Source organism: Bufo bufo, chromosome 4 (genome assembly GCF_905171765.1).
Source record: "Bufo bufo chromosome 4, aBufBuf1.1, whole genome shotgun sequence".
NCBI lineage: Eukaryota > Metazoa > Chordata > Amphibia > Anura > Bufonidae > Bufo > Bufo bufo.
Window position 1 is genome coordinate 254,515,836 of NC_053392.1, and position 72,089 is coordinate 254,587,924.

Here is a 72,089-nt window from a genome sequence, read left to right on the forward strand (position 1 = left end):
TCAAACCGGCTAGTCCCAGAGCTGCAACGAGATTTCGCCCATTATCGCACACCACCAGGACGGGCTTGAGGCTCACCGGCAGCAACCACTCGTCGGTCTGTTGTTCTATACCCCGCCACAACTCCTGTGCAGTGTGGGGCCTGTCCCCCAAACATATGAGTTTCAGAATGGCCTGCTGACGTTTACCCCGGGCTGTGCTGAAGTTGGTGGTGAAGGTGTGTGGCTGACTGGATGAGCAGGCTGAAGAAGAGGAGGAGGAAGCCGAGATGGAGGAGGAGGCAACAGGAGGCAAAGAATGTTGCCCTGCGATCCTTGGCGGCGGAAGGACGTGCTCCAAACAGCTTTCCGCCTGGGGCCCAGCCGCCACTACATTTACCCAGTGTGCAGTTAGGGAGATATAGCGTCCCTGGCCGTGCTTACTGGTCCACGTATCTGTGGTTAGGTGGACCTTGCCACAGATGGCGTTGCGCAGTGCACACTTGATTTTATCGGATACTTGATTGTGCAGGGAAGGCACGGCTCTCTTGGAGAAGTAGTGGCGGCTGGGAACAACATACTGTGGGACAGCAAGCGACATGAGCTGTTTGACGCTGTCTGTGTCCACCAGCCTGAATGACAGCATTTCATAGGCCAGTAGTTTAGAAATGCTGGCATTCAGGGCCTGGGATCGAGGGTGGCTAGGTGGGAATTTACGCTTTCTCTCAAATGTTTGTGAGATGGAGAGCTGAACGCTGCCGTGTCATGGTTGAGATGCTTGGTGACGGAGGTGGTGGTGTTGGTGGTACATACTCTGTTTGCTGGGCGGCAGGTGCCAACGTTCCTCCAGAGTCGGAGGAAGAGGCCGAGGCGGCGGCAGCAGCAGAAGAGGTAGCAGGGGGAGCCTGAGTGAGTTCCTTGTTTTTAAGGTGTTTACTCCACTGCAGTTCATGCTTTGCATGCAGGTGCCTGGTCATGCAGGTTGTGCTAACGTTAATGCCTCGCTTCAGGCTCTGATGGCACAGCGTGCAAACCACTCGGGTCTTGTTGTCAGCACATTGTTAGAAGAACTGCCATGCCAGGGAACTCCTTGAAGCTGCCTTTGGGGTGCTCGGTCCCAGATGGCGGTGGCCAGTAGCAGACAGACTCTCTTGGCGGCGGGTGTTCTGCTTTTGCCCACTGCTCCCTCTTTTGCTACGCTGTTGGCTCGGTCTCACCACTGCCTCTTCCTCCGAATTCTGAAAGTCAGTGGCACGACCTTCATTCCATGTGGGGTCTAGGACCTGCATCGTCTTCCACCCAGTCTTCCTCCCTGACCTCCTGTTCAGTCTGCACACTGCAGAAAGACGCAGCAGTTGGCACCTGTGTTTCGTCATCATCAGAGACGTGCTGAGGTGTTATTCCCATGTTCTCATCAGGAAACATAAGTGGTTGTGCGTTAGTGCATTCTATCTCTTCCACCCCTGGGGAAGGGCTAGGTGGATGCCCTTGGGAAACCCTGCCAGCAGAGTCTTCAAACAGCATAAGAGACTGCTGCATAATTTGAGGCTCAGACAGTTTCCCTGATATGCATGGGGGTGATGTGACAGACTGATGGCCTTGGTTTTCATGCACCATCTGTGCTTTTTCTTCAGAAGACTGGGTGGGAGATAATGTGAACGTGCTGGATCCACTGTCGGCCACCCAATTGACTAATGCCTGTACCTGCTCAGGCCTTACCATCCTTAGAACGGCATTGGGCCCCACCAAATATCGCTGTAAATTCTGGCTGCTACTGGGACCTGAGGTAGTTGGTTCACTAGGACGTGTGGCTGTGGCAGAACGGCCACATCCTCTCCCAGCACCAGAGGGTCCACTAACACCACCACGACCATGTCAGCGTCCCCGTCCACGTCCCTTACTAGATGTTTTCCTCATTGTTACCGTTCACCACAATAAGAAAAAAATTATTTGGCCCAATGTATTGAATTCAAATTCAGGCCTTTTTTTTACAGGCACCTAACACTATCTGGCTATCTATTTAGGTACCGTATTACACTAATACAGGCACAGCAGTAAAGACAGATTTAGCTGAATATAAATTGTAGGCCTAGTATTTAGGCCCTGGATGACAGGTATCCCTTTTACGGACAGAATTAGACTTGGAAATGCACGGTAGCGTGTGAAGTTATTGAGAATGACCCTATCCGCACCTTCAATCTACTATACCCTTTTATGGATAGATTTAAAGATGGCATGATACAGCAGAAACCACTGATTTAGGGAATTGCTAAGTTGGGAATTGTATTTCAACCCAGAACAAAAACTGTGCTTTGGCGGACACTAAATGAATTGACCAGCCTCAGCAATAAACACAGATTTAGCTGAATATAAATTTTAGGCCTATTATTTAGGCGCTGGGTGACAGGTATACGTTTATGGGCAGAATTAAACTTGGAAATGCACGGTAGCATGTGAAGTTATTGAGGATGACACTATCCGCACCTTAAATCTAATATACCCTTTTATGGATCGATTTAAACTTGGCCTGATACAGCAGAAAAAAAATATTTAGGGAATTGCTAAGTTGGGAATTGTATTCAACCCAGAACAAAAACTGTGCTTTGGCGGACACTAAATGAATTGACCAGCCTCAGCAATAAACACAGATTTAGCTGAATATAAATTTTAGGCCTATTATTTAGGCGCTGGGTGACAGGTATACGTTTACGGACAGAATTAAACTTGGAAATGCACGGTAGCGTGTGAAGTTATTGAGGATGACACTAGCCGCACCTTAAATCTAATATACCCTTTTATGGATCGATTTAAACTTGGCCTGATACAGCAGAAACCACTGATTTAGGGAATTGCTAAGTTGGGAATTGTATTTCAACCCAGAACAAAAACTGTGCTTTGGCGGACACTAAATGAATTGACCAGCCTCAGCAATAAACACAGATTTAGCTGAATATAAATTTTAGGCCTATTATTTAGGCGCTGGGTGACAGGTATACGTTTACGGACAGAATTAGACTTGGAAATGCACGGTAGCGTGTGAAGTTATTGAGGATGACACTATCCGCACCTTAAATCTAATATACCCTTTTATGGATCGATTTAAACTTGGCCTGATACAGCAGAAAAAAATTATTTAGGGAATTGCTAAGTTGGGAATTGTATTCAACCCAGAACAAAAACTGTGCTTCGGCAGACAGCAGACAGTATTACAATTGGCTAGCCACAGCTGAAACACCAGATTTAGGGTACTGATATTTTGGCAATTGTATTTTACCCCTCAATAAAATAGCAAGCACAGCCAAGCCCCTGATGTAGGATATAGAAAAAAAAATAACCACACTATTGATGGTTAAATGGACTTGGTGGCAGCTTGTGCTGGCGCACCACAAGACTCAAAATGGCTGCCGATCACCTAAGAAAAAAGTGACATAAAAACGCTCTGGGCAGCCTAAAAACAGTGAGCAATTAAATAGCAGCAGTTCAATAATCCACAGCTGTAGATCGATCACTGAATTAAGTGTTTTTGCTGAGTTAATCCCTGCCTAATCTCGCCCTAACAGCAGCTGCAACCTCTCCCTACACTGATCAGAGCAGAGTGACATGCGGCGCTACGTGACTCCAGCTTAAATAGAGGCTGGGTCACATGCTGCACTGGCCAATCACAGCCATGCCAATAGTAGGCATGGCTGTGATGGCCTCTTGGGGCAAGTAGTATGACGCTTGTTGATTGGCTGCTTTGCAGCCTTTCAAAAAGCGCCAAGAAAGCTCCGAACACCGAACCCAAACCCAGACTTTTACGAAAATGTTCGGGTTCGGGTCCGTGTCACGGACACCCTACAGTTCGGGTTCGCTCATCCCTAATTTTAACCAATAAACATAAGTTCAAGCTATGTAGGTGATCACTGGGGGTCTGATCATTGGGAACTCATTGATCTCAAGAATGGGGGTCCCTTAGTCTCTTGTGTGAATAGAGCAGTAGTGTGCATTCTCCATTCACTGTGCCAAGAACAGTGCTTGACTATCTTAGGCAGTCCCGTAGAAGTGAATTTAGTGGTGGACACCCATGCACGTTACTACCTCTCCATTCAAACAGGTTATTCAAGGACCCCCTTTCTTATTACTGATGGAGGTCCCAGCAGTGGGAACCCTAGTGAGCATGCATTTACTGACTACCCTGTATGCCTTCCATAACACAAGGCTTTAGCAGAGCGGAATGAGCAGACACAATCAGGAGCTTACATACCACATTGCTGATCCTGCCTAAGCCTGCTCTGCTAAAGCTTGGCCTAGATATGTTATGCAATATTTTAGCAAAGCAGCATCCTTACAGGCAGGAGCAGCGATGCTCTGGCCCCTACAGTGCTCAGTGCAGCTGAAGAGGAATCCATACTCCCACAGCATGGTATGGAAGTACAGATTCTAAAGCATCCGTACACCCTTACACAAGACTGTAGGGGAGTACGAATTCTAAAGCTCGGTAGGCAACTGAACTTCAGCTGCCTATTTCGCAAGTTAATAGTGAAAAAAAAAAAAAAAAAGTATTGTATATTACAAAAATTCATTTTAGGGTGGTTAGATTACTTTTTAATAAAGTATATTCTAAGGGTTAACTACACTTTAACTATGTTGCTAAATGGGGTGCAAATCACTGCATATTCTTAAAATATATTTACGGCACCAACTTCTATAGTGGACTATAGTGGTTACCGCTGAAGAATATTATGGAAAACTTGCCTAGCCCTTTTACTTATTACTCATTACTGTGACTTTCCTCTGTAGAGCTCTGCTTTGTATAATATTTTTTTGGATTATCCAGCTATGTGCTGCGTCTGTAACTTGTCATTTTATGATCAGTTTATTGTAAGAAAGTATCCTGCACTTAACAGTACTGCACTGTTAAAATGATGTGGGAGGTTGTCCAGGACATTATATTTTACATGCCTCCCGAACACAGTTCCGCTGAAAATAGTTAGATCTTCCAGGAATATGAGTGGAACCAGTCATGGGTTCAGTGTTCTGAGATGGCAGCTGTTTTTTTACCTCCCTCTTCCTTCAGTGACTATATTGTGGATGCTCACAGACTCCCTTTCCATATTAGAGGTTTGCAATGCTAAGAAGGATGACAATATAATTAAAACTTTTTACTACAGCATGATTATTTTTATGGTGGCTACATCATATGCTTTGAAATTCTTTCAGCCAATAGTGGTTTTTATTACCACCAAAGTTGGTGCACACATTTTCCATTAGGTAAGAGCTTTATGTACCTATGAGCAGCCCTGTGAGTAAGGGTGCCTAATGTTTAGGTTCAAGACTGAACTACATCTAATGCACAAGGTGTTACAGTAGTAGACTACATCCAATACTTGTATACACATGATGTGATGCTTGCTATATAAATGGAGGTGTTATAATATGTTTTTGATGTGTGTTTATTAATTGGAGGGGATTAAAGAAGTCCTGTCATCGCCCTTCACCCTTAACAGGGCTGTTTGTATTCCCCTTGAAATAACAATTCTGGAGCATCTGTTCTTAGACCTCTACATTGTGCCTTCCTGTTTTTTCCTGAATATTTATGAATAAATTGACATCTGATTGTTGCCAGTTCTTTGTCAAAGGAGTGTGTCCCAACACAATTTGCCACTACCAGCACTGATTGGACAGTGTTAGACGATGTAGGGACAAACTCCCAGGTGGTAACAGACAGTTATCCATTTTGTTGATAAATTTCCTCGAGGAATAACACAATGCAGAGTTCTAAGAAACATCCTCTACATAACTTCGGTGGATCCACCACCAGTTATAGCGGTTATTAAAGAGGACCTTTCATAGGTCCAAACATTGTAAGATAACTATCAGGCTGTGTAGAGCGGCACCCCGGGATCTCACTGCACTTACTATTATTCCGGGGCGCCGCTCCGTTCTCCCGCTATGTCCCCCGGTATTTTCGCTGACTTGGTTATACTAGGAGTAGTCTGCCCAGCCTGATAGTTATCTTACAGTGTTTGGACCGATGAAAGGTCCTCTTTAAGACTGGCGTCGAAAAAAACGGTCTTCATAAATGACCCCCTTAATCTGTATAGCCTTGAGGATAAAAGGGAAAGAGGGACATGATAGAAACCTTTAAATAAGTTAAAGGTTTAAATAAGGTTCAGGAGAGAAGTGTTCTCAATAAGAAGCTAAACACAAAAACAAGGGGGCACATTTTAAAATTTGTTATGGGAATACTCAGAACCAATGTTAGGAAATATTTTTACACCAAAAGTCTAGTTCAGGGCTGGAACAAACTATCAGCAGATGAGGTTAGGAAATCGATAGTAAGTGAATTTACACAAGCCATGAGATAACCACGTTTATGCGAAGATAACTAATAATAGATGGAGACTAGATGGACCGCGTGGCCTTTTTCTGCTGTCAATCTTCTATGTTTCTATGTAATGCATTATACATTATACTGCATATCACAACTACAACTATTTATAATGAAAACTGTTTGTTAAGCATTCACTTGACACTTGCCCGTCTTCATTCCAGCGCCTTTCTGTACATGACTGCCCCTGCAGGCATCTCTTCTAACCCCAGGAATGTTTTCTACAATAAGCTTAAAAGGATTTAAAGGGCCGATTTACCTTTCAACCTTTCCCAGGTACCTTGTTGTTTTTCTGTTCTTCTTTTCTGGGAATACTGTAACTTTTTGGTTTATAGTTTACAATTTTTTTTCCATGTCCCTGACTTAACACATGACTGCCCAGTGTCTGCACCCTTGCATTTTCTAACCATACATGCTCTGCATTTGTAGTTAAGATTTCTTAATGTCTTTAAAAGAGTTGACCGTTGACATATAAAGTTCTGGAGTGATTTTCAAATGTAAATGAATGAAATCTGGCATTATTTAACTTATCTTCTGGACTATAAGATGCACCTTTTACCAAGAAAAAATCTTGCTACAAGGTGCCTGGTGATTCAGCAGTGCCAGACCTCCTTGACTGTTTCCTTAATGCAGAGAGCTCATCCATCGCTTTCCTGGATCAATGAGAGAGCAGTGCATCTGCACACTTCTCTCTCCTTCTCAATGCTCATCTCTGTGATTAGGTGAGGCAGGAGAAGAGGCTGAACGATCCTTTAGCACAAGGAGGGGACTGTTAGAAACACCGCCCTCTCCATCTTGAACATCCCCCCCACTGCAGTAGAGGAGAAAAAAGGTAGTTTCTAAACTCCATGTGCTGTAAGGACCTTCTAATGTCACAGGGGAACATCACATTCAAAGCCTCAATTTCCCTGTCTCATAGTCCCAAGGAGTGGAACTTCTTTTGTAAGCTTTGTATCACCATTTTGGCTGGTAATTCGGACCACCCTGTGTTGACAAGGACCACCATTTGATGACTATTTTTGACTTGGTGATCCAACTAGGGGGAGCCATAACTCTGTGAGTGGGTTATGTAGAAAGAATTTAGACATGCCTTAGACTTTGTCCCTCGGTTAAGCCTGTGGTAACCAATTTTGTTTAACAGGGTTCACATAATCCCCATGCATTACATCAACATCTGTGGAAATGCCTAAATAAAATGTAACAGAAAAGAAAACAATACGCCTCCCTCTCCAATGCAGGTCATGTTACTGTTTAAGGACCTGCCAGATAAGATCACAAGACCAAATCTGTACAGGTCCTCAAGCCAGAGAATGAAGCTTCAAAGCTCCCCAGAGGAGAGGGTGATTTAGTATGCAAGTATATGGGGGCTAGCCTGAGTTCTGTATTTGTTTTAGGGGGTCTGATCTTATTTGGTTTATTTAAAGAGTCTGTCTTTGTTTAGATGTTCTTTGTCTTTATTTGTTTAGAAGAACTGTTTTTGGATCTGTACTTATTCGAGGGCCTGTATTCAGGAGTCGGAGGTGACAGCCTTTTGGGTTCATTCTAAGGCTACTTTCACACTTGCGGCAGAGTCGCCGGAACTGCCTGCCGGATCAGGCAATCTGCATGCAAACTGACAGCATTTGTAGACGGATCCAGATGTGGATCCGTCTCACAAATGCATTGCAAGAACGGATCCTTCTCTCCGTTTGTCATATGGACAAACTGATCCATTTCTATTTTTTTTTACATTTTTACCGGTCTGCGCATGCGCAGACCAGAAGGACGGACTCGACATTCCGGTATTTTTTATGCTGGATCTGGCACTAATTCATTTCAATGTAAATTAATGCCGGATCCGGAATTTTGGACGGAGAGAATACTGCAGTATTTTCTCCGTCCAAAACGCCGTTCAGTGACTGAACTGAAGACATCCTGATTAGGGTTGAGCGAACCCGAACTGTAAAGTTCGGGTTCGTACTGAACTTTAGGATTTTTGGACCCCAGACCTGAACCCGAACATTTCAGTAAAAGTTTGGGTTCGGTGTTCGGCGCTTTTTGAAAGGCTGCAGAGCAGCCAATCAACAAGCGGTTAACTGTCTGACCTTAGAAGCCATCACAGCCATGCCTACTAATGGCATGGCTGTGATTGGCCAGTGTTGCATGTGACCCAGCCTCTATATAAGCTGGAGTCACGTAGCACTGCACGCCACTCTGCTGTGCTTAGTGTAGGGAGAAAATAGGAGAGACTCTTTGCTCAAAATCAGAATCTAACTCAGCGATCTACATACATTGTGTTTTGTGGGTGCAGGGCACAATTTTTTTATCCTGCCCTGAGCCCAGTGACCGAAAATAAATTACTTTAATAAGTCAGTTAGGTGGGCGGAGGCGGCGGCCATTTTATGCAAGCTCAGTGCACCAGCACTGCATCTGAGCTTTTGGGACATTGAAAATCTAAATTTTTTGGGCAATATACAACATCTGGATTAGTCAGTGTGCAATTTAAGCTAGAAATACAGCCATCATTTTCTGGGGTTTAAAAAACACACTTTTTTTTGCCAAAAAACTGTATTTTCCTGATCTGCAAGTGTTAAATTCAAGTTTAATATATACAGCTTTCATATTCTGTTACAAAAAAAAAACACTTTTTTGGCAATATACAACATCTGGATTAGTCAGTGTGCAATTTAAGCTAGAAATACACCCATCATTTTCTGGGGTTTTAAAAACACACTTTTTTTTGCCAAAAAACTGTATTTTCCTGATCTGCAAGTGTTAAATTCAAGTATAATATATACAGCTTTCATATTCTGTTACAAAAAAAAACACTTTTTTGGCAATATACAACATCTGGATTAGTCAGTGTGCAATTTAAGCTAGAAATAAAGCCATCAATTTCTGGGGTTTTAAAAATACACTTTTTTTTTGGCCAAAAAACACTATTTTCGAGCCTTGCAGCATCAGCACGTGTGAAATTACAGGCTTATATACTGCTGTCAAATTCAGTTGTTAAACAAACACTCGTTTGGGCAAAAAAAATTAGTTGGCAGCCTTTGATGCAGATGTCATTGTGAGATACACCCTTAATACATTTGGGTTAGACTCAGAGATTTGAAGTACCGCCATTTGGTGCACCAATATTTAATTCAGGCCTACAGTGGTTCAGGCCGTGTGAGATACACCCTTTACATACAGGGGTTTGATTCAGGCATTTGAAATACAGCCATTTTGGGCAAAGAAATCTTTAATTCAGGCCTACAGTGGGTCAGGCTGTGTGAGATACACCCTGTACATACAGGGCTTATATTCTTTCATTAATAAAACACCCTGTTTGGGGCAAAATACACAATATTTCAGGCCTTGCAGCATAAGTACATTTGAGAAATATGAGGAAAGCGTCAAATAAGGGACGTGGCCCAGGTCGTGGTGCTGCTGGTGGAGCTCCTGTTGCAGGGAGAGGACGTGGTCGATCTGTGCCAGCTACACGCATAAGTGAAACCCCTTCCTCAGGTGCGAGTAGGCGACAGAACCTGCAGCGGTATTTGGTTGGGCCTAATCTGGCTCTACGAATGGTGAGGCCTGAACAAGTACAGGCGATAGTAGATTGGGTTGCTGACAGTGGATCCAGTTCCTTCACATTGTCTCCCACCCAGTCTCCTGCTGAAAGACCACAGTTGGCACCTGCAGCCGATGTCCATCAGTCTTTCACCTCACCCCCTTGCCAATCAGCCTAGCAGTCTGAGCCCCAAGTCATGCAGCAGTCTCTTCTGCTTTTTGATGACTCTGTTAGCAGGGTTTCCCAGGGCCATCCACCTAGCCCTGCCCCAGAAGTGGAAGAGATTGAGTGCACCGATTCCCAACCACTTATCTTTCAAGATGAGTACATGGGAGGACCATCGCAGCACGTCTCGGATGATGAAGAAACACAGGTGCCAACTGCTGGGGCTTTCGAAAGTGTGCACCGACAAGGAAGGCAGGGGTGAAGACTGGGTGGAAGATGATGTGGAGGACAATGAGGTCCTCGACCCCACATGGAATCTAGGTCATGCGAGTGACCTATGTAGTTCGGAGGAAGAGGCGGTGGTCGCACAGAGCCACCAGCACAGCAGGGAGCAGGGTGCAAAAGCGGAGCGGCCGTCCTCTAGACAGTACGCCTGCTACTGCCCACCGCAGCAAGGGACCGAGCACACCAAAGCAAGCTCCAAGGAGTTCCCTGGCGTGGCATTTCTTCAGACAATGTGCTGACGACAAGACATGAGTGGTTTGCACGCTGTGCAATCAGAGCCTGAAGCGAGGCATAAACGTTCTCAACCTGAGCACAACCTGCATGACCAGGCATTTAAGTGCAAAGCACGAGCTGCAGTGTAGTAGACACCTCAAAAACCAAGAAAGGTCTCTGGCTCCTCCTGCTTCCTCTTCTGTTGCAGTCTCGGCCTCTTCATCCACCTCTGGAGTGACAGTGCCACCTGCCACCCCGCAAACAGAGGATCTGCCAGCAACACCAACACCTGGGTCACCAAGCATCTCCACAATGTCCCACGGAAGCGTTCAGCTCTCCATCTCCCAAACGCTGGAGAGGAAGAGGAAGTATCCCCCTACCCACCCGCGATCCCTAGCCCTGAATGCCAGCATTCATAAATTACTGGTCTTTGAAATGCTGTCAGTCTGTCGGATAGTTTTAAAGGCCTTATGGCGGTGGCTGCCCACAGTACATCGTGCCCAGCAGGCAGTTTTAAAACTTATCTGTTTGGGGGACAAACCCCACACCGCGCAGGAGCTGTGGACGGGCCTTGAACAACAGACCGATGAGTGGTTCGTGCCAGTCAGCCTCAAGCCTGGCCTAGTGGTGTGCGATAATGGGCGAAATCTCTTAGCAGCTCTGGGACTAGCCGGTTTGACGCACATCCCTTGCCTGGCGCATGTGCTGAATTTGGTGGTGCAGAGATTCCTTAAAAATTACCCCGATATGTCAGAGCTGCTGCATAAAGTGCGGGCCTTCTGTGCGCACTTTCGGCTCACCCTGCTGCTGCTCGCCTGTCAGCGCTGCAGCGTAACTTCGGCCTTCCCGCTCATCGCCTCATATGCAACGTGCCCACAAGGTGGAACTCCACCTTGCACATGCTGGCCAGACTGCACCGAGCAGCAGCAGGCGATAGTGGAGTTTCAGCTGCAGCACGCACGGGTGAGTCGCTCGGAGGAACAGCACCACTTCACCACCAATGACTGGGCCTCCATGCGAGACCTGTGTTCCTTGTTGCGCTGTTTCGAGTACTCCACCAACATGGCCAGTGCCGATAACGCCCTTCTCAGCATTACTATCCCTCTTCTATGCCTCCTTGAAAAAACGCTCCTGGCGATGATGGAAGAGGATGTGGCACAGGAGGAGGAAGAGGGATCATTTCGTAGGGTTTCTGGCCAGTCATTCCCAAGTGGCTCCGAGGGTGGGTTCCTGCACCCACAAACCCAAGGTACACAATTGTCCAGCCAGGACACAGTTCTGCAGGATGACGAGGTGGAGGATGAGGAGATGGAGGAGGAGGAACCATGTTCACTGCAGGGTGGCACCCAGACCAGCTCATGGCCATCACTGGTGCGTAGCTGGGGGGATACAGAGGACACAGATGATACACCTCCCACAGAGGACAGCTTTTCGTTGCCTCTGGGCAGCCTGGCACACATGAGCATTTACATGCTGCAGTGTCTCCGCAACGACCGGCGAGTTGACCACATTCTAACTTGTGCTGATTACTGGGTGGCCACGCTGCTGGATCCCCGTTAAAAGGACAACGTACCGTCCTTAATTCCGTCACTGGAGCGTGATCATAAGATGCGCGAGTACAAGTGCATGCTGGTAGACTCGCTGCTGGTGGCATTCCCACCTGACAGCGGGGGCACAGTGGAAGCACAAGGCGAAGGCAGAGGACGAGGAAGAGGTCGCCAACGCAGCTGGGGCACCGTCAGCACCTCAGAAGGCAGGGTTAGCATGGCCGAAATGTGGAAAATCTTTGTCAGCACGCCACAACAACCAGCACTACCAGCTGATATGGAACGTCTTAGCAGGAGGCAGCATTTCACCAACATGGTGGAGCAGTATGTGTGCACACGCCTACACGTACTGAATGACGGGTCTGCCCCCTTCAACTTCTGGGTCTCCAAATTGGGCACATGGCCTGAGCTTACTCTTTACGCCTTGGAGGTGCTGGCCTGCCCTGCAGCCAGTGTATTATCTGAACGTGTGTTTAGCACGGCAGGGGGGTCATCACAGACGAGCGCAGTCGCCTGTCCACAGCCAATGTGGACAAGCTCACGTTCATTAAAATGAACCAGGCATGGATCCCTCAGGACTTGTCCGTACCTTGTGCAGAATAGACATGTATACCGGCACTAACCAGCCATTGTTATACTGCAGCACAATTGCTCATTCTTGTATTTTGTTTTTTTCACACTCTTTTAGAGTGTACCCTAATAAAAAAATAAATATTTAAACCAAAAACCTTTGTTGGCTACCTAGTCCTCCTCCACCGCCGCTTCCACCTACACCGCTACGTCCACCGCCTCCTCAAACTCCTACTCCATATGGAACTCCACCTCATAAATCAAATTTTTTTATTTTATTTTTACGTTATTCATTTTATATCATTTCACTACTTTGTTAGTTACATTTTCTGGTGAAATTCAGCAATTTTTGGGTGTATAGTACCACTGCTATACCAAGTAGACAGGTTTAAAAAAAAAAAAAAAGTCATTTACATTTTTGGGTGAAATTCACCAATTTTTGGATGTATAGTACCACTGCTATACCTAGTAGGCCGGTTAAAAAAAAATTAAAAATTGTCAGTTATATATTCTGGTGAAATTCACCAATTTTTGGGTGTGATGTACCACTGCTATACCTAGTAGACAGGTTAAAAAAAAAAATAGTCAGTTACATTTTCCGGTGAAATTCACAAATTTTTGGGTGTGATGTACCACTGCTATACCTAGTAGACAGGAAAAAAAAATAAAAAAATAGTCAGTTACATTTTTTGGTGAAATTCACCAATTTTTGGGTGAAATATACAGCTTAATAAATTTCAATAATTTTTCTGTTACATTATTGGGTTGACATTATACAATTTTAGACGTGAATAAACACCTGCTATGCATAGGTGACAGGGAATAAAATTTTATAAATTATTCAGTAATTAATGCGCGCCACAACCTTTTATTCAATGCTTAAACTTTGAAAAGTTGTCACACTTTTATGCTTTAATAATTTCTCCCATATTTCAACTCTATAATTTTAAATTTGAAAAAATTCATCCTCCCTTGGATGTGGTCTCTCTTTCTCACGCTCCCTCTCTGGCCTGGAACCCTGATTCCCCACCACCCGTGATCACCATGGTAGGCGCATAAAAGAATATCGAAAGTTGATAGAGCAGATATCAAATTGGATCATGAACATCACGGGGACATGCGCCATGGTGGGGCAGTAAGTGTGCACACGCCTACACGAACTGACTGACAGGGGTCAGCCCCTGCAACTTCTGGGTCTCCAAAATGGGCACATGGCCTGAGCTTGCCCTTTGCTCCTTGGAGGTGCTGGCCTGCCCTGCAGCCAGTGTATTGTCTGAACGTGTGTTTAGCATGACTGGAGGGGGTTATCACAGGGTATATTTCCCAATGTTTTGGGGTGTACCCTAATTTTAAAAATAAAATTTAAAACCAAAAAGCAGTGTAGGCTACCTCCTCCTCCACCGCCACTTCCACCTACACCGCCACATCCACCGCCTCCTCAACCTCCTACTCCATATGGCCCTGGTCCTCCTAGATCAATATTATTATTTTTTATTTTTACCTATTTTATGTTATTTAAAGTCCTTTCCCTATCCACTTCCACTGCACTTGCCATGCTCTTAACCCCATTGTGATGCCATTTGCAGCCCTCTAGCCCTTTCCATGACATTTTTACAGCCATTTTAGTGCTCAAAAGTTTGGGTCCCCATTGACTTCAATGGGGTTCGGGGTCAAGTTCGGGTCAAGAACTCAAACTTTTTTCTCAAGTTCGGCCGAACCCGAACATCCAGGTGTCTGCTCAACTCTAATCCTGATGCATCCTGAACGGATGTCTCCCCATTCAGAATGCATTGGGTTGAAACTGATCAGTTCTTTTCCGGTATTGAGCCCCTATGACGGAACTCAGTGCCGGAAAAGAAAAACGCTAGTGTGAAAGTACCCTAATGGCATTCTCTTTCCAGTATGTGCTATAGAGACAAGATAGATTTTTCTGAGTAGAAGTGTGATTATTGTGATGCTAAATGTATATTGTTTTTATGCTTTACTACATTTACAAAATAAAAACCTTTATTTAAAAAATTGCTTTATGTCCCCATATTCTGACAATTTTTCCCCCCATAGATTGAACTGTGTAAGGCTTGTTTTTGGCAGGGTGAGCTTGCTGATAGACAGCTTTCTGAATTTATTTGGCTGCTGTTTAGCAAGCTTGCTGCTTACACAGATTATTTATGAGAGAGTCTGGAGGACTCCTAGTTGATAAGTACAATGTGAAGCTCTGATTTTCACCTTTAAGCTTTGTTATTGTGCTGATTCATCTCATATAGTCAATATTCAGGGACAACACATTATATATGAACCTATCAAGATAAGAAGAATGTCAAAGTCCATTACACTAAACATGATATGTTAGGTATGCCTTGTATTGTCAGTATTCTATTACATAGTTTAATATTGTTTGCTTTTTCAAAATGCCAATAAATGATAAAATCTGGTAGGCCTGGACTGACTCAGCATAAACCTACATCTTTGTCCTTGAGACTGTCTGAATGATTTCTTCTGTTTCTCTTTTGTTTCTCTTTCGCCCTTTTTATTTGATGTGTTTATTTTTTATGATCTGAAAATGTGAATTCAACAAAGAGGGACATGTAAGAGTTTTTTTTCTGTTGATAGCAAACGTGATCACAAATCAGCCACTTCTGAACCCTCAGTTCCTGTCATTTTTTTTTTTTTTTTATGTTTAAATAGTCTAGGACCTCAGGCAAAATTTCAGGGAACTTCCTCCTGTCTAGAAATGTTGTAACAGAATACTCATCACAACGCTTGTCTGTATGTAATGAATCATAAAACCCTTGAAGATATGAACTCTTTCTGAAGGCTCATGTCACAATACAGGCGTCTCTTGTATGAATTTAGCCAAAAGGGATGTGTCATTCTCACTGGACACTACAGTCAAAGGTTGTCAATGAAATGCCCTCTTTCGTTTACAGCATTACATATCATTCAGAATTTTGTAAATGTTTACTATACAACTAGCACTATTACAAGGATACTACTTACTGGCTGTGTTCACTACTATATGGTTGGGTGGTATACCTTTTTTTTTTTTACAATTGTTTCCTTTACAGAGAGGTCCAGCAAAAAACAAAACAAAAAACAAATAAAACCCCAAAAACTGGTTTACAACATTTTTTGTACAACAGGAATCTGTGAGTAATATATGCAACTGATGTATGTGTCAAATGTAAAAAAAAAAAAATGTGAACAGAGTCTTATATAGTAATCATTGCAATCATCATTATGTACAGGGGTAACATCTTTGCATTGCATTACATCATTGCAATCTATGGTCCTATTCACACAGATGTTTTTTTTATAACGGGCAATGAACAACTATTTTATCGGTTTTCGTGGATCAACAGTCCCATACAATTCAAGGGAGCCGTTTTTAATTACCTTGTTTTCAGAAAGGCATCCGTAAAAAACGGATGTAAAAATGGACTGTCTTACCCATTTTGATGGTCGTTTTTTTTCACTGTTGTGTGAATATGCCCTAAGAATTGACAAACAAGAATAAATGGATCAGCATGACATTAACGGATGATGCAATGGTAAGGAGAACTCTGCTCTGACAAGATAATCCAGTGTAATCTAAAGGAAAATACTGTAGGAGAAGATCTCCCACACTAGCTGACTGATCATTCATTCACTTGTGTTTTAAAGCAGTCTTCCAGGAGTTTAATATGTATGGTCTATCCTCAGGACTGACATCCGACACCCGTCTGACAAGCTGTTTGAAGAGGCTCATCTCTCCACTGTGCGCCATGGCCTCTTTCTAAGTCACTGACGTCACATTCATGGGGCCTAGTTGCAGGTCATTCCCATTCAAATGAATGGACCTGAGCTGCAGTACCAGCCACAACTGCTAAACAATGCAGGCACAACAGGGCTGTGCTTAGTAAGCTGTGAGCAGGCCGCAGTGCTCACCGGATCACCGTGGCATATCCTCAAAAAGCTGATTGGTGGCGGGGCTGGGAACCTGAGGTGCACCAAGCACATACATTGTATAGTAACTTTGGTTGGTATTGCCTCTCGAGTCCATTCTCTTGAATGGGACTAAACTGTGCCTAGGCCATGTGACCGATTAATGTGACATCACTGACCTAGGAAGAGGCTGCTGCTGTCTCACCACAGTGCTGTGGCCTCTTCATACAGCTGATCAGCAGGGGGTGTCGGATAGGTCATCAATATATGAATCCCGCAAAACTTTTTTAAGACTGTGGCTCAAAAGTTTAAAAATCTGGAATGGATTACCAGGAGGAGGCATGTCCTAAAACTTTTCGATTTGCTAATACTAAAGCAAGAAAATGGTGCAAATGTGGATGCAAATCTACACTTGCTTATAGCTTTCATCTTCTGACTTTAACACACTCCAAAATCACAGTGTCACAGTGCACTTCTCTGTGCCTGAGTTGCCGTGTAGGCTGGCTGCATGCACCCTTGTGTACTGGCTGCAGGCCGTAATCCTGTGCAGGCTGGTTGCTAGGGGCTGCGTGCTGGCTGCGGTATCCGTGTTGAACCGCCTGTGTATGTTTTCCCTTTCTGATTATGTTCTGTGGTTTAGTTCTGGTGCTCGGATTGCTGTTATGCCCTCGCGTTCTGTGAGCTGTGGGGCTTGGCGTCAGTTTGTCCTGTTCCGTTCTAGGTGAAGCTCCTTGCTGCTGACCCAAGAGATCTTACCATCTGCCCGTTTGTATGGTTCCGCCTAGGTTTACATTGATGTATCCTGTATCTAGTATCTTGTTTATGCCATGTCCTGTTCTGTCTGTACCTGCCCTGTATTATGTTATGTTATGTTCCTGGACTGTTCCCTGTTCGCCTAGCAGTGCATACCTGCATCTGAGAGCCTGGCAGTGCTTAACTGCTTCCGATGTATCCTGTCCCATGTCTGTCCTGCTGTGTCCGTTAGCTTAGCAGAGCTTATCTGCGTCTGTTTCTGTTCTTGTCAGTTTGTGTCCATGTCTGTATCTGCTTGTTTCTTGTCTGCCTTCGGAAGAGGGTCCCTGGCTTCCCCGGAGGGGGAATCGCCATCCATGTGCAGCTCTGCCTGGGGCCGCCTAGCTTCTATTGCTTGTGGCGCAGGTAACTGCTTCTGACTTTACTATGCCTTGCCTGTTTGTGGTTTCTGAATCTGTATCTGTATCGGTATCGCTGTCTGACTCTGCTTGTATCATTGTTGGTATCTTCGGGTTTGCTGGACCAGCTGCCACTGACTCGATTTACGCTCTGGAGTCACCCCTGGCAACTACCGTGGCTCAAGTCTATCCTCACTACCAAAGGTGCTAGTGAAGACCTGGTGTTGCTTAGTTACGCCCCTCCAGAGTATTGCCAGTCAGTGGCACAGTGGGTACTCACCCGCTGGTTCGTTAAAATAGGCATGGGCCTTTTGATACATTTTCTGCAGTTCACTCCAGTGATCTTTTTTAAAGATTCGCTTAGCTTTTGTCTTACTAAATCTTATGTGTTTTGCCATTGAAACTATTAACTAAATGCAATAATAAACAAGATGATACATCACTAATGACATCCTATAAAATATGTTTACATTCCTGTATCAGTATCATGAATAATGCTAATACAGAACATGTGGTATAGTTTACATGTTAGTCTTCTTGTGATCCTTTGAGAACTATAGCTTCACTGTAAGGAAAGGTACTTGGCAATAGTGGATTGGCAATTTGCAGCAAAAACATGTTAAGAGTAGACAAAAGTGGCTGGAAAGTTCAGAATACTGTTCATAGAATACTGACCAACATACTTAGATATATGTGAAACCTGATTTTCAAGCACGCACTGCATTTCTAACGTTAAATGTGTACCTGTACTTTTGATATGTCAAGGCAACTTATCAGAAGTTTTGATCGTTGGGGGTTCAAGTGATGAGACCCCCCAATGATCGCTGAAATGAGGAGACAGAAGCACTCACACAGAGCGCCCTCACTCATCGCTGAAAGGAGACAGACTCAACATAGACTTTCTAGTGACTCCGTCTTTAGCAGCAATCGAAGAAATCGCTCTGTGAGCATTTCTTTCTCCACATTCTAGTGACTGGTGGGGTCTCAGCACTTGGCCGTTACAATCAAAACCTTGATATTTTGCTATGAAATATCAAAAGTTGTTTTTTTAAGTACAGGGACACTTTAAAGGGGTTATCCTATTTCAAGAATAAATGTCTGATTAGCAAAAAATCTATCTGCTGGGGCCCCTCCGATCACAAGATGGGGGCCTGTGTTTTTCAGACATATATGTGCACTGCCGCTCCATTCAGCTTTATGGGACTGCCGTATCGGCTATCTCCAGCAGTCCCATAGAGTTGAATGGAGTTGCGGAGATGCATGCATGTCTGCTGCTCTATTCAAATGGGAGAACACAGTCCCCCATCCTCATGATCAGACATTTATGTCCTATCCTGTGGATAAGAGATAAGCTTATGTAATATGACAACCCCTTTAAGGAATATGGCACAAGCTGCACTACTTTGGCAGGCTGGTGCACAACTCAAGATGGTGTAGCAGATTTACTGGTAAACAACAGAATGGTTGCAAAAAATTATGCAAATAAAAACTAGTTGAATATATATGGATGGCGTTGTTTCTGCCCAACATGCAAATAATTCTGCAAGCTCCATTCAGATGAATGGGACAGTCACAGAAATGTATGGAAGAAATGTGAATCTGAATATGCTATGTGTGTGTATATATATATATATATATATATATATATATACACACTCACCAAAAGAATTATTAGGAACACCATACTAATACGGTGTTGGACCCCCTTTTGCCTTCAGAACTGCCTTAATTCTACGTGGCATTGATTCAACAAGGTGCTGATAGCATTCTTTAGAAATGTTGGCCCATATTGATAGGATAGCATCTTGCAGTTGATGGAGATTTGAGGGATGCACATCCAGGGCACGAAGCTCCCGTTCCACCACATCCCAAAGATGCTCTATTAGGTTGAGATCTAGTGACTGTGGGGGCCATTTTAGTACAGTGAACTCATTGTCATGTTCAAGAAACCAATTTGAAATTATTCGAGCTTTGTGACATGGTGCATTATCCTGCTGGAAGTAGCCATCAGAGGATGGATACATGTTCTCATTCTGTTTACGCCAAATTCGGACTCTACCATTTGAATGTCTCAACAGAAATCGAGACTCATCAGGCAACATTTTTCCAGTCTTCAACAGTCCAATTTTGGTGAGCTCGTGCAAATTGTAGCCTCTTTTTCCTATTTGTAGTGGAGATGAGTGGTACCCGGTGGGGTCTTCTGCTGTTGTAGCCCATCCGCCTCAAGGTTGTGCGTGTTGTGGCTTCACAACTGCTTTGCTGCATACCTCGGTTGTAACGAGTGGTTATTTCAGTCAACGTTGCTCTTCTATCAGCTTGAATCAGTCGGCCCATTCTCTTCTGACCTCTAGCATCCACAAGGCATTTTTGCCCACAGGACTGCCACATACTGGATGTTTTTCCCTTTTCACACCATTCTTTGTAAACCCTAGAAATGGTTGTGCGTGAAAATCCCAGTAACTGAGCAGATTGTGAAATACTCAGACCGGCCTGTCTGGCACCAACAACCATGCCACGCTCAAAATTTCTTAAATCACCTTTCTTTCCCATTCTGACATTCAGTTTGGAGTTCAGGAGATTGTCTTGACCAGGACCACACCCCTAAATGCATTGAAGCAACTGCCATGTGATTGGTTGACTAGATAATTGCATTAATGAGAAATAGAACAGGTGTTCCTAATAATTCTTTAGGTGAGTGTATATATATATATATATATAGTGGCAATGTGAATAGTGATGGGTGCAGTAAAGTCCCGGGGAAGCATGAAAAAGGGGTGTTATTTGCACCAGGAGCTTGTCACCAAGGGGCCCGTCCTTGGTGGCGTAAAGGCCCTAGATATATGTGGCCACCAAGTTAGTTGGTGGACACCAAGTCAGTTAGCTTAGCTGGCTCCAGCTAGTCCGGGGCGGGCTTTTACTGGGAACAGGCAATGTGTTGTGTGGGTGCCTGTTCCCCATGCTCCAGTCAGGGATTTTGGAATATGCCCATGTCCAGGGATGGTATTTAATCCTGTTGCTGGACTTGGGTGTGGCTCCCAGTCTGGGGAAGGAGACAGAGTTTTTGTGAAACACAGTCCTGCTGGAGGCTCTGGAAGAGTGGTCTCAGCTGGGCTGGCTGAGGGGCCACGGGGCTAGGTGCTGACCTGATTGTTGGGGGACTCCGTGACGCTTGGGCGCAAGTGGTCACAAGGCCGGAGTTGGGAGGATTACTGGGCCACACTCCTCCATAAAGGCACTGGAGTTTAGACCGTGTGTGAACGGTGCTCTGTACAGCCAGGAGGCTGATGGACATTGGGCTGGGAAAGCCGCATGTTATGACAGTGTGTGAATGGTGCTTTAGGTGAGTCAGGTTATGTTATGTTTAGTTAGAGCCTAGCCGGGCAGGTGTTTATTTTGTATCATTTATGTTTGTTTTGCTGAGGTGCCAAATAAAGCGATGTTTGGACCTGAAACTTGGTGTCTGGTGAAGATACTTGTGTGAATGACCCCCAGAGAAGAGCTAACCCCCCACAATATATATATGTTTATGTATAATCTGCCATAATGTTCAGTAGTGGCTCCAATTAGACTGCTGAATCACCACCTGTCACCGCCAGTTCTGTGAGAAGGTCTGACAGACGTTCTTCTCTACCTCTTGTATGACGTTCTTTGATTTGGTTTTACTTTGTCATCTCCTTTCCTTCTGCCAGGTGTCATTTATTTAGACTATTCGTCTTCCTTTATATTCCCTCCCATATTGCCTCACTTTGCGGTTTATGCTACTTCCTGGATGAAGTGTTCACTGCTGGAGGCTGCTGCTGCTGCTTGCTCAGATAAGTCTTTTCCTTTTTTGTGATTCCTTGCTGGCTTGATTTTAGGTGACCCTGACTCCGTCCGTATTAAGTGCAGGGAGCAGGTGGTCATGTCCCCTCACTAGTATAGGGTTTTCAGGTGTCACACAGTCTTAGGTACGTGGGCATGCAATCGTCTACCATTGAGACCCTTGCATGTGCATAGCAGTCAGGGAGAGCTCTTAGTTTTAGTTTGGGATCAAGCCAGTCGGTCATTTATTTATAAATTCCAGCTATCTGTAACTTCACCCGTGACACCACCACAGTGAGTTAATATCTAGGACAAAATATTTTTATATGTACTTTTTAAAACAAGAAGGATGTCATTGCACATTACCATACACGTGAAATATTATGTAAGTCTTGTCAGGGAGCCACATTCTATATTTCAATAATGTTTGCTTTTCATTAAGGTCGGTAAATGTCGCTAAGTGATATAATCTGGCAATTATAACCTTGAGTTTGTCTGAATGTATTATTTCTTTCTATTCATGTTAAAAAACACTGAAAATTATACTGAAATTCCAACAATCATCAGAAATTATACAATGCGATCTATACATTAACCAATTAAAGAGGTTATCCCATGATTAATAAAAAAAAATATTCTGATATAATATACACTGCTCAAAAAATAAAGGGAACACAAAAATAACACATCCTAGATCTGATTTAATTAAATATTCTTCTGAAATACTTTGTTCTTTACATAGTTGAATGTGCTGACAACAAAATCACACAAAAATAAAAATATGGAAATAAAATTTTTCAACCCATGGAGGTCTGGATTTGGAGTCACAGTCAAAATTAAAGTGGAAAAACACACTACAGGCTGATCCAACTTTGATGTAATGTTCTTAAAACAAGTCAAAATAAAGCTCAGTAATGTGTGTGGCCTCCACGTGCCTGTATGACCTCCCTACAACGCCTGTGCATGCTCCTGATGAGGTGGCGGACGGTCTCCTGAGGGATCTCCTCCCAGACCTGGACTAAAGCATCTGTTAACTCCTGGACAGTCTGTGGTGCAACGTGACGTTGGTGGATAGAGCGAGACATGATGTCCCAGATGTGCTCAATTGGATTCAGGTCTGGGGAACGGGCGGGCCAGTCCATAGCATCAATGCCTTCGTCTTGCAGGAACTGCTGACACACTCCAGCCACATGAGGTCTAGCATTGTCTTGCATTAGGAGGAACCAAGGGCAAACCGCACCAGCATATGATCTCACAAGGGGTCTGAGGATCTCATCTCGGTACCTAATGGCAGTCAGGCTACTTCTGGCGAGCACATGGAGGGCTGTGCGGCCCTCCAAAGAAATGCCACCCCACACCATTACTGACCCAATGCCAAACCGGTCATGCTGGAGGATGTTGCAGGCAGCAGAACGTTCTCCAAGGCGTCTCAAGACTCTGTCACGTCTGTCACATGTGCTCAGTGTGAACCTGCTTTCATCTGTGAAGAGCACAGGGCGCCAGTGGCGAATTTGCCAATCTTGGTGTTCTCTGGCAAATGACGAACGTCCTGCACGGTGTTGGGCTGTAAGCACAACCCCCACCTGTGGACGTCGGGCCCTCATATCACCCTCATGGAGTCTGTTTCTGACCGTTTGAGCAGACACATGCACATTTGTGGCCTGCTGGAGGTCATTTTGCAGGGCTCTGGCAGTGCTCCTCCTGTTCCTCCTTGCACAAAGGCGGAGGTAGCGGTCCTGCTGCTGGGTTGTTGCCCTCCTACGGCCTCCTCCACGTCTCCTGATGTACTGGCCTGTCTCCTGGTAGCGCCTCCATGCTCTGGACACTACGCTGACAGACACAGCAAACCTTCTTGCCACAGCTCGCATTGATGTGCCATCCTGGATAAGCTGCACTACCTGAGCCACTTGTGTGGGTTGTAGACTCCGTCTCATGCTACCACTAGAGTGAAAGCACCGCCAGCATTCAAAAGTGACAAAAACATCAGCCAGGAAGCATAGGAACTGAGAAGTGGTCTGTGGTGACCACCTGCAGAACCACTCCTTTATTGGGGGTGTCTTGCTAATTGCCTATAATTTCCACCTGTTGTCTATCCCATTTGCACAACAGCATGTGAAATTGATTGTCACTCAGTGTTGCTTCCTAAGTGGACAGTTTGATTTCACAGAAGTGTGATTGACTTGGAGTTACATTGTGTTGTTTAAGTGTTCCCTTTATTTTTTTGAGCAGTGTAGTATGTGACAGTCATAACCAGTCCTGTACCTCATGTAGACTCAATGATCTCACCATTCATTGCTCCAATTGCTCTGCTAAATTTATTTAAGGTTGGCAGATTAGGGGCGTGCGCTTTCTCAGGGGGTGTGTCCTTTCTACTGCAGCTGGTGGCAGTTGAAGGATGGAACTGAGCATGTGCTTCCATCTCAGTGATCAGGACAGAGAAATTAGAAAATGTGCAAACAGCAGGTGGGTCTATACAGATAGATTTCAGTGAATAACTCAGTGGCTATACTAAATATTTAATTACATGCAATTACAAAAGTATTCAGATCCAGGTGCTGGTTTGAAAAATGTGGAATATTTTTTGCGGGAAAACCCCTTTAACTGTAACAATGTAATTTTCCAGAATTACTGTATTTCTTTAAATGCTTATTTGCAAGAAAACCCTGTTTGTCCGTGCCTCTTGAGATTGGCAACGAATAAGGCTAAATTTTACCATAAACAAAAGATCAGTGGTAGTGGAAGGCGTAATAAGTAAGTGTACAGCACTGAAGAGGTTAAAGTTGAAAAAAGTATGGCTAGTAGTAATACGATCAAGGCTAATGTATACAATCTCAACAATACAGGTTTGCGACCCCTTAATAATTAATCAATAACTTGCAAAAAGGGGAAAGCTAAAGGGGAATCCAAACAATTTTTTTTTTATTAACCCCTGCCATCATTCAAAACTGATTTTACAAACGTCGTTAACCCTTTAGGTGTTCCACAAGAATTAATGGAATATAGAGATACAATTTCAAAATTTCACTTTTTTGGCAGATTTTCCATTTTAATAATTTTTTCCAGTTACAAAGCAAGGGTTAACAGCCAAACCAAACTCAATATTTATGGCTCTGATTCTGTAGTTTACAGAAACACCCCATATGTGGTGGTAAACTGCTGTACGGGCACACGGCAGGGCGCAGAAGGAAAGGAATGCCATATGGTTTTTGGAAGGCAGGTTTTGCCGGACTGGTTTTTTGACACCATGTCCCATTTGAAGCCCCCCTGATGCACCCCTAGAGTAGAAACTCCAAAGAAGTGACCCCATTTTAGAAACTACGGGATAGGGTGGCAGTATTGTTGGTACTAGTTTAGGGTACATATGATTTTTGGTTGCTCTATATTACACTTTTTGTGAGGCAAGGTAACAAGAAATAGCTGTTTTGGCACCGTTGTTATTTTTTGTTATTTACAACATTCGTCTGACAGGTTAGATCATGTGATATTTTTATAGACCAGGTTGTCACGGATGCTGCGATACCTAATATGTATACTTTTTTTGAAGCAAAAAAAAATCATGTTTTAGTGTTTCCATAGTCTGAAAGCCATAATATTTTCAGTTTTTGGGCGATTACCTTGGGTAGGATATGATTTTTGCGGGATGAGATGACGGTTTTATTGGCACTATTTTGGGGTGGGTGTGACTTTTTGATCGCTTGCTATTACACTTTTTGTGATGTAAGGTGACAAAAAATTGGGTTTTTTACACCGTTTTTTTTTTGTTTGTTTTTTTACGGTATTCACCTGAGGGGTTAGGTCATGTGATATTTTTATAGTTATTACAGACGCTGCAATACCTAATATGTATACTTTCTTTTTATTTATATAAGTTTTACACAATGATTTCATTTTTGAAGCAAAAAAAATCATGTTTTAGTGTTTCCATAGTCTGAGAGCTATAATTTTTTCAGTTTTTGGGCGATTACCTTGGGTAGGGTATGATTTTTGCGGGATGAGATGACAGTTTGATTGGCACTATTTTGGGGTGCGTGTGACTTTTTGATCGCTTACTATTACACTTTTTGTGATGTAAGGTGACAAAAAATGGTTTATTTAGCACTGTTTATTTTTTTTTTTACGGTGTTCACCTGAGAGGTTAGGTCATGTGATATTTTTATAGAGTCGGTCGATACCTAATATGTATACTTTTTTTTTATTATGTAAGTTTTAGACAATAACAGCTTTTATAAAACCCAAAAAATATGTTTTAGTGTCTCCATATTCTGAGCCATAGTTTTTTAATTTTTTGGCCGATTTTCTAAGGTAGGGGCTCATTTTTTGCGGCATGAGGTGACGGTTAGATTAGTACTATTTTGGTGGGCAAACGCCTTATTGATCACTTGCTGTTGTACTTTTTGTGATGTAAGGTGACAAAAAAATGGTTTATTTAGCTTAGTTTTTATTTTTTATTTTTTACAGTGTTCATCTGAGGGGTTAGGTCATGTGATATGTTTATAGAGCCGGTCGATACAGACACGGCGATACCTAATATGTATACTTTTTTTTTTTTTTTTTTTCTTCCTTTATTTTTTACCAATTTTTTTAACTTTATTTGGGGAAAATGAAATTTTTGTTTATTTTTACTTGAAACTTAAATTTTTTTTGGGGAAAACTTTATTTTTTCAACTTTTTTTTCACTTTTTTTTTGTCCCACTTTGAGACTTGAACTTTTGGGGGTCTAATCCCCTTTACAATGCATTCCAATACTTCTGTATTGGAATGCATTGGCTGTATGAGTAATACTGTGTGTATTACTCATACAGCTTCCTGCCTGTGAAATCCAGGGGGCTGGATCTCACAGGCTCGTCACCGGAAGGCAGCGTTGATGCCTAAGAAAGGCATTGCGCTGCCTTCCATGCCATCGGGTCCCCCCTACAGCCGCATGGGGACCCGATGGCACCGCCGATCTCCGCTGCAAACCTCAGGTAAAGCCGCAAACCGAAGGTCTGAATGCGGCATGACCCCCCCGGCATTGTGACAGGATGCCCGCTGAATGATTTCAGCGGACATCCTGTTCCGATTAACACCCGCCGCGCCACAATGTAGTTTTAAAGTTAGGACGTATGATAATCATGTGTATAATTGTATGAATTCATCATGATGCACTATGGCACTATGCACTTTCTATGGCACTTTATTTTTTGTTTTCTATGTCCAATTATGTATATTGATTCATGATTTATTGCACATGCACTTTGCATGTACATATATCTGATCTGTTAACATGTAAAACTGCTTGAGAAAGACTCTAGGGTTGAGCCGAAACGTCGCGTATCCACATGGGTGAATAAAGTATTTTCTTTATTTTTACTCATTTTGGAGTGCTGCCTCTTTGCTACTTTTTATAGTGGGCAATAGTGTAGTCCCCTCAGGCGTGCACACCTTTTTTTTGTTTAAGTTAGATTTAGTGCTGCCAGTTTTTTCTTGAAGCTCATCAAGAGAATGCCAAGAGTGTGCAAAGCAGTAATCAAAGCAAAAGGTGGCTACTTTGAAGAACATAGAATATGACATATTTTCTGTTGTTTCACACTTGTTTGTTATGTATATAATTCCACATGTGTTAATTCATAATTTTGATGCCTTCATAGTCACATGCTTTGGGGCTGTTTTTCTTCAGCTGGAACTGGGGCCTTAGTTAAGCTAGAGGGAATTATGTACAGTTCCAAATACCAGTCAATATTGGCACAAAACCTTCAGGCTTCTGCTAGAAAGCTAAGCATGAAGAGGAACTTTATCTTTCAGCATGACAACGACCCAAAGCATACATCCAAATCAACAAAAGAATGGCTTCAGCAGAAGAAGATTAAAGTTTTGGAATGGCCCAGCCAGAGCCCTGATCTGAATCCGATTGAAAATCTGTGGGGTGATCTGAAGAGGGCTGTGCACAGGTGATTCCCTCGCAATCTGACAGATTTGGAGTATTTTTGCAAAGAAGAGTGGGCAAATCTTGCCAAGTCAAAATGTGCCATGCTGATAGACTCATACCTAAAAAGACTGAGTGCTGTAATAAAATCAAAAGGTGCTTCAACAAAGTATTAGTTTAAGGGTGTGCACACTTATGCAACCATATTATTTTAATTTTATATTTTTTCTTCCCTCCTTTTTAGATTTTAGTTTGTTTTTCAATTGAGTTGTACAGTTTATAGGTCACATTAAAGGTCGAAAAAGTTCTGAAACCTGACATTTTAACAGGGGTGTGTAGACTTTTTATATACACTGTGTGTATATATATATATATATATATATATATATAATGCACAGGTCACAGAACAGGCCTAGAAAACTCTCCCATAGAAGTTAGTTAGAAAGTGCATAATGTTACCATGGGAGTAATATATGGCACTCTCATGTGGGTAATTTATGGGACTATTTTTGATCACTGTATGGTAGTAATATGGGAGTACTGGATTGAAGCAGTGGACAAGCTCATTTAAGTTTAGCTTTCTTTACATTAAAGGGGTTGTCTCACTTCAGCAAATAGCATTTATCATGTTGATAAAGTTAATACAGGCCAATTACTAATGTAAAAAAGAGTAAATTAAGTCGCTAGGTTTCAATGGTACTTGAGCTGCTGGTCTCCTTGAATGAAGTGGGTTCTTCACAATTATAAAATTATAAAGTGGGTTCTGACGAAGCTACATGCGAAACCCGGGCCGGGCTGTGCGAAAGACCATTGTTGTAATGACATGCTGAAAAATTACTTTCTTTCTGTGAGTATAATAAAACGGAGGATTTTAACTGTGCTGGTGGTACTCTCACTATTGTGCGGTTTATGACATCTTGCAGATAGCCCACGACGGCTCAGCATAGAGGTGTGGGTTTTTCTGAACCATACAGAGATGACATGCTGAGCTTTTCAACCTGCGTGGAAGTATACTGCGATTTAATCTAGAGGTGTCTGTCTTGAGCCGGATTAAGTGAATACCTGCATTCGAGGAAAAAAGCTCTGTGTGAATGAGGAGCAGCGCTGTCCCACCAGATTGACACTTACTAATGTATTGTGATTGTTCATATGGCCTTCTTTGCTGGCTGGATTCATTTTTCCATTGCATTATACATTGCTCGTTTCCAATGTTACGACTACCCTGTAATCCATCAGTGGTTGCCGTGCTTGCACACTATAGGGATACTTCGTGAAATATAATGTAAGTGCCATATAGTCATCTTACAGTAACCAGAAAGTGGCCAACAGAGGACATTGATGTGGGTATGGTGAAATAAACAGGAAGTGCTTACAAGTGCCTGATATGTTAATTTACTAATTTATCAACAAGAAACTTTAAAACATGTCCAATAAATTTTGATTGGAAAGATTTCAGTTAGTTGAATCAAGTATAGTAATTTTTTTGTTGTTGTAGACTTAAACACGGGCACCAGCCGTGTGAACTCCCCACATCGCGGTGTGGGCCTATTGACTTTGAGTCCACGGAGGCTGCACAGAGCCACGGAACCGGAAGCCCACAGAAGGGCCGGTACCCACTGTTTGCGTTCTGCAACATGGGCACGGCAGCACCATGGTCGTGTGACTCTACCCATAATTTGTTCTTAACTATATTAGATAAGTTAGATATTTATTGGGCAAAATACTTTTTGCTGGTTTATATTCTCCTAGCTACTAACATATAAAACCATAACAAATTAAAATTATGTTTGAACATACCGGTATATGACTATGCGCTTATTGCTTGACAACAATGATTTATTAGGGGCTTTACCATGGGAAATTCTGTATTTTCTGTTAGTTTCCCTTAATTTACAGAGTAAACAGCATGGATTACAATAATCCTTAGTTTATAACGTGTTCTAAATTACTATGCAAATTATATGTTTCTCAGATTTTCCTAAACGGTTGATGCAAATGACAGTCAGTATCATTTTCAAGTCATCAACCATTAGAGTATAAATAAAATTTTATTGAACAAACCTCCCAATTATAACAATTTTTTTTAACAAACTAAAACACTCAAATTATTATGCACAATAGAGTTTGAAAACATTTTTAGGTTGTAAAGAACTGAAAATGGTCATTTGTTGAATTTGCAGCATTAAGAGGTCACATTTACTGAAATCAAAAGCTATTTCAAACACAAACATCTTAACAGGCCAAGTTACATGGTAACATAGGACCCCTTCTTTGAAATCACCTTCACAATTCTTGAATAATTGCATCCATTGAACTTGTTTTTGGAAAGTTTCTACTTGAATTTCTTTGCATGATGTCAAATTAGAACAAAATGTATGGACGAGCACTCTACCAATTGGTGCACATTTATTATGGAAAATAAAATAATTAATATAATTAGCTAGCAATATAAAACTTATAAAACAGCACAATAAAATATGAGTACATCAATATAACCACAATGGGGTAATTGGTAGTAGTTGATTGTAATCAATGTCCAAACAATCCTAGGACAGGAAATGTGTGTAAGGCCTCCTATTGTGGCCTATGTATCCATAGGAATCCAGTGTATCCCCGAATGGATATGAATGATGGTAATATAGCTCCACTGGTTTTGGCAGTCTACCAGTATTTCATATATCAGGTGATAGTCCCGTAACATACAATGATATTGTAGACAGAAGTGAATTAAAGATGAACTTGCCGGCTATTTAGCCGCTTACCTCCCCTTCGTATGTAGCTTTAGTCCTGCGGTTTGCTCAGACTAAACAAATGCGGCACATCGGGTACGGCGTCTCGCGTTACTGTGTTCGATGTCCGGACTTGCCGAATATTGTGTCGCTTACCTCTTCATAAGGATGGTACACTTTAGTCCTGCAGTGCGGGTAGAGCGCGTGGGGCACCCCGGATGGTATAGGGAGCCGGCGTCTCACGATGCTCTGTTTGGTATCCGGGTTGGGTACTTGCGGAGAAGCACTTACGTCACTTCCTGTATGGTCCGGTAGTGACGTATTCCTTGTATTTCGTCCGATGGTTCCGAGCTGCAATTTTTTTCTTGATGTTTAGTTTTGCAGATATCAAAGTCCTGTCTGCATGGCCATGCAGTTGAAAAGAGTCGACAGGTATATGGCGTGAAACCCAGACGCTTTTCGGGAGTTGTCACTCTCCCTTCCTCAGTGGTATCATGATGTCAAATTAGTCTCCCAAAGCTGCTGTTTTGATGTGGACTGCATCCCACCCTGATAAATCTTTTGCTTGAGGATATGTCATAGATTCTCAATTGGGTTGAGGTCAGGGGAAGATGGTGGCCACACCATGAATTTCTGTCTTTTTATGCCCATAGCAGCCAATGAGGTAGAGGTATTCTTTGTAGCATGAGATGGTGCATTGTCATGCATGAAGATAAATTTCTGCATCATGGAAGAAAAAGGGTCAGTCATAAACTCTATATACTTTTCTGAAAGGAACCTTTTCTAAAGGAACCTACCAGCTCTTTCCCCATGATTAAAGTCCAAAACATGACTCCGCCACCTCCTTTTTGATGATGCAGACTTGTTGGGACATGGTGGCCCTCCACATCCATCCACTACTCCATCCATCTGGACTATCCAGGGTTGCATAGGTCCTGATTTTGGGTGTTGAAAATGAAATAAAGTGGAAGAACCAGTGGTGGAATGTATTGTAAGGGTATTTTTAAGTACTGATTGGTTCTGTTCCCTTTAATTCTTTTTAATACTCTGTGTAATAATTTACAAGTTTCCTTGTAATGAAGTGGGTTAGATATAGTACCGAACCCCCATTGTGCTGATATGCAAACATTCCTGAGTGATCTCAGAGACATGCATGGTGCACACTAGAGAGGGAGCTAACAGGTTTAAACTCTGTGACACACATTCCTTCAGGAGAGTCCATTGAAGACTTCTTCCTAGGTAGGATGTAAGTATGACTTGCCCTATCTCTTATACACGCTGGGGTGTCGATCATGTGTTATAACGTGGTAGACAACCATGGGTTATAGCATGATCGACTGAGTCTCCACCCCATTTAGGCTAGTGATGCTTTTATTATTCTGTATGTGATTTTATTTTTATTTTTTCTGTTATCATGTATTTAATCACACTTAGTAAATATATTTATTCGCAAAGCCTGCATAAGCTTATTCATTCTCAAATCTTTAGAATTCATGTTACGTTAAACATGGCACTCATCAATAAACAAGTTTGAAAATTAACTTTCATGTATGTCTGGGCCCACTGCAATTGTTTCTGCTTGTGAGCACTGGTTAGGGATGGCCGAATAGTAGGTTTATGCACAACTGCAAGCCTTCGAGGTTCGCCAGACTCCAGCGGCAACAGTAGCTTGAAATACCAGTTTTATACTTTGTAATAGCATTTTATCAGCTTCTCTCTTAATCCGAATCTGAATTTGTCTGGCAGAAACCTTCCTCAATACGCCTTTATCTGCATAAACCCGTCTGTGCTCTGAATCAGACACAAATCTCTTCACAGTACGATCATCACGCTCAAGTTTTTGTGAAATAGTGAATGCTTTCATATCTTGTCCAAGGTATTGCACTATTTGATGCTTTTTGGCAGCAAAGAGATCCTTTTTATTTCCCATATTTCTTGAATCCTGTGGCTTGCTTAATAATGTGGAGCTGTCACGGACTTTCCCGCGACAGGTGGCAGGAGATTGGTGAGACTGGCAACACGTGGTTTGATCTGACAGGTTTTCACTGTTGATCAATAGGCGTCTGTGTTGTTTCTGGTAATGGCCACACCTCTTACCTCAGGTGTTGCTAATGTGCTCCTTTAACCTTCCTTATTTATAGTTGCTTCTCCCACTATGCTGTGCGGTTTATAGCTTCAGTTTCAGTCGTGGATTGCTGGTGTGTGGATCTCAGCGGAGTTCAATCTTTCCTTTCTCTTTTGTATTTTGTTTGGGTTCTGTGTGTTGCATTTCCCTATTGTTTGGCATCAAGGAGACTCCTGTTCGTCCTTCCTTTTGGAGGAACAGGTAGTCTCGTCCCTACCATTAGTACCAGGGTCTTATAGGGCTAGATAGGACTCTAGGTATTCCTGAGTATGAACACACCTACCTCTGGGGTCTGTTTATACTGGTAGTCAGTCAGGATTTTTGGTTAGGGTTTACTAGTAGGTGTCCATCTTCCTTCCCTAGTTCTCAGGCCTGATTCCCTGTTCCCCCCTTCCCTCTTATGCTCGGCATGGTGTTTTCCTCCCACACCAAAGCGTAACAAGAACATCCTTCTTGATTAGTTTTACTTTAATTGGGCTCACCTGGCAAACTAATTATCACAGTTGTTTGAGATTGATTTCAGTGATCCAAAGAGCCCTGAGACAATACCATCTATGAATCTAAATGAAACACAAAAAGTTTAATTCAATTTGCATAATAACTTGGAACATGGTGTAGGTAAAGTCCATGGCACTAGGTCCAGCATCATATACACAAGCTGAAACTTTCTGGCTCATAAGGCTGAGGTCTATGACAAAACTTTCTTAAAAAATATCAGCATTAGCATGAGCGAATCAAAGTTTCCGAAGTGGAATTTCTCCTGAATTTCTGGAAAACTTTGATTTGTTACAAAACCAAATTTCCTGGCGCTTTAAATTGGGGTGATACACCTGTCTCATTCTACTGTTTGTGGCGTGTCCACATTGATCAATAGATAAGCAATTCTATTAGGCCCTGATTCACAAATTGGGGCAATACACATGTCTCATTCTACTGTTTGAGGTGTGTCCACATTGATTATTAGTTAAGCAATTTTATTAGGCCCTGATTCTCAAATTGCGGTGATACACCTGTTTTTACTGCTTGTGGCCTGTCCACATTGAAATTTATCCGCTTCTGTTAGCCAAACAGTTGTTGTGATTTAGTGTTACAGAGCTGTCTTTTTTATCACTGTGTGGGCAGTGCAAATAAATTGATTGTTCACACAGCAGAGTTGCCCACGGGTTGAGCATCCTTTTTTTGTTGGAAAAATTATTCTTTTATCTGAAAAATTATTCTTTTAGCGAAAACATTAGTCTTGTACCAAGATAATTAGTCTTTTACCAAATAAATTAGTCTTTTACCAAATAAATTAGTCTGCTCCAGTATCTGTCATGTATGAGATTTAAAGATAGCTGGAACCTATAAATAAATGAGTGACTGGCTTGATCCCAAACTAAGGAGCTTATAGGTGAGCCCTATAAAACCCTAAGAGCTCTCCCTGACTGCTATGCACATACAAGGGTCTCTATGGTAGACGATTTCATGCCCACGTACCTAAGCCTGTGTGACACCTGAAAACCCTATAATAGTGAGGGGACACGACCACCGGCTCCCTACACTTAATACGGAGGGAGTCAGGGTCACCTAGAATCAAGCCAGAGAGCAAACACAATAAAGTAAAAGGACTTATCTGAGCAAACAGCAGACGCAGCCTCCAGCAGTGAACACTTCATCCAGGAAGTAGTATAAACCGCAAAGTGAGGCAGTATGGGAGGGAATATAAAGGAAGATAATTATGTCTAAATAAGTGACACCTGGCAGAAGGAAAGGAGATGAGAAAGTGAAACCAAAACAAAGAACATCATACAAGAGGTAGAGAAGAATGTCTGCCAGAGCTTCTCACAGAACTGGCGGTGACAGTACCCCTCCCTCTACGGGTGGACTCCGGACACTCAGAGCCCACCTTCTCAGGATGAGACCTATGGAAAGCCCTGATGAGACGAGTGGCCTTAATGTCCACCACTGGGACCCACATCCTCTCCTCAGGACCATAACCCTCCCAATGAACAAGGTACTGAAGAGAACCGCGGATAATGCGAGAATCCACAATCCTAGACACCTGAAATTCAAGATTACCATCAACAATAATCAGAGGAGGAGGCAAAGAGGAGGGTACAGTGGGTTGAACATAAGGTTTTAATAGGGACATGTGAAAAACATTATGGATCTTCCAAGTCTGAGGAAGATCAAGACGGAAGGCAACGGGATTGATGACGGACAAGATCTTGCAAGGCCCAATAAACTTAGGACCCAACTTCCAGGAGGGAACCTTTAGTCTGATATTCTTTGTAGACAACCACGCCAGATCACCCACATTCAGGTCAGGACCAGGCACACGTCTCTTATCCGCCACACGCTTATATGTCTCACTCATCCTCTTCAGATTACCCTGAATCTTTTGCCAAATAAATGACAAAGACGAGGAAAATCTCTCCTCATCAGGTAAACCAGAAGACCCCTCTCCAGAGAATGTCCCAAACTGCGGATGAAAGCCATATGCACCAAAAAATGGTGACTTATCAGAGGACTCCTGGCGACGGTTATTTAAAGCAAACTCAGCAAGGGACAAAAAAGAATACCAATCCTCCTGATTCTCCGCCACAAAACAGTGCAGATATGTCTCCATATTCTGATTGACACGTTCGGTCTGACCATTCGACTGCGAGTGAAAAGCAGAAGAGAACGACAACCGAACCCCCAAGCGAGAACAGAAGGCCTTCCAGAATCTGGAAACAAATTGCGTGCCCCTATCAGAAACGATGTCTGAAGGGATGCCATGCAATTTAACAATATGATCAACAAACGCTTGCGCCAGCGTCTTAGCATTGGGTAACCCAGGAAAGGGAATGAAATGTGCCATTTTGCTAAAACGGTCCACTACCACCAGAATCACAGTCTTCCCCGAGGAACGAAGCAGGTCCGTAATGAAGTCCATGGACAGATGCGTCCAAGGACGGGAAGGAATGGGTAACGGGAGGAGAGAACCCGATGGCCGTGAATGAGGGACCGTGGCACGAGCGCAGGTCTCGCAGGCTGCCACAAAACCCTCAACCGTCTTATGAAGAGCCGGACACCAGAAGCAATGAGATCCACTGTGGCTCTACTCCCCGGGTGCCCAGCAAGGACAGTATCGTGGTGCTCCTTAAAAACCTTGTGTCGTAAAACGAGAGGCACAAACAACCTCCCAGGAGCCAAAGATCAAAAGCCTCTGCCTGGGCTGCCTGAACCTCTGCCTCCAAATCAGGATAAAGAGCAGAGACGACCACCCCTTCAGCCAAAATGGGACCCAGGTCTTCAAAGTTCCCCCCTCCCGGAAAACAACGTGACAGGGCATCCGCCTTCACATTTTTAACCCCAGGACGGAACGGAACCACAAAATTAAACCTAGAAAAGAACAAAGACCATCTGGCCTGTCTCGGGTTCAGACACTTGGCCGATTCCAAGTAGGCCAGATTCTTATGGTCGGTAAACACGGTAATAGGGTGTCTGGCTCCCTCTAACCAATGGCGCCATTCCTCAAAAGCTAATTTGATGGCCAACAACTCCCTATCTCCCACATCGTAATTTCTCTCTGCAGATGATAGTTTCCTTGAGAAAAAGGCACACTGTCGCCATTTGGCAGGAGAGGGACCCTGAGACAAGACCGCACCCACACCCACCTCAGAAGCAACCACCTCAACACTGAAAGGTAGAGAGACATCAGGTTGTACCAAAATGGGAGCGGATGCAAAACTCTCTTTAATACTAGAAAAGGCTTTAAGCGCATCTACCGACCACAAGGAAAAATCCACCCCCTTTTTAGTCATATCAGTGAGTAGCTTAACAGAGGAATAATTCAAAATGAACTTTCTGTAATAATTGGCAAAACCCAAAAAACACATCAGCGCCTTCTGATTCTCAGGAAGCATCCAATCAAGCACAGCGTGTACCTTCTCAGGGTCCATCCGAAAACCAGAAGCGGAGAGAAGAAAACCAAGAAATTGAATCTCCGGAACCGCAAACACACATTTTTCCAGTTTAGCGTACAATTTATTCTCCCGCAGAATCAGCAAGACCTGACATAGGTGGTCCCGATGAGTCTTGAAATCAGGAGAAAAAATCTAAATGTCATCTAGATACACCAGTACAAATTTCCCCATTAAATGATAAAAAATGCTGTTCACAAAATGTTGGAAGATGGCCGGAGCATTCATCAAACCAAATTTTCGAAATGACCCTCAGGGGTATTGAAGGCCGTCTTCCATTCGTCCCCTTGCCTGACCCTGACTAGGTTGTATGCCCCTCTTAAATCCAACTTAGAAAAAACTTTAGCCCCAACAATCTGGTTAAACAGGTCCGGATCAGAGGAAGCGGATATGGGTCACGAATCGTGATACGGTTCAGCTCCCTGAAATCCAGACAAAGTCTTAAAGAAGCTTCTTTTTACTTAACAAAAAAAAAAAACAGCGGCAACAGGTGACTTCGAGGGTCGGATTTGTCCCTTTCTCAGGCTCTCAGAGATATAAGTACGCATAGCGACCCTTTCAGGTTGGGAGAGATTGTATAGATGTGATTTTGGCAGCTTGGCGCCTGGGATGAGATTAATAGGGCAGTCGTACTCCCGGTGAGGGGGCAACTCCTGGACACCACTCTCGGAAAACACATCCGAAAATTCAGAGAGAAAAGATGGCACAGTCTTGGTAGAAACCTCTGAAAGAGATGCCGTGAGGCAATTTTCTCTGCAAAACTCACTCCAACCATTTATTTGCCTTGCTTGCCAATCAATGGTGGGATTATGTTTGGTGAGCCAGGGTAGCCCCAACACTAGAGGAGTAGGTAATCCGTTTAAGACAAAACATGACATATCGTCAACATGAGCGTCACCCACAGTCAAACGGATATTGTGAACTATGCCCTTTAACGATCTTTGAGAAAGTGGAGCGGAATCGATAGCAAAAACAGGTATATCCTTTTCCAAAGTGCATACCTGGAAACCATGTGTTGTTGCAAATTGATTATCAATGAGATTGACAGCTGCTCCACTATCTACAAAAATCTGTCTAGCGCCACCCTGGCAGGTAGGAGAAAACGGGAACTACAAGCAAACTGCAAACCTTCAATTTCCGCATCAACCTTGCCAATAGTAGAAAATGGAAAGTTTTTAGAGTTTTTTTTTTTGGTCTTGTTTTTATTACCCTCAGAAAACTTCAGGAATCTCCTAGAGGGGCAAACATTAGCTAAATGATTTATACCCCCACAGCAGAAACAAACCCTCCTCTAAGAGCTGAATCCTCTACTATCAGAGGCAAGCAAACCCAGCTGCATGGCCTCCTCCTCAGAGGGGATTGAGACAGACTGAGACCCCTGCGCACTGAATGAGACTGCCCCACTGTTCTTGGGCTGAATATGACAGGAAAGAGTAGTCTCCTCTCTCTCTCTAAGATGCCTGTCAATACGAACAGCTAGAGACATGGCTGACTCTAAGGACGCTGGTCTCTCATGAAAAGCGAATGCATCTTTCAATCTTTCCGAAAGACCATGGCAAAATTGACTTCGGAGTGCAGCATCATTCCAACCAGTATCAGCTGCCCATCTCCGAAATTCAGAACAATATATCTCTGCGGACTGTTTACCCTGGCATAAAAAATGCAGTTTAGATTCAGCCAGAGCAATACGATCCGGGTCATCATATATCTGCCCCAGGGCTACAAAAAATTCATCCACCGATCGGAGGGGCCGTGCCCCCACCGGCAGCGAAAAGGCCCAAGACTGAGCATTATCCCTGAGCAGCGAGATGATGATCCCCACCCTCTGCTCCTCATCACCAGAGGAATGGGGAAATAGGCAAAAATGGAGTTTGAAGTCTCTCTAAAGCGAACAAAATTCTCCCTACCCCCGGAGAACGTATCCGTAAGCGAGATCTTAGGCTCGGAACAAACTCCATGAACGCCAGCAGAACCGGTCACCTGAAACTGAGACCCAGTTTTACGGAGATCTGCTACCTCCAGCGAAAGACCTTGCATGCGGTCAATCAAGGCTGAAACCGGATCCATGCTTAAGACGGTTATAGCGGTTTATAATGTCATGCATGAGATTTGCAGATAGCTGGAACCTATAAATAAACGAGCGACTGGCTTGATCCCAAACTAAGGAGCTTATAAGTGAACCCTATAAAACCCTAAGAGCTCTCCCTGACTGCTATGCACATACAAGGGTTTCTATGGTAGACGATTGCATGCCCACGTACCTAAGCCTGTGTGACACCTGAAAACCCTATAATAGTGAGGGGACACGACCACCGGCTCCCTGCACTTAATACGGAGGGAATCAGGGTCACCTAGAATCAAGCCAGCAAGCAAACACAATAAAGTAAAAGGACTTATCTGAGCAAACAGCAGACGCAGCCTCCAGCAGTGAACATTTCATCCAGGAAGTAGTATAAACCGCAAAGTGAAGGAGTATGGGAGGGAATATAAAGGAAGATGATTATGTCTAAATAAGTGACACCTGGCAGAAGGAAAGGAGATGAGAAAGTAAAACCAAAACAAAGAACATCATACAAGAGGTAGAGAAGAACGTCTGCCAGAGCTTCTCGCAGAACTGGCGGTGACAGTATCACAATCCCCAATCCGTATGACGAATGACATTGAGCGGGTAACTCTCGCACCTGTTGGCAAAGGGTAGACACACGGCGATCCCTTCAGTGTTTTGTAAGTGTTTTGCATCATTATTTGATCAAAATTTGTAGGTCAAAAAGTAGTAGTGGGTCCAAAACACATATGAGATGCAAATAATTCCATTATATTTTATCTATGATTTGGACCCACTCCTGTTTTTGGCTTAGAATTACAATAAACAGTAGCAGCCTTAATGCTGCCCCTTTTCTCCACTCTGTCATGGGGTCACTTTTGTCACGGTTACTGCCACTGGTGCTGCCACTGTCCCCACTCTGTCATGGGGCTACTACTGCTGCTGCTGTCGCCACAGTACCCATTCTGTCATGAGGTCACTATTGTCATGGTTACTGCCACTGCTGCTGCCACCATCCCCACTCTGTCATGGGGCCACTACTGCCGCTGCCACCATCCCCACTCTGTCATGGGGCCACTACTGCTGTTGCCACCGTCCTCACTGTGTCATGGGGCCACAACTTTAATCTTGGGGGACTGCATGCTTAAATCCAAGGCAATAAATTAGACCTGATGCTTTTATTGACCTGTAATACTGGCGCACAGTAATTCCACAGCTAACAGAAGGGATGAGCTATGAATTTTAGTGCCCTGCACAGTGATGTAGACAGCGATAAATTATAACTGCCTGTAATATTGACGGCACAGTACCTACAGAACAGATTAACTATGAATGGGGTGCACTAGAATGTAATGCAGATTGCGATACCCTCTCCCTGCACTGTCTCTGCAGTTTAAGTTCTAAGCCTTCACACTGAGATTGGACCACCAAGTGGGATGAGTATCATTAGGCAGAGGGGCCTAGGTATACCAGATTAAGGCCTCATGCACACGACTGTGGTGTGTTTTGCGGTCCGCAAATCGCGGACCTGCAAAACACGGATGGCGTCCGTGTGCGTTCCGCAATTTGCGGAACGGGCACAGACAGCCTTTAATATAAATGCCAATTCTTGTCCACTGAGCGCGGACAAGAATAGGACAGATTTTTTTTTTTAACGGGGCCACGGAACGGAGCAACGGATGCGCACAGCACACGGAGTGCTGTCTGCATCTTTTGCGGCCCCATTGAAGTGAATGGGTCCGCAACCGAGCCGCCAAAATGGCGGCTCGGATGCGGACCAAAACAACGGCCATAAAACAACGGCCATGTGCATGAGGCCTTATTGTGATTCGTGACAAATTCATTCGGAATGAATTGAATATCTTGACGAACTTTGTCAAATTGTCTGAATCTAATTTTTCCAAACTTTGCTCATCTCTAATGAGCATGATCTAATATCATAGTTTTATCTGCACTGGACTCTATTATTGAATATATATGAATAAAGTAATTATTTGAGCAACATAAGTACCTGTCTAGTTTGGCTGTTTTCCTTCTACTGGCACCACCAAGATACGGAATGCAGGTGACATCTCTGCTTCTATTCGATAGTTCTTGGTTTGATATCCATCAGCTTTTACGTTTCATACAGTCAATGTGCCTGAGGATACTTTCACCTCTGCATTTTTTAATCCGGCAGGCTGTTCCCACAGAAGAACAGCCTGCCTGAGTTCACCACATCCAGCATAGCTGAGGAGTCTGAAGAAAGCACAACTCCCAAAACAGCTGCTAGTCAATTTTTACAGGTGCACCATAGAATCTGTTATCACGTACTGCATTACAGTGTGGTCCTCCGGCTGCTCTTCTGAGGACAAGAAGACCCTCAAGCGCATCATCAGAATGGCTGGCAGAATCACTGGTACTCAGTTACCATCACTGGATGACATCTTCACTGCTCGCTGCAGCAACAGGGCAAAAATTATCTGTGGGGATCCAACTCACCCCGGCCACAGGCTTTTCATTCCCCTACCCTCTGGTAGGCGTCTTAGAGCCCTACATGCCCGCACCACCAGGCTGAAGAACAGCTTTTACCCCAAAACAATCAGTCTCCTAAATGCTCGGAGATTATTGCCCCTTCCTAGGATAGAAACTACCACAGACTGAAAGTGACCGCTGCATTCATGAACCCATGATGATCTCTTGTCTGCAGAGGTGTCTGAATCAGTGTGTATATATACTCATAAGCACTTCCTACTTTGCTCTTGCTATATATATGTTGTGAATAGTAATGCTTTCTAGTGCAATGTTTTTTAATTTTTTCTAGTGCAATGCTTTAGTTTAAATGTCAGTTCTTGTTCCTCTGTCCATGGCATCTAGGATTGCTCCAAACAACATTTCATTGTATTGTACATTGTATTACATTGTATTGTACAGTGACAATAAAGGCATCTTATCTTATCTTAGCTGGATAATGCCACAAACTGCAGGATCTCCATTAGGCTGGGTTCACACCTGAGCGTATTCGATAAGCGTTTTTTTCTGGCGTTTTTGAGGCGTATTTTGGGGCGTTTTGGTATTTTGGAAACGCGCGTAGTACGCGAGTTTGTGTGATTAATCCAATGAAAAACTGCCACAATACGCACGACAATACGCCCCAAAGAAGCTCCTGTACTTCTTGGGGCGTAGGGCGTTTTACAGCGCGTTCGTACGTGCTGTAAAACGCTCAGGTGAGAACCATGCCCATATCGAAACTTTGGTTTTTGCCTGTTGAGCGTTTTACAGAGCGTAGGAACGCGCTGTAAAACGCTCAGGTGTGAACCCAGCCTCAAATACAGTGGGATCCGACAGAGATATGGCCGCTTTCCAGCATAATGCTACCTTTCGGACAGACAAAAAGTCCTACTTTGTAGTCGATGGGGATCCGTCAGTTCGCAGCATCATCTGGCTATGCTGGATACGGTGAACTCTGGCAAGCTGTACCTCTGCTGGAACAGCCTGATGGATTTCACAATGCAGATGTGAACGTAGCCTAATGTGATAAGTTCCAGAAGGGGTCAGGATGTCTATATTTTTCCCACAATACAGTTGGGCAGTATAACATAAGTTTTATCTTGTGTATATTATGGGCTGCTGGAATTTCAGGCGCTCACACAACTCACTCCCATCCTCTCTCTGGTATGCCTGGAATTGAACAGCTTCTTAGAGTGGCCACTTCTTGTAAGATTGAGATCTGTCTGACAGGTAATTGGCCCTGTGATGTTCTGTACTTAGCCAAAGTAGGACTGATTACTTCTATCAGAAGTGACTGGAAACCACATGTAAGTGGGCAACAAGATGAGACATCTTTCGTTTGTGCTGTGCCAGCATGCATTTCTCCAAGACAGCTATGGCCTGAGAATAATCTAAGGAAAAGGGTGAAAGAAAAGAGGAGAATGAGAAGTGAGTTAGCTGGTGGTGCACTTTACTGCTTGGAAGGCTCTTAAAAGAAAAAAATGTACAATCAAAGCAAAGTAGAGATACAATCTATGTACAGAATGAAATCACTAACAGCTGCAGCTGGTTAAAGTTTAAAGGACTACATCTCCCATGATGCTCAGTCAGCCCTGGTTTACATAATGGATCACGGAAGGCAGCTTGTCAGAACTTGGCAAAGAACTCTCCTGCTTGGCTATTGGATGAGGGGTCTGGAAAACTTCCATTTCATGTTCTTTTTTCAGGGTATTGCACACAATTTCACAAATTAGGACCTGCTGTGTATTTTTCACTGTGAAAGTGGCAGTTTCATTATAGGAAACATTTTAAATTGCAGCCTGCGGGGCATGAAAAAGGTTTAATGGCTCTTTGTATAGAGGAAATCCTGAGGATGGCATTCTTAAAGTATACTTTTCATAATAAATCAACAATACTAAAAAGTATATAAAGCTGTCCACAATATACATTTGTTCCACTACATTAATGCAATGGCACTGTACATACCAGGAGTACACAAGTTATAATAATAATCTTTATTTATATAGCGCCAACATATTCCGCAGCGCTTTACAGTTCAGGGTTTTATGTACAAACAGTCATAAATAACATAGTGTAAGGGATCTCTCTCTCTCTCAGGGGGCCACAATCACAGACTTCTTCACAGACAACAGGATTTAATGGTGCTTTATTGTGGCACTTCAGCACCCGCACAAACATGAGCATTCAAAATAAACACCTACCCGTCTGGGTTCTAACTAATACATAGTTTATTTCCCTGACTCAGCTCTAAGCACAGCTTATACAAAGGGTCTCAAGGTCAAGGTCTTAGCAGGTACGCTCACCAACACAAGTCCAGACAGAGAAGAGATCTGGCTACACATAGCCTCGTGGCCCCTCAGCCCTCCTGGCTGAGACCACCCAGAGCCTCTGTAGGCCTCTGTTTCCAAGTCTTCTCTCTCCTCAGACTGACACACAGAGGTTTAATTTTATCCCTCCTTGATTACAGCAGGCCTCACCTGCGATGACCTCAGTTAAAAGACAACAGGATTACTACAAGGGTGTTGACTGGCAGATCCCACTACCAAACCTATCGACCAGTCCAAATGAAATCCAGCCCAGAAGAAAATGTAGACAAAACTGTCTCAGCAAACTATGCTTTGCTGAAACCCCTGCAGCTTTCTGGATTTTATTTATCTCACCCAGCTGAGGTATCTGGGTGGGATATACACACCTTCCAGCACTTATACTGTACACATCACCACAATAGCGACAGACATGTCAATAATTACAACAAGAGGAATGAGGTCCCTACTCACAAGACCTTACAATCTATGAGACTTAGGCCTCATGCACACGACCGTTGTTGTGTTCCGTTCCGAAAAAATGGGGTTCCGTTGTTCCGTGATCCGTTTCCGTTTTTGTTTCCGTGTGTCTTCCTTTATTTTTGGAGGATCACCAGACATGAAGGAAAGTAAAAAAAAGTCTAAGTCAAGTTTGCCATGCAAATGATAGGGAAAAAACGGACGCGGATGACAATCTTGTGTGCCTCCGCGTTTTTTCATGGTCCCATTGACTTGAATGGGTCCGCGAACCGTTTTCCATGAAAAAAATAGGACAGGTTATATTTTTTTGACGGACTGGAACCACGGATCACGGACGCGGATGACAAACGGTGCATTAGCCGAGTTTTCAACGGACCCATTGAAAGTCAATGGGTCCGCAGAAAATCACGAAAAACGGAACAACGGACATGGAATAAAACAACGGTCGTGTGCATGAGGCCATAAAGAGTGATCTGGGTCTGGGTATTAAACTAAAAATAAAATTTATGCTACAGTTATCTTCCCTGATTCCCCCTAAGCATGCAACTCAAAATGCATGTTTATTTCAGTAAGGAGAGGTATTGGTAGATACCAGACACCTCTCTCATTTCTAGTTTTGTGGGGAATTAAAGAGTTGGGTATGCTGGATTACAGTTACCTCCAGCTACAAATAGTCAGGCTATCCCCATACATTTTTGATGATGATATTTGTATATATGGCCAGTTTAAAGATGTTGTCCAAGTGTTTATTGCTGATGACCCATCCTCAGGGTAAGTCATCCTTATCTGATTGGCGGGGGTCTGACTCCCGGCACCCCCACCGATAAGTTGTTTGAAGAGACTACATCATGCTGAAATAGCAAGCACAGCCACCATCCAATGTGTAGCGTGGTGCTTGGTAACCTGCGAGGAGCCCATCATACTCACGAGAGCACCGCAGCCTTTTCAAACAACTGATCAGCAGTTGGTGCTGGGCGTCAGACCCCCCGACCGATCACATACTTATGACCTATCCTGAGTAAGGCAATCTATATTACACACTCTGACAACCCCTTTTAGTTGGCTGAATGATTTTGGACTTTTCTGAGCTAATTTAAAACACTAGAGCACATTGTTAAAGAAGTTGTCCATTTTCTTTTTTTTAATGGCAAAATACTGTGGTGCTTATAAAATAATAAAACAAATTTACCTTCATTATCTGATCTAGCGCTGCTGTGGCTTACTTTTCCTGCACTGCAGCTATTGTTGGGGCTAAAGTGGTGATGTTCCCTACAGCCAGTGGTGGATCCAGAGCTTGGTGTCGGGAGGGGCACTTCCCCGGGCAATAGGAGATTATGGGGCCCCTGTGTCCCCGCCCTCCCTCAAGCCACACCCACACACAGCCCCACCCACATATCGTGCCTATACCTCTTACATCCAGTGACGTCTCCTTTGACGTAGATGTTCTCTTTCTTAATCTTCTCCATTCAGACCAGACCACCATGATGATTTCTTTCAGCCATCTCTCATCTCTGCAGAGTTTGACAGACAGAGACCTTAGTTTCCTATTTTTCCTCCCACCTTCTCAACATCCCAATATGCACACCCAATACTGAGACGCGGTGCCCCCAAAACTATACTGTAGAAACAGATAAACCCCCTGAAAATACTAGTTACACACAGATAGCGCCCCCTTCAATAATTATTCGAACACAATGCCCTAAAAAATAACTGCACCCAGCAAATAGTGCCCCTGACACTAATAGTGTAACCATAATGTCCCCCAAAAATAACTGTGCTAAGCTGATACTGTGCCAGGGCGCCCCCACAGTAATGGTGCGCCCCAAAATCCCAACAATAGCAATAATTCTGTGCCAGAATGCACTTAGTAGTAATAGTGCTCCTACAGTGCCCCCACCAGTAAATGTGTCCCAGAAGTAATAATGCTCCCTTAGTCCCCCAGTTGTAATAAAGCCCCCTTATAATGTGCGCCAGTACAAAAAAATGCTCCGTTGTGTGGCTTTAAGAAAAAATAAATACCTCCTCTTAGTGCCCACAGTAGAGTCAATGTCCCCAGAGTGCCCTCATGTGATCCAATGACCCGTACTGTGTGCCACTACAAAAAACACTTAGTGCCCCCAGTTGAGCTAAGGTGCCCATGGTAGAAATTATAGTTCAAATCTAATGAATCAGAATAAGACCACAACACTCATCCACTAACGGCTTTTATGGGTGCGTGTCGCAGGTTGATTCCTTCCACCACATAAATCTGTATATATCCTGTCTATTAAGTTTGAGACAGCACGCCAAAGGAATAATTTCAAAAACTCTGCTTTTATTCATTCAAATTTCAACACCCGTGGAACATTTATTACAATGTTTCGGGACCAATTTTCATGCCTTTCTTCAGGCTGTGTATGAGGGAGTTCGGATTCACGGCGTGCATGCCTTTGGCGTGCTGTCTCAAACTTAATAGACAGGATTATTCAAATCTAAGCTCTCTCTTAGCTGGTGTATATTTGTATTTCTGGTGCACAGACTGCTGTCACATGTGGCAAATTTATTAAAAGGCCTATGGCTTCTTAATAGATTTGAGGCATTTTATGCCATCAGACTTTATACTAAAAATTGGTGTATGTAATGAGAGTCTTTCTTTATCTGCCCACTGTTTTTACTTTGGAGTTCTTAAAGGGGTTGTCCAGGATTTTGGCCTATGACCAGGATAGGTCATCAATACGAGATTGTTGGGGGTCAGACTTCCAGCACCAATGCCAATCAGATGTTTGAAAAGGCCTCTTCCTAGTCCTGTGAAATCCCGTTTGTTAGTCACGTGGCCAATGTACAGTTCAGTCCCTTTAAAGTGAATGGGCCTAAGCTACAATACCAAGCACAGCCATCTATACAACGTACGACTTTGTGCTTGGTAAGCTGTGAGATGGTTGCAGCACTAATAGAAGCTCCACGATTTCTCCAAACAGTTGATCAGTCGCAACCTCTTCAAACAGCTGATCAGTGGGGGTGTCGGTATCAGACCCCCACGATCAGATATTGATGACCTATCCTGAATCATGTAACAATAGCGTGCTTGGGAGTTGGCCAAGGACTATATACAGGGTAGAAATTTACTATATCAGTTTTTTACTTTGTTGTGGGGAGAATATTAAACTTGTCTAATCAATTCTACCTTCTCTACGTTACAATACAAATACCACGCAAAAAAACAACAACAGTACATTGACCACATGACAGCACTGTACAGTGCCTAAATATTGGTTTTATATGTTGCCCACCCATTAGTTTTGTACAGTACAATACAGAATAACAAAACATTATGTCCAAATATTTTTGCCGGGATTTCTCTTCTGTACTGCGCCTGTGTCGGTTACTGAACTGCACGCGGCAGACTTTATGAGAAGTCACGGCCAGGTGCAATGACGTTCACAATGCCTGGCACTGGCAATCACAGTGGAGAGAGTGCTGCATTTTGAAGACAGAGTGGAACCTCTAGCGGTAACGGCTTGCCCTCGTTGGTCTTAGAGGCTCATTTGCATATATTAAAATTAATTTTTTAACTGAAATATTGGGATGGCACCAAGATCAATTCTGCTGACCAGAGCACAGGTCTTAGATCAGCCTGTTCTAATGCTATGAAACTGGTGACAGAAGCCCTTTAATACTTGGCGCACTATAGAAGTAGTATTATTACTGGGGGCATTTTAGGGACATTTTTACTAGGGGTATGATAGAGGCTATTATTATTACTGGTAAACCATTGACTCTTGCCAATTGTGTGGTCTTTGCATTGCAAAGTACACTATAAGCAGGCTAGCCACTGATTACCACCTCTTTTAATTGCCACTACTATGTGATGGTCTAAAAAATAACTTTTATTTACTTCTCTAAAAGAAAAGGGAAAAGAGAACCCCAGCATCACTGCTGCTATTGGGCTCTTAATTCCGGACTATGGAGTGGTGTGTACTCCCTCCTTCACTCCTGTCTACTGCTGTATTATTTTACTATTGCTGTTATTGCTATTCTGTCTCTGTGGCAGTATGCTACTAAAAATACGTCACTCTCTTTCCCTGACATGTTTTGAATGCTATAGCTATTTGCTTTATAACTTTCTATCTGATGTGTCTACCTATTGCTCCAATATATTTTCTCCACATATATTTCATCTCTCCTTTCGTCATTTCATTAGTAGGATACTAACACCCCTATCCATTTCATACCATACTGCCTGCGCACGTCTTCAGACTTTGCCATGATGGCCATTATTAATATGGGGGATCATTATTATTACTGGGGCATTTATGAGGTATTATTACTACTGGGGGCACTATTTTTTCTGTGTTATATTTTTGGGGCATTTAGGTGCACAGCAGGCACAGTGTGGGGTGGCAAAAGAATGACTCTGCTTGGGACACCAGGATGGGGTTTGTGTTGAGAAGGTGGGGAGGATGATGGAAAAGTGAGGGATCTAAAATGTCTGAAACTAAAATCTAAAACTAAAATGTGTGTTTTGGCAGTGAGTTTGGAACTACCGTATAAAGCAACACATTTGGCTTTGGGCTACTCCTAAGGCATTGTCTTGGCCAGGGGCGTAGCTAAAGGTTCATGGGCCCTGATACAAGAGTTCAGCTTGGGCCCCCCTTCTATCATTGCTTTGTGGCCATGGGCAGGGAAGCACATAGCCTTCCTGCTGCCTGAGGCAAAAATTGAAACTGCACCCCATGTCAAATTCTTGACCTAACACCTTCCCTCCAGCCAGAGGTGTAACTTGACCAGCATGCACCTTCTATAAAACAGGTGCCTTCTCATGTGGTACAATGGTCTTTGGGGCCCCTCAGGCTCCCGGACCCGGTAGCGACTGCTACCTCTGCACCCCATATAGCTACGCCCCTGGTCTTGGCAGTCTCCTGGCTTTAACTCCTGTACAGGGATCTGGACTTTGCTGCAGAGAGGGACCAGGCTGCTACATCCTGGAGAAGTCTCTGTTTGATTGATTTTTGCCTGACCCCTTGGTGTCTCTGACCCCCGTGGGTCAGTTATCAATCACAGACAGACCAAGATATGGGCAGGTGGATTGCATGCTTTATATGGAAAATGGTCCAAGGTCAGTGCAAGCAGCGGACATTAGGCACAGGTTAGGTCAGGTAGTGAAGGGTCAGAATGCAGCAAACAGGCAGAAAGTCGGTACACAGGCAGACAACAGAGATAGCACATCTTTGAAGGAACTTAGCAAGTTATGGAACCTATTGCTCAGGCACCTTCCCGTAGGGCAGGGGTGGGGAACCTTTTTGCTGCCGAGGGCCATTGTAGCTTTGTAACATTGTTTGGAGGCCATACAAAATTCTTAACTTAAAAATTTGACAGCTATATTTGGTCAAACATATAAGTGACTTAAGGGTAAGTTACAGACATTGCGCTTCAATTAAAAAAATTATTTTTGCAGCACAAAATGGCGCCTGCACTATATATTACAAATAGTTCAGGCACCATTTTGACCACATGACCATATTTAAGTTGAGTATATTATATATTTAGTTCTTTCTTTGGCTTTAATGGCAGCCAAGCTCATCCCAGAGGGGTCCAGAGAGGGGTTCACACAGCTTTCACTCTCCCTCCCACTGTCCCTGCCTCTTTCTTTGCAACTGTCCCTACCTTTGTCCCTTTCTCAGCCTCAGATCTGCCCCCCACATCCATCAGCCTCAAATCAACCTCCTAACAGACCCTTATCAGACCCTCCCCAGCCTTAGATCAGACCCCCATCAGACCCCCACCCTCAGATCACACCCCTATCCGACCTCCCAACCTCAGATCAGACCCTCTCTAGCCTCAGATTAGCCCCATCAGACCCTCCCTAGCCTCAGATTACACCCCCATCAGACCTCACAACCTCAGATCAGATCCCCATCAGACCTTTCAACCTCAGATCAGACCCCAATCAGACCTCCCTAGCCTCAGATCAGCCCCCATAAGACCCCCTAGCTTCAGATAACATCCTCATCAGACCCCCCAGCCTCAGATCAAACCCCCAGCCTCAGAACAGACCCCCAATAGGCACCCCAGCCTCAGATCAGACTATTAGACCCCCAGACGAAGGCACGCCGAAACACGCGTTGTGGTAGCGCCATCCTGGTTTGATAGAGCACACGGTCCCTCTTAGGTGAGTCCATGTCTTTTCATTTCCTGCACGGCACTTGATTCAGGTGATATTTTACACCTGGTCTCTTACTGGGTTTGTTGTTTATTTTCCACACTGCAATAGCCAAACAAACCCTGTCTTACTGCCGTGCAGGCCTGTCTTTGACCGTCGACTCACCTGTGTATTCTGGTCATTACTTTGCTTTTGGATCATTGGCTGGTCATTGTACCTAGTACTTTCCATTTGATCCATATATATATATATATGTCTTACATTTGACCTGTGTGCTATCCCAGGATGGCGCTCTTTTCCTGCTCCTATCCTTTTTTTTAATGGCACCATATTTACTTGTTCATTTACCTATGCACTATTTTTAATCATGTTACAATAAAGCATATTTTAACTTTTTGGTACTATGAGCTCCGTTTTCTTGTTTTTTCGCCATTACACTTGGGAGCTTGTACCGAGTCACAAATTACGGGTGTCCTTTGTGGTTACATTGGGTGGGCACTGTTTTCCACCCTCCTCTAGGACGCCCTTGGTCTTTTTTGTTTTTCTCATCTATTAGACCGCTAGCCTCAGATCAGCCCCTATCAGACCCCACAGCCTCAGATCAGACCCCTTTCAGACCCCAGCCTCGGATCAGACCCCCCCCAGCCACAGATCACCCCCCTCAGCCTCAGATCAGCCCCCATCACCTTGCTGTGCCTTCCGCATGCTAATGACCACTTCCATAATGGAAGCGGTCATTAGAATATTCTGGCAGGGGGCCAGGAGCCACATGAAATGGTCCATATGCGGCCCATGGACCGAAGGTTCCTCACCCCTGCCATAGGGGAAGGAGCCTTAATTACCCCAGGGTTGCCAACCACTTACTTGTGAAGATCAGGTTGCGCATGCACTGGCCCTTTAAAAGCCAGAGGGTGTGGGCATGAAGGCAAAGAGCAAGCAGTAGACGGGCACTCTGGGAAGAAGGAGACACTAAAAGATGGGTGCAGGCCGTCAGGAGAGGTGAGCAGACCAGCGGTGGCCCAAAACACTGTTAAACTATGCAGAGATTGCAAGATAGCAAGAAGTTGTCATGGCGCTACAATGAAATATCTATCTTCTATTTTTACCCATAGTTTCTGACATAAATGTAATTTTTTTTTTTTAACTCTCCACACATTTAAAACACTACAAGCTATCTTCTAGAAAGGAACTTCCTACTATCTGGCCTAGATTGAAGACTCAAGGGTCCAAGCCCTACACTGCAGGCAGCATCACTATAAGTGAATTCAAGAGCATACCCTCAAAGCACTTTATTCAGAAGATAAGCATAAATCTGTCCTTGTCTGATCTATTTTTATGAACCAGTTTCATGGATGTTAGAATGTATTAATAAAGAAAAGAAAGGGCAGCTGAACTGTAAAGAGCTTATGGTGCACAGTGTATCAAGAATAAACACTCTTTGATGAAAAAAAGCTATGAAACACCCAGAGAGAGTGCAAGAATGTAAGTGACTCTTGACGTGATATGGTCATGAAAAAAACATTCCTGTTGTAAGAGGCTTTGTGGCCCCTCTTTTAGTGCGATAGAGTATTATATTTTATGAGAAGTAAAGTAAAAATGTCGCCAGTGTTTGATACCCAAACACATTTACAGAGTTCAAGTCTTTTTGCTGTATTTATTTAGCATTGTTTGTCTTCTGTGGAGGGCGTCTGATTTAAGTGTTTAAAGGCAAAATAGATGGATTACTTATGATTAAAAAAGTACAAAGGAAAGTCACCTTTAGTTTTCACTTTATTTTTGATGTCCTCCTGAAACAAAGATTATGCAGTTTTTGAAGCTAAAATCAAGAACGGATCATAAAAGTTTTGTGGCAGCAGCCTTTTATCACCTCTGCTCTACTACCCCTGCGTAACAAGGCTGCCGACTGGCTTACCTGCGCCCCTTGTGGTCTTTGGACCTCCCTGTTCCCCTTCAGAGAAGCCTATACAGGGTTAGGCCTCTTTCACACGACAGTATGTCTTTTTCAGTGTTTTGCGGTCCGTTTTAAACGGATCCGTTGTTCCGTTTTTTGTTTCCGTTGTGTTTCCGTTTCCGTTCCGTTTTTCCGTTCCGTTTTTCCGTATGGCATATACAGTGTACAGTAATTTCATAGAAAAAATTGGGCTGGGCATAACATTTTCAATAGATGGTTCCGCAAAAAACGGAACGGATACGGAAGACATACGGATGCATTTCCGTATGCATTCCGTTTTTTTGCGGACCCATAGACTTTAATGGAGCAACGGAACGTTATTTGCGGCCAAATATAGGACATGTTCTATCTTTAAACAGAACGGAAAAACGGAAATACGGAAACGGAATGCATACGGAACACATTCCATTTTTTTTGCGGAACCATTGAAATGAATGGTTCCGTATACGGACCGTATACGGACTGCAAAAAACGGCCCGCAAAACGGAAAAAAAAAAACGGCCGTGTGAAAGAGGCCTTAAAGAGTGAAAAACAGGGGACTGCCAGGATAACCCTTAGAAGTAGCCCCAATTAAAATCTGCTTGGTTGACACAATGTTTACGCATGTTCCACATCGACTGCATAACAAAAAGCAGAGAGAGAATTATGGACAGATACTGTTTCTCCTCTTTTTGGAAGTCACTCCTGGTATTGGCTTCAAAAATGACATTAACCACTATATGAACTGCATATAGTGGTTAGTTATATTCTAGTGAGTCAGTTCTATCCGCGGCGGGTGCCAACTATATCATACAGCAGGCACCTAGCTGCAATGACTAGGAATTGTGATTGTGCTGCACCCATCATTTCACCCATCAACGCTGATTGTGACATCTGTGATGCAAGGCGACATCTGTGATGCAAGGCAGAGGGATACGACTCCCTCTATTTTCTGATCTGATCCCCTGCAGTGAAATCGTGGGGTTCCGATCGGTTACCATGGCACCCAGGACACTTCTGAAGCATACCAGGCCTGCCATGGTAAGCTCCCTGCTGTGCTGTGCATGAGACACAGTTCATCAGGGAGAGTGTCAGAATCCTATTCACCCTAATAGATCTCTATTAGGGTGAATAGGACAAGAGATAAAAAGATCCCAGTTTCTAGCTCCCTAGTGGGCTAATAGTTATTAAATAAAAAGTTAAAAAAATATATAAATTTTAATCACCCCCCTTCCAAATTTTACATATAAAAATATATAAACAATAAAAAAAATATTAGGTATCACTGCATCCCAAAATGTCTGAACTATGAAAATATAGAAAAAAATTCTCGTGTGGTGAACGCCGTAATGGAAAGAAAAATACGTCATTCGCCATTTTTTAGACATCTTGTCCCCCACAAAAAATTGAATAACAGTGATCAAAAAGTTGTACATAGCACAATGGTACCAATAAAAACTACAGTTTGTCTTGCAAAAAACAAGCCCTAATACAGAACCAAACTATTAAAATGTTAAGGCTGTCAGATTTATTTTTTAAAACTAATTAAAATAAAACTATACAAGTTTGGTATCACTGTAATTATATTGAGCCGCAGAATAAGGATGTCATGTCCTTTTTAGTGCACAGTCAATGCCATGATGTTAAAACCCCAAAAACCTCGGCGGAATTTTATTTTATTTTTTTCAATTTTACCCCACAAAGATATTTCTTTTTCATTTTTCCAATACAAGACATGGTTAATTAAATGATGATTAAAAAGGGCATCTTGTCCTAGAATAAGCCCTCATGTGAACACAAAAATAAAAAAGTTATGGCTATTTAAAAAATTTGAAAAACAAAATAGGCCAGGTCTTTCAAGGGGTTAAAACCTGACAGTGTGGCAGCGCCCTAACAGGTTTGATTCACACAAGGCCCTGCTTGGTTCGGGAAACTATCCTATGTATCGACCGAATCTCCTGGACAGACCATGGCTCCCTTGACCAAAACTAACTGCATCATAGTGATTTATGATACAATCAGTTCCTATCTGAACAGATCATTATGTAAATACAAAAAATATGTATTTGTACCGTGTTCGCCAGTAAATATAAGATGAAAAAAGACTGAGATTCCAGTGGTTGATACCGTTTAATGGTGTCTTAAGAGACGCCTGACGAAGCTTGCAATTTTGTCATCATCTTTTCAGTCAGCCATTAAAAGGTATCAACCACTGAGGAATCTCAATCTTTTTTTATCTCATGTCAATACAGTACAATGGCCTGTGATCAGATAGGAATTGACTATCATAAATCACTATGATTATGTCAGTTCAGGTCAGGGGAGCTGCAGTCAGTCCAGGAGATGCAGCCAACACACGTTCCATGTTTCCCTGACCAAGCACAGTCTTGTGAATCAGGACTTACCAGTTTTTTATTTTGTGAAATCAAGAAGGACTAGATTTAATTGCTAGTGCGCTTTTCAAGCTTGTAAAATCATTAGCAGGTAATGCATAGCTTCATATAGGATTGGGGCTGAATAGTGATGAACGGCAGGGGCAATATTCGAATTTGTGATATTTCGACAATATTTGGGCGAATATTCGTCATAAATTCACGAATTTGAGAATTTGCCATTATTTTCTTGATTGCAAAAATCGTCAATGTAAAATGCGCATATTGCGCTCGCAATACAGGCGTGGGTCACTTTTGCTACATTTTTCAAGCTGCTAGAAGTTTCCTGGAGAAAATGGTTGGCCTGGAGACTGGAGAAAATGGTTGGCACGGCAGAACATTACAATAGCTTTATATGCAGATAGAGTGGTCCAATATATTCGTGATTGCGCAAATCGGCAATTAATTATGCGCATATTTTGGCGCAATACGTGCAACTTCACATTTTAGCAGGTCTGATTACATATTACTGATTAGTGCACTAAGTATTGTTGTGAACTTGTGACATCACAGCACTATGTCTGTAGCATGTATGTATGGACAGCAGAACCTATCAGCTACACTATATCACTATCTAACCTACACTGACTATCTCCCACTAACTATCTGTATTATATATGAGCTAACTAACTAACTAACTAAGAGCACAGCAATAACACTGCTGTCTCTCTCAGAAATCCAAAAAACTACAGAAAATGGCTGCTGGGGAGGTTCTTATATAGTAAGGGGTAGGCAACTTTCCTATTGGTTGCTAGAGATGTTGCTAAGCTCAGACTAAGACATTGAAGCCTTCTCATTGGTCTACAAGCAAGAAGCAGGGAGGGATCATGGGTTTAAATGAAAAAAAAAAAAAGTGGAATATTTGCGAATACGAATATATAGCACTATATTCTAAATCTTCGCGAATTCTCAAAGTGGCAATATTCGCGATTAAAATTTGTGATTCGAATATTCGCGCCCAACACTAGAGCTGAGCAGACAAATACCTTGTTTCATGTATTTTATATATATATATATATATATATATATATATATATATAGATAAAACAAAAACAAAAACATTCAGCACCTCATGTGCAATATCGCCTTGAAAGATGTGCAGATATAGAAAGGTATATGCGCTTAACAGATGCTGTTGTGAGTAGTCACAACAGCTATGACGGCTTCACTGGTTATTAATCCCTTCCAGCATAAGGTGATGCTGTGCTGCTGCCCAGGTTCCCTTCTGGCTCGAATGAACAAGTACCAGGATGATTTTGTAGATAATGTGAAGAAAAGAATGGAACCCACTGGTCGGCGCTGCCAGCAATATGGATGGAGAAACAGTGTTTTTTAAATGTTCTTCTTTATTTTAAAAAAAATATAATAAGCGGTCTGGGAGCGTCCCCTTCATCAGGACAATAACAAAGTGACGTACACAAAGAAATTTAAAAACTATAAGGGGAATCTTACTAAATTAAAGCAGAGGGCCCTTGACTCCCTAAAAAACAATATAGAAATAATTTTCCGCCCCGCCGATAAGGGAGGGGGAATTGTCATACAAAATTATATAGACTACGAATCAGAAGCCCAAAAAATTCTTAACGATGAAACATACTATGAAAGTCAATCAACACCAATAAATGACTCACAAGAGCGAGTGCCCGTGCCGAACCTGCACGCAAAGTAGAACACCAAAAGAGGGAAGAGGCTGGCACAAATGAATAAATAAATATAAACTTTATTGAGGTCTCAACACGAGACAATATAAGATAAAATACAGATAAGGGATGGTATAGTGGTAGGTATAGAACACACTGGAAGAAATATATATATACACGGCACCACTAGTATATACACATGTACATACGATTAGGAATATCCAGACTAATTGAATCATGTAAATAGCATAATGAATAACATGAACCGGATGCCTAAAAAATATATATAGAGGCCAAGCCACGGTTAACAAGCCAGAATGGAGATCCAAAATAGTACAAAGAGTATAAAGTGCAAAGTGCAACCATGCATAGAACCTGGATAACAACAACTGAGCTGACCACAATGGAGCCATGGCATAAGTACCTGAGTGGTGAACCGGAACCCCAACGCGCGTTTCACATAAAGCTTCTCCGGCATCATGTCTACGGTTGAACTGCATTCACCCAGTGGTTTTACCTATTCACAGGAGGAGGCTGATCGATCCTACAAGGGATAGAGGGAGATGCCACCTTTCACTGCCATCTGTCAAGGAACTAAAAAAGAAATATGAGTTTTTATCCAGAAGGTCCTCAGCGCTTTGTCTACACATGACCACTCTTGTTGAATATTACAAACTTAAATTAATACCCAGAAGGTATGAGGTCACACCTCCGACCGAATTTATTTTTTGATAATCCTTTTTTCTGTAAAAGATTTGAAGCTCTCTCCAATAGATATGGATTGGACTTTATTCTTTTGAATATTGAATACTTGCAACATGAATTTTCAGCAGTGTCTTCTGAACTTTCTAGCATTGAACAATAACTTTTATCACAGATGTCTAATGATGAAATTATTAAGTTTAAAAAGGGTCTATTGCCTCAATTACACAAGTTCCAAATGGAGTCTGAGGAGGGGAAACAGATTAAATGGAACAGAGACTCGGATGATTATAAAAAAGGCACCATCTATAAACAGCGGTTATAAACACTGAAGAGGGCGGAAAGTTGCGCAACAACAACAAAGCCCAGACGTCTAAGAAAAGGTGACTGTTATCAATCTTTCATCTAAAGTATTATCTGAGCGAGTTCTCCCTGGGGATGTTCAACCTGTCTGCTAAAAGTAATTTCAACCCTGTAATGAATGTATCTGCCATTGAGGCCTTTATTTCTGCTGTCAAAACTGATATAGAGATACTTAAATCCACATATTCCAAATCTTGTTTCAAATACCATAATCTCACTTCTGACGAAGTGAAAGCACTTGTTCAAGTGAAAAATTATTATATCCTCACGGTCAAACCAGCTGATAAGGGTGGGGCATTGGTAGTTATGGATACCCAAAAATATGTCTCAGAAATATTAAGGCAACTCAATGATTCCAACATTTAGTGTTCTATTCATGCTGATCCCAAGTTTGATATTGCTAGAGTTATTAAACAGATTTTGTCTGAGGCAATTGTGGCTGGAATAATTGACTCTGATCTTGCAGATTATCTTACGGTTGCACATCCTGTTACTCCAGTAATTCATGTGTTACCGAAGATTCATAAATCTTTGATTGTTCCTCTGGGACGTCCTATTATGTCTGGATCAGACTCTATTTTCAGTCACATTGTCATTTTTCTTGATAAATTACTACGTAATTTTGCCACTGGTGGGGCCTCATACATACAAGATACATCAGATTTTTTATGTAAGTAGGAACAAATTGATCTATCACATGTGGAAACAATTATTTTGGCCTCTTTTGATGTCACCTCTTTGTATACTTCCATTCACCATAACAAGGGTATTTCAGCCGTTTTACAGATGTTTGAAATGTCTTCTCTTTCCGCACAGGCTTGTGACTTCGTCATATCTCTTTTGAATGTTATTTTGAGGCACAATTATTTTTTGTTCCAGGATACATATTATGTACAGAAGCGGGGTGTGGCCATGGAGTCAAATGTGGCCCCGACATATGCTAATATTTTCATGCGTCGATTTGAGGAGGATGTTATTTATATATCCCACCACTTCACACATGTTTTTGAGGTGGTGGAGATACATAGATAATATTTTCCTTCTCTGGACTGGGACTAAAACTGAATTGCTTGACTTTCATGGTTTTTTGAACAGTGTTGATTGTGCATTACAATTTACATTGGTTCATTCTGTCACAGAGATTCAATTTTTGGATACTACTGTGGTTTTCTCCAATGGTAAATTATGTACCCAGTTATATACTAAATCCACTGATAGGAACACCATTTTATCATCCCAGAAAAATGGTAAGAAATTTTCCATATTCACAGTTTTCGAGAACCAGACATATCGTGTCTGATCAATGCACTTTGGACACCACCTTGAATGTGATTGATAAATTTGTACAACGTGGCTATCCTTATAGGCTATTGCAGCTACATAAGGATGCAGTAAGTGAATTAGAAGACAGAGTACCCTTGTAAGTAAAAAAGTCTAAAATGAAGATATTTAGAATTCCATTTATCTCTACATATACTGAATTTAGTACTGACATCAGTAAAATCATCAGACGTCATTGGAGTATATAAGGTGGTTGTCTTAAGAATGTTCCTGAATTCAAATCTCCTTCATTGTTCTCATACCGAAGATCTAAGAGTCTGCGTGACCAGTTGGTCAGGGCAGATGTTGGACCTATAAAATCCATTAAACAAACCACATTGACATATGCAGGTCTAGGGTGTTTTCCATATCTAGGCTGCGTCAATTGTTGTTATATTTGCAAAGGTAAATCTTTTATTCATCCCATCTCGGGGATCTCATACCAAATCCGTTTTCATCTGACATGTGACTCCAATTTTGTTATCTATGTGCTCTCATGCCCATGTGAATTGTTGTATGTGGGTGAAACTTCGACTGATATGAAGACATGCCTTAATAACCAGCGTTACACGATACATAAGAAACGCCTTGATTTACCGATTTCCAATTTTTTTTTTTATTTCAAACATTCTGAAAGTGATTTAAGATGCTGCATTATTGATCATGTTCCTATGCCTAGGAGAGGGGGCAACAGAGTGAATATTTTAAAGAGAAGGGAACTACTGTGGATCCATAAACTCTTGGTTTTAATGTTGACTACAAAATTGTGAATGTATTATGATGGGTGAGCTTGCCCTCTATCTTTGAGGGGTTTATCTTCCTCCTTTCTGTTTATTAGGTGTTTTTTTAGGACGAATAACTGTATTTATTTTATTATTTGTAACTTTTAATAATTGTATCTTTATTTTTCTGCAGATAATGTGCTGGAAAAAAAGATGAAGGATATATCTGCCAGATGTTCGTGCAACATTGGTGTTACTCAATTGTTATGTGATCTGCTAAATGTACCCGGGTATTACATGAGCAAACCTTTTTTTTTTTATTAGGCTTATTGTTCCTTTTAATGTATGGAGGAGATCTCTCTTGGGCTTATTTTCGGCAGGTAGGATCCATAGGACGACCTATTGCAGAGCCCCATTGACGTGGGGACACCTGTGTGGTTTTTTTCCCTATTGGGTAGTGTGATGCGTCCTAATTAGTATGCATCCACTTATTCCTCTGGTCCCTATTGCCATGTGCCCCATTATCGGACTCTAAGGCCTCTTTCACACGAGCGTCATGTTTTTTGCCCGGATGCGTTCAGGGTGCGCTCAGGGAAAATCGTGCGATTTTGCTTGCAAGTGCTTCAGTTTTGTATACGATTGTGTCGCGTTGTTGCGTTTTTCATGCGCGTGTGACATGCGGATGTCATGCGTTTTTCATGCGCGTGAAACAAACCTGAACTATTCTCTTTATTCACCTTTTTAATACCAACAGATATATAAACCCCTAGCATACATTATTTTAATGAAATGTCCTAATTTTTTATTTTTATTGCTTGTGATGTTATTTATTATTTTTTTTTAGGCTCAATATGGAATGTTTTTATACATGTATGTGAAATATGCAAAAGTACTTCATTACTATAAGTGTAAAATGTAAGCAATATTAAAAGCATGTCAGTATAAAAATCATAATTGGCCTCTTTAAAAAGTATGATGTCGTGTCATGCGCCAAAACTCCATCTATATTGTCTATACCAGTGATGGAGAAGTTTATGGCATATTGGTACACCATTGACCATTTTTTAGCTAGTTACGTGTATGTAGTTTATATTAATTATTAGTAAAATAGTACAATTATTAAAGTGTTATATGTGTGTGTGATACCTAAGTTTTAATATTTAATGTGTTTAATAAAGAGAGAAAACAATAAATTTGGTGAAAATAAAACTCTGTTTATTTTAACAACAGTTATTTGTTTTTGGTGGCATATTGTAAACATTTTAAAACGTAAAAGAGATAAACAATCTTGGCTTTACAAATTGAGAAAACGGCTAGGTGAAAAAGGGGGAGGCAGAAATTGTTGCCCATGGTAGGTTGGTTGGACAAGTGCTCCAGATAGCTGAGAGGGGCCAGCTACTGTGGATGATGGCCCAGGCTGTCCATATGAGCGATTTAGGGGCCCATGATTGTGCCTATTTTGTGTCATTAGTTGGGGCACCTGTGGACCCTGAATGTGGCGGGGACCAGACATCTAGACATTGCTGCGCCAACTTTCTAGCGCAGCAAAAAAGTCCCAAGGCTCATTTGGTGGGGTGGCAGCCTCCAGAACTATCCCAAGAGCAGATTGGGTTCGAAATATACGTTCTGGAGGCAGACTCCGCAAGAAAGGGGCTAGACTTCTAACATAAAGATCAAAATGATCTTCCGGGGGATGTGGAACTACCTCAGCAGGACGCAGTGTTCTGCGGCGGCGGGCACGTAATGGCAAACTTGGGGGGGGGGCACAGCGGAGTCTGGGGGTTGAGAGCTGGTGGAGGTGGTCAGCCCTTCACCACTTTGTTCAGGACCTTCACAAGCCGGAGGCTCCTCATTGCATGTCCTGGAGTCTTCAGTAGAGTTGAGTGAACACCTGGATGTTCGGGTTCGAGAAGTTCGGCCGAACTTCACGGAAATGTTCGGGTTCGGAATCCGAACCCGACCCGAACTTCGTCCCGAACCCTATTAAAGTCAATGGGGACCCGAACTTTTGGGCACTAAAAAGGCTGTAAAACAGCCCAGGAAAGAGCTAGAGGGCTGCAAAAGGCAGCAACATGTAGGTAAATCCCCTGCAAACAAATGTGGATAGGGAAATGAATTAAAATAAAAATTTAAAAAATAAAAATGACCCAATATCAATTGGACAGAGGTCCCATAGCAGTGAATCTGGCTTCACGTCAGCAGAGAATCAGTCTCTTCATGCCATAGCAAAGAATCTGGCTTCATGTCAGCACAGAATCAGTCTCTTCATGCCATAGCAGAGAATCTGGCTTCATGTCAGCACAGAATCAGTCTTCATGTCATAACAGAGAATCAGGCATCACGTCACCCACCACTGGAACAGGCCACTGTCACACATTTAGGCCCAGGCACCCAGACAGAGGAGAGAGGTCCCGTAACAGAGAATCTGGCCTTATGTCGGCGCAGAATCAGTCTTCATGTCATAGCAGAGAATCAGGCTTCACGTCACCCACCACTGGAACAGGCCACTGTCACACATTTAGGCCCCGGCACCCAGACAGAGGAGAGAGGTCCTGTAACAGAGAATCTGGCCTTATGTCAGCACAGAATCTGTCTTCATGTCATAGCAGAGAATCAGGCATCACGTCACCCACCACTGGAACAGGCCACTGTCACACATTTAGGCCCAGGCACCCAGGCAGAGGAGGGAGGTCCCGTAACAGAGAATCTGGCCTTATGTCAGCGCAGAATCAGTCTTCATGTCATAGCAGAGAATCAGGCTTCACGTCACCCACCACTGGAACAGGCCACTGTCACATATTTAGGCCCAGGCACCCAGGCAGAGGAGAGAGGTCGCGTAACAGAGAATCTGGCTTCATGTCAGCACAGAATAAGTCTTCATGTCATAGCAGAGAATCAGGCATCACGTCACCCACCACTAGAACAGGCCACTGTCACACATTTAGGCCCCGGCACCCAGACAGAGGAGAGGTTCATTCAACTTTGGGTTGCCCCGCAATATAATGGTAAAATGAAATTAAAAATAGTATTGAATGAGGAAGTGCCCTGGAGTAGAATAATATATTGTTAAGGGGAGGTAGTTAATATCTAATCTGCACAAGGGATGGACAGGTCCTGTGGGATCCATGCCTGGTTCATTTTTATGAACGTCAGCTTGTCCACATTGGCTGTAGACAGGCGGCTGCGTTTGTCTGTAATGACGCCCCCTGCCGTGCTGAATACACGTTCAGACAAAACGCTGGCCGCCGGGCAGGCCAGCACCTCCAAGGCATAAAAGGCTAGCTCTGGCCACGTGGACAATTTGGAGACACAGAAGTTGAATGGGGCCGAACCATCAGTCAGTACGTGGAGGGGTGTGCACAGGTACTGTTCCACCATGTTAGTCAAATGTTGCCTCCTGCTAACACGTTCCGTATCAGGTGGTGGTGCACTTAGCTGTGACGTGTTGACAAAACTTTTCCACATCTCTGCCATGCTAACCCTGCCCTCAGAGGAGCTGGGCGTGACACAGCTGCGTTGGCGACCTCTTGCTCCTCCTCTGCCTTCGCCTTGGGCTTCCACTGGTTCCCCTGTGACATTTGGGAATGCTCTCAGTAGCGCGTCTACCAACGTGCGCTTGTACTCGCGCATCTTCCTATCACACTCCAGTGTAGGAAGTAAGGTGGGCACATTGTCTTTGTACCGGGGATCCAGCAGGGTGGCAACCCAGTAGTCCGCACACGTTAAAATGTGGGCAACTCTGCTGTCGTTGCGCAGGCACTGCAGCATGTAGTCGCTCATGTGTGCCAGGCTGCCCAGAGGTAAGGACAAGCTGTCCTCTGTGGGAGGCGTATCGTCATCGTCCTGTGTTTCCCCCCAGCCACGCACCAGTGATGGGCCCGAGCTGCTTTGGGTGCCACCCCGCTGTGAACATGCTTCATCCTCATCCTCCTCCACCTCCTCCTCATCCTCGTCCTCCTCGTCCTCCAGTAGTGGGCCCTGTCTGGCCACAATTGTACCTGGCCTCTGGTGTTGCAAAAAACCTCCCTCTGAGTCACTTCGAAGAGACTGGCCTGAAAGTGCTAAAAATGACCACTCTTCCTCCTCTTCCTCCTGGGCCACCTCCTCTTCTATCATCGCCCTAAGTGTTTTCTCAAGGAGACATAGAAGTGGTATTGTAACGCTGATAACGGCGTCATCGCCACTGGCCATGTTGGTGGAGTACTCGAAACAACGCAACAGGGCACACAGGTCTCGCATGGAGGCCCAGTCATTGGTGGTGAAGTGTGTCTGATCCACAGTGCGACTGACCCGTGCGTGCTGCAGCTGAAACTCCACTATGGCCTGCTGCTGCTCGCACAGTCTGTCCAGCATATGCAAGGTGGAGTTCCACCTGGTGGGTACGTCGCATATGAGGCGGTGAGCGGGAAGGCCGAAGTTACGCTGTAGCGCAGACAGGCGAGCAGCGGCAGGGTGTGAACGCCGGAAGCGCGAACAGACGGCCCGCACTTTATGCAGCAGCTCTGACATGTCGGGGTAGTTGCGAATGAACTTCTGCACCACCAAATTCAGCACATGCGCCAGGCAAGGGATGTGCGTCAAACCGGCTAGTCCCAGAGCTGCAACGAGATTTCGCCCATTATCGCACACCACCAGGCCGGGCTTGAGGCTCACCGGCAGCAACCACTCGTCGGTCTGTTGTTCTATACCCCGCCACAACTCCTGTGCGGTGTGGGGCCTGTCCCCCAAACATATGAGTTTCGGAACGGCCTGCTGACGTTTACCCCGGGCTGTGCTGAAGTTGGTGGTGAAGGTGTGTGGCTGACTGGATGAGCAGGTGGAAGAAGAGGAGGAGGAAGCTGAGTAGGAGGAGGAGGAGACAGGAGGCAAAGAATGTTGCCCTGCGATCCTTGGCGGCGGAAGGACGTGCACCAAACAGCTCTCCGCCTGGGGCCCAGCCGCCACTACATTTACCCAGTGTGCAGTTAGGGAGATATAGCGTCCCTGGCCGTGCTTACTGGTCCACGTATCTGTGGTTAGGTGGACCTTGCCACAGATGGCGTTGCGCAGTGCACACTTGATTTTATCAGACACTTGTTTGGGCAGGGAAGGCACGGCTCTCTTGGAGAAGTAGTGGCGGCTGGGAACAACATACTGTGGGACAGCAAGCGACATGAGCTGTTTGAAGCTGTGTGTGTCCACCAGCCTAAATGACAGCATTTCATAGGCCAGTAGTTTAGAAATGCTGGCATTCAGGGCCAGGGATCGAGGGTGGCTAGGTTTCTACGCTTTCTCTCAAATGTTTGTGAGATGGAGAGCTGAACGCTGCCGTGTGACATGGTTGAGATGCTTGGTGACGCAGGTGGTGGTGTTGGTGGTACATCCCCTGTTTGCTGGGCGGCAGGTGCCAACGTTCCTCCAGAGGCAGAGGAAGAGGCCGAGGCGGCGGCAGCAGCAGCAGAAGAGGCCGAGGTGGCGGCAGCAGCAGAAGAGGCCGAGGCGGCAGCAGCAGAAGAGGCAGCAGGGGGAGCCTGAGTGACTTCCTTGTTTTTAAGGTGTTTACTCCACTGCAGTTCATGCTTTGCATGCAGGTGCCTGGTCATGCAGGTTGTGCTAAGGTTCAGAACGTTAATGCCTCGCTTCAGGCTCTGATGGCACAGCGTGCAAACCACTCGGGTCTTGTCGTCAGCACATTGTTTGAAGAAGTGCCATGCCAGGGAACTCCTTGAAGCTGCCTTTAAGGTACTCGGTCCCAGATGGCGGCGGTCAGTAGCAGGCGGAGTCTCTTGGCGGCGGGTGTTCTGATTTTGCTCACTGCTCCCTCTTTTGCTACGCTGTTGGCTCGGTCTCACCACTGCCTCTTCCTCCGAACTCTGAAAGTCAGTGGTGTAGTACAGTCGATATGAACCACATGAAGTTTCACCAAATATCCAGTCTGCAGGTTTGCAATAGGGTCATACCAATATACAGGAGCTGCAGCAATGATCACTTGTTAAATATAGTTCCATATATTCATAAGCTGTTAGCAGAGAGTCTGGACATGCTAAATAAACCTCTTCAAATGTGCTTTTAGATAACTGAGGAAAGTTTTAACAGACAGAGTCTTTACAGTGGACTCTTCCAGAAAGCCCCCTGTGTATTCTGCTACTTGGTTTGGTCTCCTCAGTGCAGACATTTACTGTGAAGGAGGTAGGATCTCTGTCTAAGTTCTCTAAAGCTAAAGTTCATTTATCTATTGTAAAAAGTTATTATATACCCATAATAGTTCTGTAGAATGTAAAGAGGTGACTGTATGTTTTTTAGCAGCCTTTAAACCCTGCAGCACATGCTAGGCTGAGTAGATGATGTACAGTTAGAGAGCCATGTGTTCTTCCTAAAATGGCTGCAAGACATGCTGTATTCCAGGTCACCCTGCTGCAATATCTTTGTAAATGATTTTCTCTTGTTCATTTTTCTGTATACTTTGTTATATCCTGTAACATGTATGTGGGAATGTAATATAATGACTGCCTGTTATGATATAGGTGGGCTGGTGACCTGGCTGTATACCACATAGTGGCAGTGTTTCCCTGTTGTATTACAGGCTCCAGCCAAGTGCACTCCACCTCAATAAAGCTTTAAACCACAGAAGACCTGAGTGTCGTCCCTTAGAGTCCACTTAGAGTTTATGCCTGGACGAGCTGGTGACCGAGTGAGTGTGAAAGCTGGAGGTGTCGCAGATGGTGCAAGGAAAAGAGGGTTACATTTGGTGCCGTGACTCGGATGTCATCATTCTGCTCAAAGTGACCAGTGAAGATACCTAAAGTCACCAGTGTGCGAGTTCTGAGGTGATTGTGCCACGGCGGAGCTGCTAGGCGGCAGATTGACCTTATTAGCGGTTTATATCCCCTCAGGAATAGAAGATGAGTGGACGAGCCAGAGCCCGCGGAAGAGCACGTGCCAGGGGGCAGCCCAGCCAAGGACAGCCTGGACAGAAGCAAGAGGCTCAAGAACCTAGACGCATTGAAAGACCCCAGCAGCCACCAGCCGAGCCTTTGCTTGTGGGAAGAGGGCGCCAGAGAGGCCCGCCAGTAGTGGAGAGACCTCCGACTGATGTTCTGCAGCTTTCAGCTGGATTTCAGGACATATCCCTTGGAGAACGGGGTGGCCGCAGGCGTGACTTCCATGACCTTGGAGTGAACACCCGGCAGACCATTGAATAGAAATGTGAGACCTGTTTTTTTTTTGCACCTTGTGACAGGTTAAGGTTTAATCACAGAATCAGACTTCTATCTGCACAGTAGCGTGTGTCTTAGGTTTTTCTGAATGACACTATCAGTACCTTCAATGTAAGATATCCTTTTTGAGATAGATTTCAAGTAGGCCTCAAATACCAGAAACTAGTTATTTTGAGAATGGCAAATTTGGGAATAGTTTTTCAACCCAGAAAAAAAAAGTGCTTTTACGGTCGCTACAAATAACTTGACCAGCTAAAACAGTACAGATTTGCTTGAATAGAAATGTGAGACCTGTTTTTTTTTTGCACTGTGTGACAGGTTAAGGTTTAATCACAGAATCAGACTTCTATCTGCACGGTAGCGTGTGTCTTAGGTTTTTCTGAATGACACTATCAGTACCTTCAATGTAAGATATCCTTTTTTGGGATAGATTTCAAGTAGGCCTCAAATACCAGAAACTAGTTATTTTGAGAATGGTAAATTTGGGAATAGTTTTTCAACCCAGAAAAAAAAGTGTGCTTTTACGGTCACTACAAATAACTTGACCAGCTAAAACAGTACAGATTTGCTTGAATAGAAATGTGAGACCTGTTTTTTTTTGCACTGTGTGACAGGTTAAGGTTTAATCTCAGAATCAGACTTCTATCTGCACGGTAGCGTGTGTCTTAGGTTTTTCTGAATGACACTATCAGTACCTTCAATGTAAGATATCCTTTTTGGGATAGATTTCAAGTAGGCCTCAAATACCAGAAACTAGTTATTTTGAGAATGGCAAATTTGGGAATAGTTTTTCAACCCAGAAAAAAAAGTGTGCTTTTACGGTCACTACAAATAACTTGACCAGCTAAAACAGTACAGATTTGCTTGAATAGAAATGTGAGACCTGTTTTTTTTTGCACTGTGTGACAGGTTAAGGTTTCATCTCAGAATCAGACTTCTATCTGCACGGTAGCGTGTGTCTTAGGTTTTTCTGAATGACACTATCAGTACCTTCAATGTAAGATATCCTTTTTGGGATAGATTTCAAGTAGGCCTCAAATACCAGAAACTAGTGATTTTGAGAATGGCAAATTTGGGAATAGTTTTTCAACCCAGAAAAAAAAAGGGCTTTTACGGTCGCTACAAATAACTTGACCAGCTAAAACAGTACAGATTTGCTTGAATAGAAATGTGAGACCTGTTTTATTTTGTACTGTGTGACAGGTTAAGGTTTAATCTCAGAATCAGACATCTATCTGCACGGTAGCGTGTGTCTTAGGTTTTTCTGAATGACACTATTAGTACCTTCAATGTAAGATATCCTTTTTGGGATAGATTTCAAGTAGGCCTCAAATACTAGAAACTAGTTATTTTGAGAATGGCAAATTTGGGAATAGTTTTTCAACCCAGAAAAAAAAGTGTGCTTTTACGGTCACTACAAATAACTTGACCAGCTAAAACAGTACAGATTTGCTTGAATAGAAATGTGAGACCTGTTTTTTTTTGCACTGTGTGACAGGTTAAGGTTTAATCTCAGAATCAGACTTCTATCTGCACGGTAGCGTGTGTCTTAGGTTTTTCTGAATGACACTATCAGTACCTTCAACGTAAGATATCCTTTTTGGGATAGATTTCAAGTAGGCCTCAAATACCAGAAACTAGTTATTTTGAGAATGGCAAATTTGGGAATAGTTTTTCAACCCAGAAAAAAAAAAAGGGCTTTTACGGTCGCTACAAATAACTTGACCAGCTAAAACAGTACAGATTTGCTTGAATAGAAATGTGAGACCTGTTTTTTTTTGCACTGTGTGACAGGTTAAGGTTTAATCTCAGAATCAGACTTCTATCTGCACGGTAGCGTGTGTCTTAGGTTTTTATGAATGACACTATCAGTACCTTCAATGTAAGATATCCTTTTTGGGATAGATTTCAAGTAGGCCTCAAATACCAGAAACTAGTTATTTTGAGAATGGCAAATTTGGGAATAGTTTTTCAACCCAGAAAAAAAAGTGTGCTTTTACGGTCACTACAAATAACTTGACCAGCTAAAACAGTACAGATTTGCTTGAATAGAAATGTGAGACCTGTTTTTTTTTGCACTGTGTGACAGGTTAAGGTTTAATCTCAGAATCAGACTTCTATCTGCACGGTAGCGTGTGTCTTAGGTTTTTCTGAATGACACTATCAGTACCTTCAATGTAAGATATCCTTTTTGGGATAGATTTCAAGTAGGCCTCAAATACCAGAAACTAGTTATTTTGAGAATGGCAAATTTGGGAATAGTTTTTCAACCCAGAAAAAAAAAGGGCTTTTACGGTCGCTACAAATAACTTGACCAGCTAAAACAGTACAGATTTGCTTGAATAGAAATGTGAGACCTGTTTTTTTTTGCACTGTGTGACAGGTTAAGGTTTAATCTCAGAATCAGACTTCTATCTGCACGGTAGCGTGTGTCTTAGGTTTTTCTAAATGACACTATCAGTACCTTCAATGTAAGATATCCTTTTTGGGATAGATTTCAAGTAGGCCTCAAATACCAGAAACTAGTTATTTTGAGAATGGCAAATTTGGGAATAGTTTTTCAACCCAGAACAAAAAGTGTGCTTTTACGGTCACTACAAATAACTTGACCAGCTAAAACAGTACAGATTTGCTTGAATAGAAATGTGAGACCTGTTTTTTTTTGCACTGTGTGACAGGTTAAGGTTTAATCTCAGAATCAGACTTCTATCTGCACGGTAGCGTGTGTCTTAGGTTTTTCTAAATGACACTATCAGTACCTTCAATGTAAGATATCCTTTTTGGGATAGATTTCAAGTAGGCCTCAAATACTAGAAACTAGTTATTTTGAGAATGGCAAATTTGGGAATAGTTTTTCAACCCAGAGAAAAAAGTGTGCTTTTACGGTCACTACAAATAACTTGACCAGCTAAAACAGTACAGATTTGCTTGAATAGAAATGTGAGACCTGTTTTTTTTTGCACTGTGTGACAGGTTAAGGTTTAATCTCAGAATCAGACTTCTATCTGCACGGTAGCGGGTGTCTTAGGTTTTTCTGAATGACACTATCAGTACCTTCAATGTAAGATATCCTTTTTGGGATAGATTTCAAGTAGGCCTCAAATACCAGAAACTAGTTATTTTGAGAATGGCAAATTTGGGAATAGTTTTTCAACCCAGAAAAAAAAAAAGGCCTTTTACAGTCGCTACAAATAACTTGACCAGCTAAAACAGTACAGATTTGCTTGAATAGAAATGTGAGACCTGTTTTTTTTTTGCACTGTGTGACAGGTTAAGGTTTAATCTCAGAATCAGACTTCTATCTGCACGGTAGCGTGTGTCTTAGGTTTTTCTGAATGACACTATCAGTACCTTCAATGTAAGATATCCTTTTTGGGATAGATTTCAAGTAGGCCTCAAATACCAGAAACTAGTTATTTTGAGAATGGCAAATTTGGGAATAGTTTTTCAACCCAGAAAAAAAAGTGTGCTTTTACGGTCACTACAAATAACTTGACCAGCTAAAACAGTACAGATTTGGTTGAATAGAAATGTCAGGCCTGTTTTTTTTTTGCGCTGTGTGACAGGTATAGGTTTAATCACAGAATTAGACTTCTATCTGCACGGTAGCAAGTGTGTCTTAGGTTTTTCTGAATGACACTATCAGCACCTAATATGTAAGATATCCTTTTTGGGATAGATTTCAAGTAGGCCTCATATAGCAGAAACTAGTTATTTTGAGAATGGCAAATTTGGGAATAGTTTTTCAACCCAGAAAAAAAAAGTGCTTTTACGGTCACTACAAATAACTTGACCAGCTAAAACAGTACAGATTTGCTTGAATAGAAATGTGAGACCTTTTTTTTTTTGCACTGTGTGACAGGTTAAGGTTTAATCTCAGAATCAGACTTCTATCTGCACGGTAGCGTGTGTCTTAGGTTTTTCTGAATGACACTATCAGTACCTTCAATGTAAGATATCCTTTTTGGGATAGATTTCAAGTAGGCCTCAAATACCAGAAACTAGTTATTTTGAGAATGGCAAATTTGGGAATAGTTTTTCAACCCAGAAAAAAAAAAGGGCTTTTACGGTCGCTACAAATAACTTGACCAGCTAAAACAGTACAGATTTGCTTGAATAGAAATGTGAGACCTGTTTTTTTTTGCACTGTGTGACAGGTTAAGGTTTAATCTCAGAATCAGACTTCTATCTGCACGGTAGCGTGTGTCTTAGGTTTTTCTGAATGACACTATCAGTACCTTCAATGTAAGATATCCTTTTTGGGATAGATTTCAAGTAGGCCTCAAATACCAGAAACTAGTTATTTTGAGAATGGCAAATTTGGGAATAGTTTTTCAACCCAGAACAAAAAGTGTGCTTTTACGGTCACTACAAATAACTTGACCAGCTAAAACAGTACAGATTTGCTTGAATAGAAATGTGAGACCTGTTTTTTTTTTGCACTGTGTGACAGGTTAAGGTTTAATGTCAGAATCAGACTTCTATCTGCACGGTAGCGTGTGTCTTAGGTTTTTCTGAATGACACTATCAGTACCTTCAATGTAAGATATCCTTTTTGGGATAGATTTCAAGTAGGCCTCAAATACTAGAAACTAGTTATTTTGAGAATGGCAAATTTGGGAATAGTTTTTCAACCCAGAGAAAAAAGTGTGCTTTTACGGTCACTACAAATAACTTGACCAGCTAAAACAGTACAGATTTGCTTGAATAGAAATGTGAGACCTGTTTTTTTTTGCACTGTGTGACAGGTTAAGGTTTAATCTCAGAATCAGACTTCTATCTGCACGGTAGCGTGTGTCTTAGGTTTTTCTGAATGACACTATCAGTACCTTCAATGTAAGATATCCTTTTTGGGATAGATTTCAAGTAGGCCTCAAATACCAGAAACTAGTTATTTTGAGAATGGCAAATTTGGGAATAGTTTTTCAACCCAGAAATAAAAAAAGGCCTTTTACGGTCGCTACAAATAACTTGACCAGCTAAAACAGTACAGATTTGCTTGAATATAAATGTGAGACCTGTTTTTTTTTGCACTGTGTGACAGGTTAAGGTTTAATCTCAGAATCAGACTTCTATCTGCACGGTAGCGTGTGTCTTAGGTTTTTCTGAATGACACTATCAGTACCTTCAATGTAAGATATCCTTTTTGGGATAGATTTCAAGTAGGCCTCAAATACCAGAAACTAGTTATTTTGAGAATGGCAAATTTGGGAATAGTTTTTCAACCCAGAAAAAAAAAAGGGCTTTTACGGTCGCTACAAATAACTTGACCAGCTAAAACAGTACAGATTTGCTTGAATAGAAATGTGAGACCTGTTTTTTTTTGCACTGTGTGACAGGTTAAGGTTTAATCTCAGAATCAGACTTCTATCTGCACGGTAGCGTGTGTCTTAGGTTTTTCTGAATGACACTATCAGTACCTTCAATGTAAGATATCCTTTTTGGGATAGATTTCAAGTAGGCCTCAAATACCAGAAACTAGTTATTTTGAGAATGGCAAATTTGGGAATAGTTTTTCAACCCAGAACAAAAAGTGTGCTTTTACGGTCACTACAAATAACTTGACCAGCTAAAACAGTACAGATTTGCTTGAATAGAAATGTGAGACCTGTTTTTTTTTTGCACTGTGTGACAGGTTAAGGTTTAATGTCAGAATCAGACTTCTATCTGCACGGTAGCGTGTGTCTTAGGTTTTTCTGAATGACACTATCAGTACCTTCAATGTAAGATATCCTTTTTGGGATAGATTTCAAGTAGGCCTCAAATACTAGAAACTAGTTATTTTGAGAATGGCAAATTTGGGAATAGTTTTTCAACCCAGAGAAAAAAGTGTGCTTTTACGGTCACTACAAATAACTTGACCAGCTAAAACAGTACAGATTTGCTTGAATAGAAATGTGAGACCTGTTTTTTTTTGCACTGTGTGACAGGTTAAGGTTTAATCTCAGAATCAGACTTCTATCTGCACGGTAGCGTGTGTCTTAGGTTTTTCTGAATGACACTATCAGTACCTTCAATGTAAGATATCCTTTTTGGGATAGATTTCAAGTAGGCCTCAAATACCAGAAACTAGTTATTTTGAGAATGGCAA